Genomic DNA, 55,694 nt, shown 5'->3' with positions numbered 1-55,694 from the left:
TATTCTAGCACGCGATGGAAGGCGCAACCATTTAAACAGAAACCAGCCGGTGGCCGGTGCTTCATGCGCACCACCAGAGCCGGCGCCGATCTACGGCTCCCATCGGTTGCCATTTTACCCAAAATGGCTTATTTGGCTTATTAGAAAATTAAAATTAATTTATAAGTAAAACTTTTGTAGATTTGTTCGTAGCGACTTAAAAGCCAACATTAACAAAAATTACGTTAAAAGCATTCCAAAATCAACTTCAAAATCAAGTTCAAAAATTCAAATTTTGGCTTATTCCTTGGCTGTTTAGGCCAAACGATGGGGCTGTACATCTCCACCAGAGTATCAGATACAAAAACCAGAGTATCAGACTCGACGAACGACGCAGCAGGCCATTGGCCTCGCAGCTTCACGGCAAGGGTCGTTGGTTGCCCGGGCTAGCCGTCGGAATCAGAAATAGGAGTTCACCCATTGAACTTTTTATTACTGCTTTCACCATTTGGAATGAAAACTCTTTATCTCTGTATCTACGTTATCCATCAACTACACAGCACCAGTAATTACATACTGCACCAACTACCAAGTGATGATGGCTTCAAGCACACTAACAATAACAACCATTGCTAGTTTTTACATGCTATCCACTACTTGCTAGTTGTTACCAAGCTCTTGCAGCGCAGAACACTTGCTAGTTGCCACCAGGATCTTGCAGCTCAAACTCGATCAAAGGCATTTCCTCCTCTCTGTAATCTCATAGCTGAATGATCTGGTGCATTCACCGATTCAGTAATCAGGAATAGTTCCATGTCGTTGGCATCCTCGTGGACTGGATAGGGGGCGCGTTTCGCACGTTCACGTCGAGTGGCAGCATCCTGTATTCTATGTCGAGGTCCTTGAGAACTTTGATCATCTCTTGGAGCACCAGCTCCCTCCTTACGAACCTCATCCCCATGTCCTGCCAGTTGAGTGTGTGCCGGAGCCATATGGACACTTTCAGCTTGTTGGTGTCATCCACATCACGGAGGACAACCATTGCACCAGGATACCAATGGTCCTTCTTGTTGTCGATGTAACTGAAATTTAGAAGTGAAAATATTGATTAGCTCGGCGTGGTAAGATACTAACATAAGCAGCAAATGAGCTCATAGATGCCTGACTGATTTTATAATCTGATAGGAAGGCTGTAACTATGATGAAATGTTCTTATGCCCTAATTTAGTACTAATTCATAGGCCTTAGGTTGGGCAAGAGTGCAGGCACTTCTTTCGGACTCCAGTAGACAGTATTAACAGAATCAAATTCTCATAGTTGCATTTTTACATTCATAGTTAATCATTCATTGTTGATTAGATTTCATGAGGTCGGATTGTATTGCAACAAGATAAGAACACTAATACATACCGTAATAATCTTTCCTTCATAAGGGCTAATTTCTCCACTGGGGTGGCAACATGAACGGAGAAGTCAATTCCTTCTCCCATATCAGGACTCCTGTAGTAATTCATAATCGGTTTTGTGGCAAGTACACTGTTTGGATAATAGATCTTCAGGTTATCATATCGGAGAAACACTGTTGTCATTATATTCATTTCCTCAACAACCACCTGAAATTCAAGTAGTTCAATCTTTAGTAAATGAATGCAAGGCAATATTCATGAATGAAGATTAAAGAACTTTCCCACTACCTGACAATCTTCTATTTCGCAGCGATCACCAACATCATAAGGATGCATCACGAACAAGAACACAATTGCCTCAAAAATTGTCTTCAAAGTATTCCCAAATACAAAAACTGCCACAAGAACTTGTGAACTGAGGAAGACAAAGAAATGTGTTGTTGCTATACCCAGAATAAGTAGCCAGAGGGCAAACACAATTATCCCAACAACAACATTAACCATCTGGTTGAGCTTGTTCACTGCAGTCTTTGTATCATTAAGTGTTAGGGCAAGGGCTTTGCGCTCTCTAAATGCATTCACCTACAGAAGAATACATACAACAATATTAGCAAGGGCATTTTCAGAACTAGCTACGGGAATGTTTGGATTACTGCCATTGTTAGCCTTGCCCATTTTTTGGGGGCAATGGCAAGATTTGGTCATTGCCAAAAAATTTTGGTAAGGTGCATGTTTGGATTGTTGCCAAAATATGTAGGTACTGGTATTTCGTTTGGTGCCAAAGGGATAACAAAATTTTAGTTGCAAACCAAATGAGCACCTTTTTTTTGGCAACACAAATATTTTGGTATAGTTGATATTGGCAAAGAACCAAACACACCCTGTGACTCGTTATTATAAATCAATATCGTGAAAGATCATTACCACCCAGTTCTTTAGAGATCTCTTGCTAACCCTGCTGTGCTCCTGTGCTCCTTCGAAAAGATCCATTGTTTTGATGGCTTCTTCCTGCCTCATGAAACGCAGCAAATCTGACAAGTATATATACCTGCAGTATTCATATGTTTGTGATTAGGAATTTGATCAGAAATGTGCAAGTTCAGAATTTTTGCAATCCCTGTTTTCAATAAGCTTTAAACACCTGTAACTCAATACTAAAGATATATAGGATGAAATATTAGCATACTAGCATCTCCAATGAAATAACACTGACTGTCCGCACGACCACCGCACGAACTAACAGTTCCTACATTACAGATAAATTGCAGTTGCTTGTCTGATTATCTATATTGTAAGAACTAGCAATGATGGCACTTGCAGGAGATTAGGGAATCTAACCATACTATACTACTGACAATGAAGACACTTACTTGGAGCCAGGCTTCGCCACATTGTGAAAGATCTTCTTGGCAGCAATCTTGGCTTCATATTCACTACGAATCTGTGTCGCTGACTCATCCCCCTCACCCGTTGCCTGCTGTATCTGCTCATCCATTGTCGTGAGCGTCCCAAACCGAACAATCCTCATCAACCTTTTCATGTTCCAAGCTGAGATATTTTTCTGGTTGAGTTTATGAAGCTTGTCAATGGTGATCCCCTCCTCAATCTGGTGCTCTCCTTTCTCTTTTGACAGCTGCTTGCTCCCTTCTCCCTTAGGAATCACCCCGGACATCCGAATACTCCTTTGCCCTGAAAGATTCTTGGTTGGTACAGTGGAACGGAGCTCAGCTGGGATGGTTGCTCCTGCGCGTTGAAGCTCATGCATCTCAGCAAGGAATTGGTTTTCGTCAACTAGGGGCGGCCCGGAGAGCGTCTCGATGACAAACTGGTTGAACAATGCCTCCTGAATCCGGTCAAAGTATGTGTTGACATGGAAGGAGGATGCCAGCACCTTGAGCAGCAGCGTCTTGACGAGGCGGATGAGCGTGGCGACGAGGAAGCAGAACAGTATCTTCTGCACGTAGGGCAGCACAGGCGAGTTCGTCTCCCGCTGGACGTTCTTGTCGAACATGAAGTGCCAAGAGGAGAGCACCAGGCCGAGCCAGAGCGCGTTCTGCACGGCGCTGCGCACGCCGTACACGAAGTAGAGCACGCGCTTGCGCAGCAAGAAGTTGCGCTCGACGCAGAACACGGCGATCCGGATGACCCAGCCGGAGACAAGGCGGCCGCAGATGAGCACGAACACGAGGAGCTCCCACTTCCAGAGGTGCAGCCCCCAGACCTTCTTCCCGGACAGGGCCTTGATGGTGAGACTGCACGCCAATGCCGCGATGATGAGCACCAAGCTGAGCCACTGAAGGATAGTGAGGGCGTCCAGCTTCCCGCGCTTGAATTCGTCGGGGATGTCCTCGTCCATGAATGGGTCCTCCTCCTCCTCTTCCAACGGGCCCGACTTGGCGATTTGCCCGGACTTGCCGGTCATGAGGCCCGAGATGAACTGGCCGGACTTCGTAGGCGTCCGCAAGACAGAGGATCTCCTCTCCTCGTCGCCGACGGGAGGGACCGCGGACGCCGGCTGGGGCTGCGGCGGCGGGTCCATCAGCCGGGATCGCGTTTTGGCTCGCATCAAGTGTCCCGCTGCAGTGGAACTGGACGTGCAGCGAACAACCTCGCCGTCGTCGCCGCCGCGCCTACGGCTACCTCCGGTGTCGGAGTCGGAGTCAGAGGACGAGGCGACACGCCTTTTCGGTTGGAAGGAGACTCGCGCCTCGCGTTCCAGGGAGTTTGAGAAGGATGGCTGCGCATGCAGTTGCGACGGCCTCCCGAGCTCCTCCATGTCGAGGTCCAGCGACAGCTCGGCGCCGGACGCCTTCTGTTTCCGAAGGAAGTTCCCGATGAGACGCGTGGGCGGATCCTCGCCGCCGTCTACCGCACCCGCAGCGTGTGCCGGCTGCGGCGATAGCGAAGGGGACGACGCCTGCGACGACGAAGGCCGCGGCGGCGCCCGGTTCTTGAAGCTGAACGCCTCGCAGGCGCGCCGGCCACCGCCACCGCCACCGCCTCCGCCTCCACCCCCATCGCTGCCCCCGTCCCCGCCGCCATCATTCTTCCAAAACTCAACGCTCCCGTCCCGCCTCACCTTGGGCGGGGATCGCGGCGAGTTGGTCCCGCTGGACCACGTCCTGCTCGCCCCCCGCGGCGTGCTCGCCGTGGAGTCGGTGTTCGGGCTCACATTCCCCGCCCCACCGCCATCCTGGCCGGGGAACGCGAACGGCTCGCGGCAAGGCCCCTCCCCGTCGATCCTCACGACCACCTCCCCTTCCTCGCCGCCGTCACGATCGGCCGCCAGTCCGGACCGCTCATCGAACACCCCCGATCCCACCCGCGGCGAGGACTTGCCTGAGCCATGTGACCTCAGGCTACTCTTCCGCCGCACCTGCTCCATCGCCGCCGGCCAAGAAACGCCCACTCCAAAGATAGCTAGTACTAGTAGCCACTCTCCTCCTCCTCCTCCCCTCTCCCCCCACTCCTCTCGGCCGGCGTCTCTGCTATACTTAGCCAGAGTTTAACTAGGGGATTAATACTGCCTCTCGTTTCAGTTAACGATGCGATGGAACGTTCCGGAACAACGTGGAGGCGCGCAGCTAGCTGCCAACGCTTGTCCTCCTTTCCGCCACCCCCGCATCGGGGCGCGCACGGAAGCCGCGTCTTCCGTGTACCGGCACAGCCACTCGCGCCGGCGGCAACGAGCGGCGCGGGGTTTGGTGGCCACGCCACGTACGTGGCATGGCATGGCAGGTGTTCGGTACATGATCAGGAACAGGATCAATTAGAATATGTGATTAGTGGTAACCAAACGATTGTGGTCCGTGTAATTCTGTATGTGTTCGAATCTTCTGTGGGCGAGACTAGCGGCGGGGATTCGGGAGTGCGTGTCGCAATTAGCATTTTGTAAAGAAATAAAAATGATTGTAAGTGGAATTAGCATTCGGTAAATAAGATTTAGAAACTGTGATTAACGAGGAAGATTATATAATCAGGGCACTAAAAAGGCTGTGTGGTGAGAACGTGAACTGCTGTGGCTAGTGGCCATTTTTGTATTGGGTAACGGCGACGGGAAAAGTTTAGCATCTTGGTGATGGATCTCAGGGTTGTGGTGATTTGTGGGTGGCAGTGGCATTGTGGTGCTGACTGATCTCAAGGTCTTGGTAATTGTGGAACTCACGGTCGTGATTGTGGGATTGCTGTGATGGATCTCACGGTCTTGGTGAATGTGGATCACACGGTCGTGGCGGTTGTGTTTGTGCCGGCCATGTTTCAGAGAAAAGTTTCGCTCCATAGACGCAAAAAAACGATCCATATACACGAGCAACATGTGATCTCTGCTTTCAGTTCCGTCTCTTGCCTAAACACTCCATTGGCATGTCCGTTTCTTGGTTACTGTCATATAATCTCGTGATTTAGATAGATGGTCATCATTTCGTCATAAAGACATGCACTGGCATGGGAGCACGGCCAAGATTTGGAATGGACTGTGCAAACAGCTATCTTTGTTCTGTTTGGCAGGCATGTAGGAAACGAACAAAAAAACGTTTAGTCGGTCCAAATCAGGGTGCAGCGATTAGCACCATATCTGATCAGGCCACCAGCTAAGTAACATGTTAGGGTGGGCCTCAAAAGCAAACAGAAGCAAGACAGCAAGTACAGAACATATGGCATGCGAATGGGATTCTATATATCTGGAGGCGACGCGACGTGGAGCAACACAACAAATGAAACTCGTGTGTCCTATGTTAGCTTCGGTTCCGTTTGCATCCCGTTCGTGGGAAACCAGGTATGATGGATTCGTTGTACAATATTGGACAGATCACCAATTCACCATCGCTTTCGTCAACCGAGCATCATGTGTGTGTGCTCCCTTTCTACTCCCTAGTAGCTTGACTTGAGACCTAAAAAAAGCACAGTTCCTACCTCGCATATGTTCCTAGATATGCTCACCACATCAATACCGGTAAAGAAGAACGATACGTGTACGTGCGAAATCTCGCGACAGACAGATAAGTGCGGTCATACGCAAGAGAGACGACCTGCAGGCAACGAAAAGCTGCTGCAATTATTTTTTTTTCGTCTGTATATTTACTGTTCAGTAAACGCGCACGGCCTGAGCTGGCTCGTAGCAGGTCAATCCAACGACCGCGACGAGGCCCTGAGATTTCAGTTCACACCACGGTGCCAGCTACTTTACGCCTCGGCCGGCTATGCAGCCTCCCTCCTGCAACTGCAAGGCTGTACAGTACGTGCGCTGCTAGATTGCGCCTTCGTCTCGTTTCATACCGGCCGGTGACGCGGCAGCGCGAGCGGCCATGGCGCTCTGCATGCGCAAGGGGAGGACGGTACAGTTGTATGGGCCAGACCAGAGTACCAGACACGCGCCGGCTGTCGCGTGGCGTGTTTCCGCGGAAATCGTAGTAGTAGGTGTGCGTGTTCGGCTGTTCGGTTTTGGCGGCTTGCCGTCGACAGTGATGTGCCCATGCACTGCGCGACGCGCCTGGTGTTTTCAGATGTATTTTCTGTCCTCCGTTTTTTTGGCCTCTCGTGGCGTCGTCTATCAAGTAAACTAGGCTCGCGCGTTACGTCGTGAGTTGTTACTTGTTAGCTTCGCGTTTGTAGAGTTCAACGAGAGGACAAAACGAACTTGCAAGCAGTTAAGGCAGACCAAAAAGAAGGATAGGCATGCGGGCAGTCGGGCACGCACACCAGTCGGGAGTATTTATCAAGTATCATGGCAAATGAAAAGGAGGTATATGCTTCGTCAGAGCCAGGTGAGCCCGGTCAGGTAGAAAGGAGATTAGCACTTTAACTACTGTGATAGGATTGGACGAATGTAAAAGAATAATTGAAGGGATACCCTCTCCGTCGTAGGTTACAACACGCTTTGACTTTGATTAAAATCAAACTACTTTAAATTCGACTAAATTTATAACTAAATATAGTAATAATTATAATACCAAATTAGTTTGACTTTGACTAAAGTCAAAACATCTTGTAACCTGAAATGGAGTTAGTAATTATTTACATGATGAAAAATTTAAAAGTAATCCATAGTTACAGTTTAAAGTGTTGTTTCGGTCCTTTTTTACCACGTGGTACTAGTACCATGAGGTACTAAAATCCTGACCGTTGATGATAGCAGATTGAACGGTGGCGATTGCATGGTACCTCGAGGTTCCAGCTTGGTCATTGGTGTGGTTAGCGCGAGAGAGCCACGGTGGAAGGGTATAATCGTAATTTCGCGTATGGAGGGATTTTTGGATCGGTGCAAGGTTTGGCTGAGTTGGGGAAGCGCGGCAGAGTAGCAGAACCCTAGGTGGCGGCGGTGGTATCCCGTTCGCGGTGGCGGCGGCACATCCATAGCTGCCGACGGCAGCATCCCGTTCGCGGCTGCGGCGGCACATCCGTAGCTGCCGACGGCGGCAACCCGATCGCGGCGGCGGCGGCGCATCCGTAGCTGTCGACGGCGGCATCCCGTTCGCCGCCGCGGCGGCGGCGGCGGCGCATCCTTGGTTCTCTGGGAAGAGCTGCAGAAGGCAAACCATCGGTTTGCCATTCTCCCCTTCGCGGCGGCGCCTCATCCATTCCTCTCGACACCGCCTTTTTCCCCTTGTCCAAATCGTCGCGGGACTTCGATGTATGCGTGCGTGTTCGGCCATGGATGAGTGAAGCTTACAATTTCAGGAAAGTACAAGAAGATGTTTGAGATGGATATGAAGTACAAGCACACAATTTGTTCTAGACGTTTGATAAATTTGTCATGCTCTTGTCCGTTCCTGTAGTATTGGAGGCATTTTATAATGGAGTCATTGGACTGTAATCAATCTTGATGTGTTTTCCTGTAATATTACGTTTTCAAGCTGTGTTTTGGTATTGGTTACTTCTGGAATTGAAGAGATGAGTTTAATGACATGGTTGCAGCTAGTTTTATATTTCTGTATGTTTTATGGTACATGCAATGCTTGGTGATTTCTGGAATTGAAGATATGATGGATGTATTGCGATTTGGAGTTGTACTGACATGGCTGAAGCTAACTATTTTATCTGTATGTGAACATGGTATATGTGAATCTGAAAATGATGTACTTCACTCATGCATGAGACTGACAGCCACATTCATAATTTTGATGTCATTTCAGATGTGAGAAATCCGAAAAGCATTGTTAAAATTGATATGTTAAATTGCAGGTAGCAAAGTACAGCTCAGACATAATATAGTCAACAGTGGTACATATACTCTGAAATCTTGTACATAAGAATTACAATAACAACTAGGGAACCCATGAACCAACTTCTAGCGTGGTCTGCCTCTTTTTTGAGCTTTGAAATTTTTTTCTTATATGTTGCTTCGGTAGCCGAAATCCTGGCAGCCATCTCAAATTCAAGTTTCATTTTGTCTTCCTCAACTTTCGCTCTATCAATATAGTTAGACCATTCATATTGCCGCCTGGTTGGATTTGTCATGCTAGTACGATCCAATGCAAGCCAAAGCTTCTCGAATGCCTTCTGCACTCTTGGATGCCATCTTGGTCTACCCAGATTAAAGTATCGCATTGGTCAACCTCCTGTAACATTGGTTATTTCATAGTATTATTATGCAAATTTTCTTGCAGCGAAACAATGGTGAACATACTCAAATCCGGTCAAACAAAAAACGAACAGCAGAATAAAATCAAACAAAAGCTTACTGGCCACTGCGGCGGACGGCGCAGAGGATGGCGCCGGCCTTGCAGCTGCTGCGCCGGCCACGGCGGCGGCGAACCTTGAAGCGTATGGCACCGGCCCTTGCAGCTGCACCGCCGGCCACTGCGGTGGCGGACCTTGCAGCGGCGGCGGCGACGACTCCTGCGGCCGCGGCGCTGCCAGGATGTCACCACCCGTACGGCGACGATTACAGAAGCGCTCGCCCTCCTCCTCAGATGAACACCCGTGCGGCGGCGCTAGCGTGAGATGCGATGGGCGACGGTATCGTGAGATGCGATGGGGATGACCTAAACGAAGCCGCACGCAGCTAGAAACGTTGGGACCCCACACCGGAGCGAACCTCGCGCATACTCCCATCCCCATCGTACCCCTCAGCAATCAACGGCCGGATGAAGACTGGTACCTCATGGTACTGGTACCGTGCGGTACAAAACGATGGACGGGAGAAAATCTATACAGTTTAAGGACATGTTCACTTTGATGTTATTTTCAACCATACCATTATTTGGCAAAGTTGCAAAAAAAATATATACGTTTAGTTTGTTGCTAAATTTGACCAATACATAAGAAATCCTGCCAAAATTTTGGCAATATTGCCGTCTTGCTATAATTTTGGTATTGCCAAAACTTGTAAGTTTCATTTTGACTACAATCTGAACATGCCCTAAATCAGAAAGCTAAAATTGTCAGATATTAAGAAAGATATTGCCGCTAGCCTGCTACACTCCTTCCTATCCATACATTATCGTACTTATACCAATTTGTTCCTTTAGAGAATAGAGAATTGAAGTAGGAACAACTTGAGATTGGATGCCAAAAAAAGCTTACGCTGGAGGATCTATTTGACTAGAGGCGGAAAACCCTAATGCACTGGCGCATGCATCCAACCACATTGGATTTTTTACAATTTGGTCCTTTTCAAAAACTAATTTCACAAATAAACTCCTAGAAAAACTTATCCCATAAATGATCCTTTTTGGGACGTCAGAGTTACTGGTGCCATGGTTCAATAGGACAGCACGACGCCAAAAGGGTCCTCGCCAAGGCGGTGCAAGATGGGCAGCGTGAACGCAGTGTCTTCCCTCTCCCCGTCTCTGCGATCCCCAACACGTCCCTCCCCTCAAGCACCCGCGGGATGCACTGCCGCTGCACGACCATGGGGCTATGCATCCCCTAGTAAATCGCACACATCCACTAGCCATTGCGATAGCCCAAGTTCAACGAAGGTGGATAGCACCATAGCGGATTCCGCGGCGGCGGTGGTGGCCACGACAGTAGGGCCTAGTTGGAGTCACAATGTTCGGGCTCCATGACGCGGAGCTAGGGTTTAGGGGTTCTAGCTGGGGCTCGGCTTCTTGCTTGGGTTTCTTCTTGCTGGACTTGGGCTTGGAGAAGAGGAGGAAGGGGCGGGCTACGCCGTCGACCTCCATGGATTGCAGGCTTCGTGGCGATGAGGCGGAAGAGGGTTTCTGGAAGGGAGGAAGCGAAGCACGCAGGGTAAGACGGGGACGCACGCACGTGAATTTGGGAAAAGCACTAAGAAATGGTAGCCTCCCTGCCCACCTATAAGAGGCAGCTAGCGGCGGTGAAGGCGGAGTTGCCGCCGGATGCGCTGGGTGCGCTCCACGTCGAAGTCCTCGACAACATCGTCGACCGCCTTCACATCTACGAGGTGGTTCGCACCTCGGTGCTCTCATGTGCATGGTGGGGCTGCTGGGAGTCGCTGCCCTTCGTCGACCTAACCTGGAGCCCCGACGTCGCGGCATCCGACGTCGACGTGATCCTCCTCCGACGCTCTGCCACCGATGGCCGTTACGCGCCGTTCCTTTCCCACCAGCCGCAGCGTTCATCGGCGGGTTCGACTCACTCGGGCAAGCCGAGGGCCTCACGCACCGGTCGAATGTCGTAGACTCGCCATCACCGATGAAGAGAGGGGAGAGGAGGAAAGAGGGAGCCCATGTGGGCCCCACCATTTTTATTTTTTTTTGGGTGTAACTAACTATCAGGGTTACAAATAAAGTATTCCTCAAATCCTACGACTTATCAAATATGCGGATACGGCATACCTTTGTATGTATGATGTATTTCCGTATACAATAAGGAAATTCACAAGCTGTTATGGAAATTATCCTCACAAGAAGAGGAATGTTAGAGTTCTACTCATAGAGGATTGGGTTGATACTATATAGTGTAGGGTCTGTTGTCTTCGAGTTCTACTTTGAGACTAAGATGACTCAGGGTATAAAAGGCACACCACTTAGAGGGGTTCAGATCATTGAATCATAGTGCCAAACACAACCGCTATAGCCTACAATCCGGAGGACGTGAAGCCTACTTGCCAGGAGATCTCATCGAAACCATCTCGACAAGGGATCTCGCCGGTAATATCAGGATCATCGGTTCTTTATTGTAATATGTGGTATTTCCATATCTATCTCATATAAACTAGATTAAGGCTTCTACCTTACGAAGGCCCGAATTAGTATAATCCTTGTTTTCTTGTTTGCTTGATGTCATATCGTATAGATCCTTGTACCAACGTACCCCAATACTCTATTCATCTGGTCTACGAGTATCCCCATCGACACTAACATGTAGGGTCACGATTATATTATTTGCCAAACCAAACTACCACGTAAGCGCCATGTCAATGCCACGTCAGATGAAGACCGAATCAAATTAGCCACATAGACATCATGTCAGCTGAAACCGCCGTCCAAACCATCATTGGGACTTATTTTGCATTAGTTTTGATAGTTGAGGGACCCGTCATGTATTGTTTTCTGATTGAAGGATCAAAATCGGATTCTTGATAAGTTAAGGGCCCTCAGATGAACTTATTCGCACGGAATAATCTTAACAGGCTATACCGTGTGATGAGATGGGCCGTGGAAGGTCTATTGTGGCTTAAGCTCAAAATAGTGTAATTGGTTCGACCATTCCTGACATCTCCATTGCGGCCGAGGTGCTGAGCAGGCCTTCAATGCAGTGGGTCTCTCCGCTCATACGGGACCAGCTCAAAGCTTCAGTCTCGCGGTCTCGCCAGTAGTAGCTAGCCAGCCACGAGCCAGAGTGAGCCAGCCGCCCCCACATTACTCCGCGGTCGCCCAACGGCCGCCACCCTCGCGGCGCACACAGCTCCAAACTTTGGAAACGAAAACCCCTCGCGTTCCACTTAAAAACCTCGCCACAATCCGTTGCGCTTACTATCAACGAAGAGGCTCCCAGACCTGTTGCGCTTTTCGCCTCGCCACAATCCACCACTGTGCCCTCTATCGCTCACGCGGTCACGCCCATCGCGCCGCGCGGCTCCCGAGATGGCACGGCACGCGAAGACGGACTCCGACGTGACGAGCCTGGCGCCGTCCTCGCCGCCGCGGTCGCCGCGCCGGCCGGCCTACTACGTGCTCAGCCCCGCCGCCTCCCACCCGGACGTCGTGGTGGCCTCGGGCGGCGCAGGCGGCGGCGGCGGAGGCGTGGCCGCGGCCGAGAAGATGTCGTTCGCGGGTTCTACCCCGGCCGAGTCGCCGCTGCACTACCACTACCACCACTCCGGCGCCGCCATGCACCACTCCCGGGAGTCTTCCACCGGCCGCCTCCTCTTCTCCGACCAGCTCCGCTCCGGCGCCGCTGCCGGCGTCCCCTGGCGACGCCTCGCGCAGGGCAGCGGCGCCGGCAGCGTCGGGGACGACGACGACGACGAAGGAGGACTCGCCGGGGCCGCCTCGCAGTGGAGGTGCTACGCCCTCGGGGCGTTCGCGTTCGTGGCCGTGTTCGCCTTCTTCCTGCTCGTGCTCTGGGGCGCCAGCAAGTCATACAAGCCCCACGTCGTCGTCAAGGTGCGTCTCTCACCTCTTGGCTTCCTCGTTCACTCTCGTTTTCCCAAGAAATCAACACTGGCCATTTTAGCCGTCCTGCGAGTAGAGATGGTAGTGTACAGTGTACATTTCCGTTTATTTCCTTCACCTTCTCAAACGAACAACTAAGTAGAAAATTTAGAAATGTACTATAACCCCTGTCAATCTGCCCAAATGTTTTCGATTGAATGCAACTATATGCAAGTTTTGAGATATCGGTACTGGCACCGATTGCCCCCGTCTTCCTTCCAAGAGAAGAGAAACACAAGCTGTGTACATCCAATCTGAATGCATGCTTTTACTAGAGGCAGCGTCCGTTCCGACGATCGTACACGCATTTTGCCAATGAACAGCTGTAGGAGTACTCCTACCTAGTAAAAGCATCCGCGAAACATGCACACAGGAATACTAGGAGAACGAGTACTACTTAAAACAATATAGGAGCAGGAGTTTTTGCTTCCTGGACATCATGCGGAATTGCGGATATTGCGATCAATTTGCTAGCCGTTTCTGTGCTGGTGCCATTCTAGTGAATCAATTGAAATTTGAAAGGAGTATAAAATGTAGTAGTGCTACTCCATTATTGACTTGCTGTACGATTTGCTGTTCGTCTCCATGTGTGTGTAGAGTGTGGTGTTCGAGACGTACCACATCCAGGGCGGCACGGACCGGACGGGCGTCCCGACCAAGATGATGTCCGTCAACGCGACGGTCAGGCTGCGCTTCCGCAACCGGGGCACCTTCTTCAGCCTGCACGTCACCTCCACGCCGTTCCACCTCTTCTACGACGACCTCACCGTCGCCACCGGCCACGTACGTGCCCTTTCCACCACCCCAACCCTCGCCTTTCTGCTCGTACTTCTACCTGAATTTGCCTATGCCATCCTCGTTACGTTTGGTGAATCTGAATGGATTGGGTAGGTGATGCGGACGTTTCCGTGCCTGATTAGGCTGGCGTAAATCGATGGTAGTTATTGCTAGTTACTGCGTAACAACTCACAAACAAACGGGTGAATCAAGAGTTGGATCTGGGCTCTGTACAATGGATCAGTAGGGTTGTCCCGATTATTCGTACTGTGCTCTTCATTACTAACATGAGTTCTATCACGACTATAGTGGAGTACTAATCTCCTATGCCATTCCGACCGTGATGCCAGCAGTCCGTGGAATTTTTGCCGGTTTAGATCAGCTTTTGAGCATCCCCATGAACATCATAGTGTGGTGGAGTATACTAACCTACTGCCTAGGTGCGGGAGAAAGCTAAACCTAACAGCACGGTTCCCTTCTTATTTGTCTCTGTCCTTGATTAGTTTTTTCGGCAGCTCTTCACTCGGAAGACAGAACAAAGTTGCGTTTTAAAAAACCGGCTCCTCCACTGTCATCCTCGAACCGGGGATAGCTTGCAGCCTTGCATTGCCATTTGCTTCCTCGACGGAGTGGATCATCTCAGATGAGACTTCGCAGCCATGCATTGGGGCTATTCTGAGGCGCTGTTGGACTTAAGCATGATAGTGCATTGTTTTGAGAATTTGAGTGTGCAGCAGCTTGCATTCGGCCATTCAGGCAGGACTTGGATTTAGCGTTTTACACACAGAACCTCTTAGCGTTTACACACACACAGAAGGTGAGCTCGTGAGTCGTTCCGCAGTAACAAAAATATCATCTGTCAAGTTACCCGCTCGGCTAACTGCAGCGATTTTCTTTCACTAGAATACTGGTGAGTCTGGTAGTACTGTGCAAAGTGGGGGCGAAGTGCATGTGATCAAGTAACAAATACTCCTACTACTACTAGTACTACACAGAACCAGCAAAAAGGGGACCTGGAATGGGAACGCAATAACACCCAGAGGCAAGCAGTGGCGTCATTGGCTATCGGTGGGCATGGTGTTCACGTGACTCGAGTCAGGATGCCATCGCTTGCCATTTGCCGATATGAGCAGATTTTTTGTTCTTGTCACGGCACAAAGACCAGCCGGTAACTGATGTAAGGACTGACCGGTTGAGAACGACTACTCTTCAGCCTCCCTCTGCTATAGTTTTTTTAGAGGAAAAAGACAACACTTCCCTGATGACTGTCTTGCCGCTGCTGCATGCGCTACCACTGGATACTCCGTTGCATAGTACAGGCAAAGAGCCAATGTGATATCTCAGGCCTTTGTTCCATCTTCAACGTCAACACTCAAAAGGATTGCCTTTAGGGCAAATACTATAAGCCCCTTCATGTTGTCCCTAAATTTACCACATAGGATTAGGTGATGAGTTGGAGGAGAGGAGTTAGGAGAGAGAGAATGAGCCACCCCTCATACAAGGGGCAACCTCCACACAATCTCCAAGAAAAATATAAGATGATGTGTGAGAGTAAACTAATATTGGGGTTTGTGTACTAGAGGTGACATGTTGTACTTGATATCTCTTAATTAATGAGAAGATGACATGGTTTAAATTAGACGTGGCACTCACCTCCACCATAAAACTTGCCCTTAGGGCATGCCCAACCCTCCACCGTGGAGGGTATCTGTAACATCCCGGCCTAGGGCTTAATAGGATTAATAGAATACTCATATCAACAAGTTGCAACTTCTTTTCCGGAAGCCGATCTCCAAAGAACTCCAGGGTTAAGCGTGCTTGGCCTAGAGCAATTTGGGATGGGTGACCGATCGGGAAATTCTTCCCGGGTGTGCACGAGTGAGGACAAAGTGTGCAGAAAAGACATGTGTTGGTCTGTGAGGGCAGTCTATGACCTATGAAAGCTATCAGATGTAAGTGGGCCCGGCCTGGGAGAGGCGGGTCGTTACAAAATGGTATCAGAGCCGACTCTCGCGGTTTCACGGGCGCGTGTGTCGCAGTTGCGCAGGCATGGTGCGCATGGCTGGTGTAGACCGGGAGTGGTTACACAGCATGGCACATGCGCTGGCACTGGACACATGGACGTAGCCAAGAGAGGACGTTCCTGGCCTGGGGTTGATCGACGGGGGCGTCGATCTCTCTTAAGGGGGTGAGGGTGTAACATCCCGGCCTAGGGCTTAATAGGATTAATAGAATACTCATATCAACAAGTTGCAACTTCTTTTCCGGAAGCCGATCTCCAAAGAACTCCAGGGTTAAGCGTGCTTGGCCTAGAGCAATTTGGGATGGGTGACCGATCGGGAAATTCTTCCCGGGTGTGCACGAGTGAGGACAAAGTGTGCAGAAAAGACATGTGTTGGTCTGTGAGGGCAGTCTATGACCTATGAAAGCTATCAGATGTAAGTGGGCCCGGCCTGGGAGAGGCGGGTCGTTACAGTATCCCTAGCTCGCCATATAGGAACCGACCCACTTTTTCGCCCGGGACCATCGCCCTGCAAAGAATCGCGGACCTCTGCAGAGCGCCGCGCACCTCTGCTCGCCCCGGCTCGAGAACAGCGAAGCACGCTTGGAGCGGCACGTTGGCGAGGTCGTCTCCCCGTGACGGATCCACGATGGAAGATGCCGCCGCCGGGAAGCTCCGCCGGCCACCGACACATCGATCTGCTCCACTACTGTGGAAGAAGATGGCGAAGGGTGGACTCAAGAGAAAGGCGTACCCGGGAAGCTCCGTCGCCGCCGCGTCACTCCCTGCCGCTGACGTGTCGATCCGCGGTCGTCGCGTCGATCCACGTCGCCGCTGTTTCGATCCGCCGCCGCCGCCTCGATCCCTACCTCCTGCGCCTCTATCCGCCGCCACCGCGTCGATCTGTGGCCGCCGCTGCTTCGATTCGCGCCCGCTGCCACGATCCCCACCTCCAGCGGCTGCTCGATCTGCCGCCGCCGGGAAGCTCCGCCGCCACCGCTGCTCAAGGCGCCGAGGAGAGAGGGGGGAGGGCGCCGCCGGAGAAGGGGAAATCGCGCCACCAGGAGGACGGGAATCGAGCCGGGGAGGGGTTGCCCTTATATATGTTAGTGATTTTTAGGGGGTATACTGCTAATATTGGATGTATATGTAAAAAAAATAATCCAAGGGTTTAAATGCAAAATATGACCGACTGACAGGTGCTGGTGTAAAAATGAGATGTGGGTATAGCTTGCGCTGTGTGAGACATATTCTTAGCTGGATGCTTGATCACTTTTGCTATGAGGGTGCACCCTGCATTGGGCATGCCCTTACTGCTTTTCTATGTTTCAGACATCACACCTTTAGCTTACGTTACTTTACCGTAGTTACAGTACTTTTGCTGTACGCTTTGTTTACTCCGTGCTGCGGCGAGGGAATCCTTTTGCTGTACAAGATGATGGCCCCCAGTGCGCAGCAACCCAGCCCTATCATGGTTCATAGACTCATTGACTTGCTGTGCATGTTCCGGTCTGTATTTTTGTTCCTTGTTTTCTACCGGACGGTAAATAGTGCAAGTGCAATTTTTCTCATTCCGACAGAAAAGTTTCCCGTGCAATAATATACTGGAAGTACAATTTATTCGGAGGATGCACAACCAAACCGCACTACAGTACACTGCACTGAACGATCGTGTTGCGTGTGTGCTCACTCATGCGTGCAGATGGCGGAGTTCTATCAGCCGCGGCGGAGCGGGCGCGTGGTGACGGTGTCCGTGGTGGGGAAGCAGGTGCCGCTCTACGGCGCCGGCGCGGAGCTGCACAGCAAGCCCAACAACGGCCGCCTCGGCCCCGCGGTGGTGCCCGTCAGGATGGCCTTCGTGCTGCGGGCGCGCGCCCACATCCTCGGCCTCCTCGTCCGCTCCAAGTTCTACCGCCGCGTCCTCTGCCGCCTCGACGTCCGCGAGGCAAGCCTCGGCAAGCCCGTCCACGGCGTCGCCGCCGACTGCGAGTACCACGACGGGAGGTGACCACGGGCCCTTGCATTCAGACGCTGCGTCGATACCGTGGGCGTGGATTGTTAATTGGAAGCTCTGAAACTAGACTTCTGGGGGTGGTAGTAGTATTGGTAACACGAGGTAAAATCCAATCCGTTGTAATGGAACAAGTGTTGATGCTAACAGTAATCCTGCTAATTCTAGAAAATTTAACTTGCTGTTGAAATCTGTACTACCATTGGCATTAACTCATGTCTGAAGCTCCGGCCGAAATATGTAGGCCATCATTCCAGCAATATACACTACTAGGTGATATTACAACAAGCTGGGCTGGCTTCTATGACATAGCAGTTGTCAATTTACTATCTGAAGAAGAATCCTTCCCTTCCCTGATGGAGATTTGCAGAGGAATAGGGGAATGGTCATTCGCCCCATCAGGATAGTAGACAATGGGATGGTTTCACGTTGGCCAAATTTACAATGTACAGTATGTAAATTTACAATGGTTTCAGGTTGGCCAAATTTACAATCTACTAGCATACTCATCATGCTTGCTCATGCTGCACAATGGCCAACTTCTCACTTGCACCAGATTGCCCTGCTCGCATCCTCATGCTGATAATGAAGGCAATGAGCTGCAGAGTAGATATACTCTATTCTTAGTATGGCATAAAAAGTGTGCACTGAACATATTCAGTTGAAATCTTACCGTACAAAAGCCAGCACACATGATACTGAAACCTTTGAATTTGAATGGCGCTGTTTCTGAAAGGACCCATGCTGCCGCAAGAAAGCAAAAGCTATGGAGTAAATTAAAGGAAACAAGGGTTATAAACTAGGATTTATTTACAAATGAAAAAATACCTGTTAGAGGGGTAAAAATTAGTGGAGCTAATATGCTGGCAAACGAGCTTATGCCCGATATACAGCCTTGAGCAATTCCCTAAGAGGCAACACCAAAGTAATAGGAATAATGAGCGAAACTTAGCAGTCATGTCAACTTAGCAGTCAGGTCATCATTTGAAATACTCAAAGACAATGATCAGCAACAATAGGAAAAACCAACCTGCTCATTTGATCCAACACTCTTCGATACATTGGTTCTTATCTAGAAAAACAGAGAAGAAGATGATTAATATTGTTCTGAATTGCTTGGAAGGAAAAAAGTTTTTAATAAACTGTTGGGAAAAATATGGCTTACAGAAGGGTGAACAAAAGCACTCAGAATTATAAACACCGCAGATAAATATGGTACCTGTAGATGATTAAGACAACGTTAGCGAAGATATGTGTAATGGATGACTGATATTGGTTTAGTGAATGCTGGAAACGCACTATTGCACTGCTGAACCAGCAAGCAACTAAACCTGATTGCAAATTAGTGCAAAACAAGAGCGTAGTTCTGTCTATACATTTGGATATAGCCAAAATTGCATTCTTTTGGGTAAGAGTCTAATAAGACTACAAGAGAATTATTGCCAAGTCCAAAGGAAGTACCCAATATGACCATGCAATGCCATACAGGAAAACCTGAAATATAATACAAAATTGTTCAGGGATTACAATCACACTCGCTGACATTATTGCATAACGGTTCAAAAATGCAACGGAAAGAAGCTGTTACATGAGTACATCCTCCTAGGAGTCCTATAATAAGCAGTATATCCTCGCCAACAAATCGAGCCAAGACCGGCATTACAGTCAGCTAAACAGCATGTTATCATTAGTCAGAAATCAGAAAATGTAAAAAAAGCAATTCCTACTCCGGGCTGGAAAGCCTACCATATAACAGTTCTGCTGAAAAAAAAAATACAATCGTACCTGTGACAGCATTCCTGCAGCACCAGCAATTAACAGAAGATTAGCGAACTCATCTTTGCTGTAACCAAACTGTGCCTTCAGGTAGTACTGCAGACACATCAACCGTAAAAGAAAATTCGTGTTAAATTTAACTGACATTAAAACTGAATACTTGTCAGATTAGGTGGGGGATAGACACCAGTAATGCAGTCTGAAGCCCATGTTCCCCAAGACTGTAAAAGAAGGTAACAATTGCTGCCCCTGACAGGGTCAAACTACAGGCAGCAGCAATGACTCATCAGCACATTACAGTTTATAGTCAAAATTCCATCAAACATAGGTGTCAATAAACTCTAACAAAAGAATATGAGTATCGGCACGAATTGCAGTTAGGCAAGAAAGAACTTAACCTGCCAGTGAGAAGCGAAACCATGTCTGACAACGACGGCACCCCGCCCTTGTGCGGCGGAAGTCTCGGTGAGATCTCCTCATCGGAGGAGGACGAAGACGAAGTCGCGGCGGAGCAGGATGAGCCTTGTAGGAAGGGATCACAGGCTTCGTCAACGAAGGAGTTGGCTCCGCCGGAATCTGGGACAACGGCCCTGAGATAGATGGCCGTCGCCGCGGCGACGGCCGCCGCCACCTGGAAGGTGGTTGATGTCTGGAGGAACCGCGCGGTGAGCGTTCCGGAGACGAACCCCGCTGCCGACACGCCGGAGAGGAGCCCGAACGCCGCCGCTCGCCGCCTGGCGCCGACTTGGTCGGCCTGCGTCCACAAACTTCACCTGGTCAAGGACTCCCTGATTGGGCGGTGGGCCGCCCACTTCTGTTACGCTGACGAGTGGGCCTAATCGCCGTATTTTCCGTTTGTTCAGTTGTACTGTATTGGTAGTTTGTCCTTTACTCCTTTTTGTGTGGTAGTATACATTCTTTCTGTTGTCGTAATTGTACAGGTCACATGTTCTCGTTAAATATACGTATTCGTTATTCAGGATGCGTATCTCAATAACTTTGAAATATGTATTTGGATGATCGACCTATCATAGTGAGGTTTTCATTACCACGTAGGCGAGCAAGAGGCAATGCATGCTGCCCTCGCAGAAGATGCCGGCGAGGACCTTAACGACGTAGTACACGTAGAAGTACACCTTGGAGCGGTTGCAGGCCAGTATAACTGCCAGAAAAAAAAGTGGAAAACATATGAAAATGTGCACAGATGCATTATGCAGTTTCATCAAGCTAGGGTGACCCAAGTCATGCTGCAAAGAGCATACACAACGGCAGAATGGCCACGGTCACCGGCAGTGTCATCAGCGCCTTCCTGCCGTATTTGTCCGACAAATTCCCCACGATGGGAGTCACCACAAGAGCCCCCATCCCTGTGATCTGCGCAAATTAGCCAAAAGCCGTTCCATTTTCACAAATCCCATCCGCAAAATGTGACTTAAATAATCCGAAACGGGCGATACTCACGGCGCTCTGGAAGCCGCTGAGGTAGATGGCGACGGAGCACTCGTCGCGGCCGGGGCAGACGGCGTCCATCGTCACGTCGGTGATCGCCGGGATGACCATGTAGGAGGCGAAGTGGAACATGAACGCCGCCACGAACAAGTGCCCCAGCACAGCCAAGTCCTTCATCCTGGCGTCTCTACCAAATCGACAGCTTAAGAGAAACACGGTTAATTTGCATGCCAAAACTCCGGGCCTACGTTTTATACTCGCATGCACGGCACGCAAGGAGAAGAAAAATATACATATCGCCAATGCAACGCTTCCAAGTAAGAGAAGCAGAAAAATCGAAGCATCGATCAGTCGCTCTTGCTTAGGGTGATCACCCACTTGATCTCGTCACTATAAGTGACCCTGCATTTTTGCCAGGTTTGCACAGTTATATTGCGCCTTGTGAACATACTTTTACGTGCCCAATTCCCCAAACAAGCCAAGCAAAACTGTAACCGTCCCGATGTTTGTTGCAGCTGGGAGGCTGAGAGAGTGATCTGAGGACGAGAACCTGTGATTACTGGAGCTAGCTAAGTTGTCGCTGCCGATGGTGATTGGTTAGTGTGGTGCCGGTGGCTTGTACGCATGGCGCTGCAACAGAGCACTAGAGCTAACATGCGAGTGATGGATGATGTACTGATGTGTTTTTTAGAGTGCACTCCACTCTACTTTCGGAGCTACTGCTCGCTGATTGGGTCTTTTGTAGCTTGCAGCCCTGGAACTCTGTTTACTCGTGGAATACGGACACCGTTGGTCTTGCTTCTGGGAAAAGCTGGGATAATCTTGCTTGGCTCTTTCTGCATTTGGTGCTGGAAGTTTGCTTCTTCAGTGGGGGAAATAGCTTAGCGCACTCTTGATTACTAGGGAGATTAGATCTATGTTTGGTAGTAGCTGAGCCTCAACGACAGTTGAAGTCTCAACCCTGAACCGAACAGAACTACTGAAGTGCAGGGGAGTATCAGAGAAGGATCGGCATTTTTCTGATGTACTAGTACTAGAAATATCGGAAGAACTGTATCCTTCAAGACTGTTGCTCCTATATATTTTACTATGGTCCATATACTAATTTACATTTCTAAGTTCTATCCTCATTTTTCACGTATATGTTTTTCAAATTGTAAAATTTTTCTATAGAAAAGTTACTTTTAAAATAATATTAATCGGTTTTCAAGTTTTTAAACTAATACGCAAGTAATTATGCGTTAATTCATCATCACCCTGTTTTCTGTGCCCAAGGGAAAGTTTCCAACCCCTACTCCCGAACACACCCTAGATTGGTGATAAATTGGTTGTCGTCAATGCCAATAATTTTATCTACAAAGTGAAATATCGTATTTACTATTCAGAGGGGCACTTTTTTTTTTCATCAATCCAAAATAGCCCTACATTCCAAACTCAATAAAACGCAACTGGAACGGATGATGGGCTTGGTGACCCACTGAAAATTGCAGAGTCCGTCCAATTGACGATAGGGGATGTCGTGGGCTGTGGCCTGCCTGTGATTCTTCCAAACTTAACTCGGAAACCAATATGCGGGCGTAAATTTCACTCCGTATTCCGCCTCGACCCACCTACGAACGTCAGCCTAAGTTTATTTGTGGCCCCTCATTTATGTCGCTGAGACTGAAATTCGTCCTCAAATCGCAATACAACGTGCCTCTCAACTCCCCAAACCAGTGGCCCCGAGATGGTACGGATGGTTGTTTCTACTGCCGTGGCGTTGATATGGCACTTAAAGTATATAAAAAAACCCGTGAGACTGATACCAATGAATGTTCGGTTAAAAAAAAAATGGCACGTCCTATTGTAGTTTAAGGATGAATTTTAGACTGACAATAAATTGTGGGGCAATAGATGAGCCCCATGGGCAGGCTTGTCGAGGTCAGCTTCAAACTGTGTTGGAATATCGACCATAAGCTGGAATAACGTCAGTTCACGTACCGTACATCTGTATGAGCAGACGTTTGTCTACTCCGGAACATACATGCGAGCAGCAGACGCCGTCCTTTTCATTCCTGATCAGTTTGTTTGTTTGTTTTTTTTTAAAAAAAGGAACTTGTTCATTGTTGATCAATTTGTTCGATCAGCTGTTCGAAGACAGGCCGCCTCGTCTACAAGAGGAATATCAAACCCCTGCAAACAATTAATTCCTTCTCCCCACGCATAAATAGCAGTGAGAGGCGAACGAGAATATTCGTCAAATAAGAAAATGGACGCGTTATCCAGGTCATACATCCAGCCGCCCGGCCTATGCCGTGCCTTCTCCCTCTCCCTGATGCCCTTGATCGATCGATGGGCGGCCACTGCCGAAGCCATCGGGCTGGCGTCCACGGAAACAGCAGTGATCGCGCCCACGAGCCCCATGTGAGCCTGTGCGACGCGCGCGCATGTACGCCCGGTTCTTTCATAGCCTTTCGGCTCTCTCTCACGGTTATTTCAACAAGCTTTCGGCCTTCACTCACATCCTGCAGCTGCTACTGATTTACTGAAGTGATCGGTGACGATGGAATGCTCATGCATGCTACATTGCTAACGACGCTTCGATCGAGTTAATTCTTTATGTTTGCACGTACGTATACGCTTGGACGAAGTTTGTTATGTTCACCGCCTCACCGGTTCACGTGGTTGATCGGTTCGTGATTACGTACAGACCGAAAGGAGGGAGAGGAGTCACGATAATTTTTTTAGGGTAAAGAGAGAGCTTTATTAATGCTTAAATAAAGGGTTACACTCCTGATTTAATAAATCTAAAATTTTTGCGAGAGCACACAACCTCCACTCCGCGCAGGACCTAGAACACATTGCCATTTGTGCTAAAACATGTGCTACCCTATTTGCTTCTCTCTTTATCGATTTAATAAATCTAGAATTCTTGCGGGAGCACACAACCTCCACTCCGAGCAGGACCTAGAACACATTACCATTTGTGCTAAAACATGTGCTACCCTATTTGCTTCTCTCTTTATCGATTTAATAAATCTAGAATTCTTGCGGGAGCACACAACCTCCACTCCGCGCAGGACCTAGAACACATTACCATTTGTGCTAAAACATGTGCTACCCTATTTGCTTCTCTCTTTATCTTGTGCACTTGCACTTGCTGAAGGCACCTCCACTCCGCGCAGGACCTAGAACACATTATCATTTGTGCTAAAACATGTGCTACCCTATTTGCTTCTCTCTTTATCTTGTGCACTTGCACTTGCTGAAGGCATTGCATCACTCCTTTAATCTCTTCAATCGTCGTCGCCCAGGCCGATTTCAACTGATCGTGCCTCATTAAATCTCTAACAATTTCTGCATTTTCCATCTCCAGCACGTTAATTATATTGGCATTGATTTGTACGTGCACGTACTACGTACTATCTACCTGCTCGTGTGACAGCAACATGCATAATGCATTGGTAGCTAACTAGGCTCCAAAATGCAGCAGATAATTTATGAATGTACTAGGCTAACCGAATACGTGCACGTATGCCAAAACTGACAGCCTGAATATTCGGGTGTGTGTCTCCAGCAGTAGTTCTTCTCGATCGACGAATCTATACACAACTACGTGCGTATAGAGACACTCGTCCTACTTAGTACTCCTGCCGTACGTATTTATTGTACGTACTCCCTTCAGTTGGATTAATTTCATGAGAAAAGCGAGAGTCCGATCCGAATATATTCATGTGGGTTGATATATAGGTTTTTCATTTAGCAACTGAAGACATGCTTGGAAGTTTGAAAGCGCGCAGGGAGTTTCGCAGCAAAGTTCACTGCAAATGATTAGATCCTAATTCCCAGACAGGAACTAATTTCAATTTGTCTGCTACAACGGATATGTCATGAGTATACACGGTTGAAAAAATATTTCAAGATTATTATTCGTGTAGTACATGCAGCTAGCATATACTTATACTTTTGTGCATGCATGGCAGGCAAAACTTTTTCTTGCCCGCAGGCTAATACAGCGAACAGTCCACTTGTAAAGCTGTTGAAAAATCCGGACCAAACCTGCAGGGGAGCACTAGTGCTAGTCTCCGATCAGAAATTCGCCAATAGCATGTGATGTATGGGCCCAAGCTAGCTAGCGTCCATGCAAATAGGGTTTGACACAGATAACTATACTACTTATTCACATCTGAGTATGCATCAATATTAAAACGACCGAACTAACTAATCCCATTGAAAAAAAAATGATTTCACCTATTGCGTGGCGTCCCTTTCTAATCTTTACACAGACAGGTGCCTATGAGCTGTCTAATTCGTAAACCTCTCTAAATAAAACCCTAGCTTCAGACACGCAGAAATGTTATTTATATATATCTATATATTCTCGTTCTCCACTGCTCATTAGGACAGCCAGTTTGCGAGAACTCTGAGAAAAGAACAGGAAAAGCCACTGCAAGAGAAGCGCGCGAGCGCTGAGAGTATCTCAGATCCATGGAGATGGAGGCTGCCACGCCGGTGCCGAGGAGTGACGGCAGGAAGCTGGCGAGGTGCCCGAGGCTGCAGATGGACGCCAAGACGGTCACTGCCATCGAGCAGTCCACGGGCGCGGCCATCGCCGACGCTGCTGCGGCTGGCGCCGAGGGCGCCGGCGGCGGGATGCGCGTCAAGATCGTGCTGAGCAAGCAGCAGCTGAAGCAGGTGACCGCGGCCGTCGCCGGAGGGGGCGCCTTCGCGCTGCCGCCGGCGCTGGAGCAGCTCGTGAGCGTGCTCAAGCGGCAGCACGCGAAGAAGCAGGTGGCAGCGGCTGCTGATGTGGTCGTCGGAAGGCGTCGCTGCCGGTGGTCGCCGGCGTTGCAGAGCATCCCGGAGGAGTGCTTTAGCTAGGTACCCACGTCTTCGAATGTGTAGTCGATTCGCAACATGTATAGCTTCGGTGATCAATCCCTCCTTTTTTTGGCGATATTCCCTTCCTTCCTACTAGGCTGCAACCGATCGATCTAGTTGGGCCAAAGTTAGTGCCCAATGGTTGCATCCCAACTTTGAAATGTCATGTATTTTAATCTGGCATTTGGACCCAAATTTTCCTCCGTTTTCCTGGTTCGATGCATGTACATATCTCTGCACACGAATATTATTCAATAAGATGATGATCTGGGAAAAGGAACAACAAAGTGTGTGAAGTGTCCCTTTCTTTGGCTTCAAGTTGTGTCCTGCGACAGGTAATAAACTGTGTGTGGCAGCGAGGTAGCAGATGGAGTGTTGCTGGGAAATGGGAGCCAGCAAATCCCTAAAGATTCCTCTTCCAGTACGACAAGATCTACTCCTACAGTCCTACTCCCTCCGTCCTAAAAAAAGAGATTCCTGTACCCAAAAAAAAGACAAACTGTGGATTCCCGTGCCAACGTTTGACTGTTCGTCTTATATAAAAATTTTTTATAATTATTATTTTCATTATTGTTAGATAATAAAACATGATTGATACTTTATGCGTGACTTATCTTTTTAATTTTTTTTATTTTTTCAAATAAAACGGACGGTCAAATGTTAGACACGGAAACCAGAGTTTATCTTTTTTGTGGACGGAGGTAGTACTACACAAAAGTTTTTGGACGGAGGTAGTACTACACAAAAGGATTGCAGTTACGTGTTGGCCCAAGGGTGTAGCAGTGGCATGGCCTACTGTGAATCTGTGATTGTGTATGTCACATGAGTCCAGTGGTCGAGGTAATCTTGCTTAGCTTCATTTCAGAGTCGATTTGAAACTTCGAAATAGAGCACTTATCCTCTTTCCGTGAACAAGGAATGGAGGATATCGACGCCGTTATATATGGCAGATCGTTCAGTGCCTGTGAGAGGGGAAGTTAACTTGCCATGAACACACCATCAAAATTCAGTCATTGGATCAGGAATAGACTGTAAATTGCCTTTGCTGCTCTAGTGCTATGACGAGAGGGAGGGGAAGTGAGTCAGTCATAGAGAGTAAGAATTAAGAATGATCTAAATTTAGCGTGCGAGTGACAAAAGCGTAAGGCACACGATCAGGATTCAGGAACGATGGATGGTTCAGATAGCTATGTTACACCGATGTCAAATTAATCTCGAGTTGCTTAGTTAGTTACTAACCATATTGTGTGTACACTACCAAAGTATGTTGACAGTTCACGTACGGTCGTCGTTATTAACCACCACTAGTCAGTGTAGGGATAACTACATTATATCACTTATCAAAGCATAGGTAGTCCGGGCCGTGGGTACGTTCAGAGGGTTTTACACAGGGAAGTGGTACGTGTTAATTCCTTGAATCCTCACAGCTAGTAGTATCGATCGAAATGGATCATGGATGATCATGAATGCTAGCTTTCACGTACCATCTCATCACCGTGCCGCTCCAAGGAAACTATGGAGCTCACGTCCTAAGGTACATATACAGTACTCTTCTACATAACGTACAGGTCCATTCCTCGTTTCAGACCTGTACTTGTAAAAACACCGACTAATTAAAAATTCCAATCGTAATACTATGGTTGTATTTAGATCCAAAGTTTAGATCCAAACTTCAGTCTTTTCCCATCACATCAACCTGTGATACATACAACTTTTCAGTCACATCATCTCCAATTTCAACTAAAATTTAAACTTTGCTCTGAACTAAACAGAACCTATTTCTGTATTTCCCCTAAAATATCATCCTGAAGATGATCGAGCAAGCAACCCCAATCACCATTTGCTTCTGAGTTCTGACCACCGCTCGCCGAGTCACTGGTCCACCTACTCTCCGTATCAAACACCGGACCACCGCCGCGGCGTGGTGTTCGGTTACCGGTTTGCACCGGCCTCCCCACGCGAGAAGCCACACGACCCACGAGTCCACGAGTCGCACCCCCGGCAACACGAGAAATGCCTGGATGAACCAGCGAAAATCCAGCCCGGCCACACACGGGAGAGCTCTAGTAGCGCGCTGAGCAGCCAGCGCCGCCGCCAGAGCGCACATGCCGATGCTTTCCCGGGGCCATGCCTCGATGCCGCGACGGATGTGACGCTGCCATCCCTCGTTGCGTAGACGTGCGCGAGCCGGTGGGTTCGTTCGCGGTGGAAAGGCCACAACCCGACGAGACGGCTGCCGTGTCGATGACGCGCGCGCGCGTACAAAACGCCCCAGCGGTTTGCAGACGCCCGTGCCGATCTCACCCCATCCATCGGCTGGGCCGCGCGGCGCAGCCCGCGGGCGGGCGGAGACAGGAGGGACAGCTAGTCGCGGGCGCGCATGTGACGGCCTACCTGAAAGCGACCGTGCCTGGCTCCGAGCGCTTTCGTGGGGGGAGGCAAAGGGGGCGCAGCGCGACACGCATCGACCGGCTCGGGACAGCTCAGTCACACGTCTCGGCGTACGAACTGGTTGGGCGCTAGAGCCCGCATGGAAAGGAAGATGAGATGATCTGGACCGTGAGGCCACGATCCGACGGGTGGATACTGGCGGGGAGGGAAAACAGAACGGTCCAGCGGTCCGTGCACGTTGGACGGGGGTCCACGATGTGATTGAGTCCCTACCGTGTCTGTTAAACCCAAGTTGGCTGTACTGGATACTACGCGTCCTGCTTATCCGAAATAATTTCGACGATTGGGACTCGTCCCTTCAACAGCGGTGGCACCGGCACGTCACGCCAGCATCATCATCGCGTCACGACCTCCCCCCCTCTCTCATTTTGGGTTTCTTTTTTCCGGATCTTTAAATTATGTGGCGTTGGGCCCAACCGATCTAGTACATGTTACCTGCAAAAAATAATTCGTGGTACAGGTACCCATGATTCAACTCTGCATTTGTTTACCCGCGTCGTACGTCCATTTTGTGCTATCCAATGTTGATCACATTATTCGCTTCACAAGGTAGGAGTAGGAGTACTGTAAGTAACTTGAGTGCGAGTTAAAATGGTCAACCTGTACACTCACTCGCCGAGTTCAGCTACTACTCCAGTAATTCTCAAGTAAAACCATTGCCCTTCATCCCGAAGCAACCAGCACGCCTTTTCCGAACCCGATCGACCATCCGATCAGCATCCAACGGTTGAGCCGCGCCTGAGCCGTCACCGTGGAGTACCAGAGCAGTTTCCTCCACGCAAATCTGGAATCGCCGAGCAGAGCTGCGCAAACGCAAACACAACATAAAACCCTTCCACAAAATGTTGACCTGAAAAGCAGCGCCTCCTTCACATGCACGTTGTCCGTAGCGCGTACATCTCACGTACTTGGCTGCATGTATTCCGGCCGCAAGCGAACAAGAACAGCCGCAGAGGAGCAAAGCTCTGCATTTCAACAGCGTAGTATAGTAGTACTGTAGTAGTAGTATTTGCTTGTGGTCAGGAGCCTTCCTTGAAGCAACCTCCAAGGTGGCAGCATTGCAACGGACGAATTAAGATCCAACTAATCTGCCCATGGCTCGTACTTTAGGTTACTAATCAAGCATCATTTTATAAACTAATTAGCCTTTCCTAAATAACTGTGGCTGGCATGTGGGCCCGGGGTGGCCAACCCTGGCCAGCAACCGCACGCGAAATACAGCGCAAGATCTAGCTTTGTCCATGTGAAGAAAGCTATGTACGATGGTACATTTGATATCAATTGGTTCAAGGCATTGTTTAGTATGGTTTGTGTTATTAATTATTGCTTATTTGTTTATGCAGTGGTTTGCACCCAAAGAAATGGCTGCTACGAGAGCTAGCTAGCGGCCAATCCATCGCTCTCTCCCCATGTTACTTCCCCCTCCAAACATGGCGATTGGATATGCATCGCACACTGCCCCTGATATAAGAAAGAGCAGTAGATAATAGCTATCTAGATACCCCCTGAGAAGGCAAAGACTGCGGGGCTTTGACAAGTTAGTTAGTTAATCATGAGCAGAAGAAACTTGCAATCCACTGTTAGTAGAAAGAATTCGTTTCACATACACCGGTTTAGCTATACGTACGTACCTACCTACCTTGTGAATAATGCAGGCAATGTCACTAGAGATAGCTAGTGTTGATCGATCGATCATTCACGCCCCATATCTTAGTGGTTGCTGCGATCTTGGTATCGTACAGGTACAGCCACTTGACGTACGAATATTGCGTCTAGCACGTTATTGCCTGCGTTCATTTGGCTCGATTGAATTGGAACAACGTCCCGTGTTTGCGCGATCGATCGCGTTTTTCTTGCGGCCTGCATTATTAATTTCCAGGGGGAATTCGAACGATTCCACGCTGCTCCTGCGATTTCAATCATGGAGGTTGGTTCACCCTCCGTCCGCGTACGTTGATATGCTACTTGCGCCCGATCATGGCGCGTCCTCGATCTGTTTATAAAAACGAATAAATTCGCCATCAGATGATCGTCGGGTGAACGGAAGTGTAGTTGAACGCTTGATGTGCATTGCCGTCCTAATTCTGGTGGGGGCAGGGGGAGGGGGAGTTCGATCTGATTATGTCTGTTAACTGACGGTTAGGACTTAGGACTATGATCTAGTCAGTTAGTTTGAGATGTTTTTGATGTATACAGTTTAAATTAAAAATTCGTATCAACGACGTTCGCTCGACTGTTCTATCACTACAACTATGTGTCATGGGGAGACTTGTTTCATCATCTAAACACGCAAGGATTCGGCTCGAGAGCCCTGAAAAGGACACTAATATTATCTGCGATATATGCTGAAAATTTCTGACAAAACCTCCTCTCAATATTATAACGGATTCATCCGATTCCATTCCTCTGTTTACCTCTGCTCTGTATACATACTCCGGATAGTTCAACTTTATGTACGCTAACATATGCTAACCAATCACGTGGATAATTAATACTACTACGTGTCTGCATATGCGTAATACCTGACGGTCGAATTAATGGCCGTGCTACAGTGTTCCACCGGCAATGTGGCGAAAACAGTAAGGAGAACATGCCAGGGGCGCTGCTGTAGCTAACAATGTCTGTGTCAATTGTGCCATCCTAACCAAATGTTCGTAGACTCCACGAGTAATCGAGTCGTGAGGAGTGACAACACGTTACTTGCAAAGGGCCTCCCTTCCGATCGATCCAATGATCCCGGCCCCCGTCTCCGCGAGAGGGACGGCCATGTGAGGCGCCCATTTCTCTATTCAACTTCCCCATCTTGATTAGTCCCTGTCTCATGATTGTTTTTTTGAGTGTTAATTAAAAAAACTTCGCCCTTTTTATTGTCATGTAAATTAAGAAGAACTTAACCACAGAAGTGGACGTACTTTTATTTTTTGTTAGCGTGGGGGCAGGTTGGGGTAGGAGTCGATGGATGGCCCACCTGTCAGGGAGAGTGGGGGTGGTACACGGTTGGAGTTGGAGACAGTTGTGGCTGCGCTCACCAAAAGGCAAGGCAAATGCATCAGCTCAAGGTCCCCGGAGTAGTATATAAGTAGGTTGGTGCGTCACATTACTCGGCAGCGGACACATTCACTTTGCCTTCGCTTTAGCCTTTGTGCTGTAACTTGCAAGAAACGTCGGAGTACTCGCTTGCGCGCGCCCGCGGCGGCGGCGGCGGCGACGAGCGATCGCAGCGGGTGACGCGGAGATGGCGTCCAGGTGCTTCTTCCCCAGGGAGGCCGAGGCCGGCGGCCGGCACCACCACCACCAGTCCAAGGCGGCTGCGGAGGCGCTCGAGCAGCTGCACCACGGCGGGCGCGTCCTGTCGCGGGAGGACGTCGGCGGCGCAGTGCGCGTCAAGATCGTGGTCAGCAAGCGCGAGCTCAAGCACATGGTCGCGGCGCTCGGCTCGGGCACCGGCGGCGGCGGGGCGGTGGCGGCGGCGGCGGCGGTGACGGCCGCGGGGGAGCGGCACCGTCAGCGCGCGGCGGGCGGCGCCGGCGGCCCAGGCGCCGAGCAGAGGCTGCAGTCGCTGCGGCGGCGCAGCATGCGGAGGGCGGCGGAGGCGGCGCGGCGGATGCAGGCGAACGGGGAGTGGGAGCCCGGCCTGCAGAGCATTCCCGAAGAGGTTTACTGAATATTATACCAGTAGATGGCGTCGTTAGTGATGGTTAATCACTTGACTAATTAAGGTTGGGTTTTGATCACTGCCTGCTAAGTCTAAGTGGTAGATGTACTTGTACAGCGCTCTTGATTTGTTCCCGGTTACTGTTGAGGGTTAAACCGTTAATCCTCCTCCCCCAATGAGTTTGTGCATTTTTTTTTTCACTGTAAAATTTTGGATGGAAGAGAGGGGAGGTGGTGTTTGGACTGCAATGCAACTGCTCCTGATGGTGTTTGAGTGACTGTGAGAGTGATTCAGCGAGTGGCTGAATTTCTTCTCCTTTTTGTTTGTGGCACTGTAAAAGTTTTTACTGCCACTGCAGCTGATGTAAAATGGTTAATTTTGAAGAATTGACAGTTTACTGTCCGTGCTTAGTGCTTACTACTCCAGCTAGTAGCATTAACTAATCTGTTCCTGCTTTTTTTGTTCTTTTGCCTTTGTGGTGAGCATGGAAAATTATGGAAAGTATTAGTTAGGAGGTGAGCATACGAGAACCACAGTGCTGAGATTCCATTGCACATGGCCAGATGGTCGTCACATTAAACAAACAGATCTTCTCTTGTTTGTTCTGTTATCCACTAGTTGGCTTTGCCATTCTGTGTTGTGTGGTAGCTGATTAGCTGTTCCCTTTACCGCTGTACGTACGGGTCGTTTTCTCCAGAATTATTTTTCGTCAAGCTATAAAGTTTTTTTGGGCTATAAAAAGATGAGCTTAGCTGTTTGCAGTGACGTCGTGTTTGTTGTAATCTCATGTAAATTTGCATCCGGCCCAAACTTTTAACGTAAGATCATGATTCTTGCAGTCTCATTTAGACAAAACTTGCAATGCTTTTCATATTTACTGGTTCAATTTATTTTATAATAGAACAAAATCCGGCCTTTACTCAACAAGCTACGACCAATTATTTATTTTCACCAGTTTTTCAAGTATACTGATCTTAGTTTCTCGAACACATGAACTAACTTATAAGATTAAATTGGCATGCAATTTTGTATATTTCCACGCTTTATTTACTCTCTCTTCTAATGTATGCCGGAAATGAGAAAGATTGCGAGATATTTGCTGATGATAACGTGGGCACTCAGAAAATGTATAACAGGAACAGAACAGAGACGACAAAGTATGACTAAAATGATTTACATATGTATAGTTGGAGGGATTAGCACATCTTAGTCCTTATCTCCTTGAAAGGCAGTGGGTGCCACTCTGAAATACACCAAAGCCATTCTTGATTATAGCTATTAATGCATAATATTTGGCCAGTCCTGTGAATCATATTTGCTCATCATGTTCGAAATTTGGACGCTGTCCCGTCATGACCCCACGATGCATAAAAGATTGATAGTGAAATCTGAATCTATTTTTCAACAACGGTCCATGTTTAAACCACCAACCCTCTTGTTTTGACAGAACTTTCAGGCTTGGTCACTCCACGAACCACCGGTCTGTCTGCTCGGCAAGGGAAGAACAATAATTCAGCATTTAATCTGCTTTTGCCTTTTGTACTTTTCTATTGACATAGAAGCCATGCATAATTCATCGCTCATCCTCTTGCTGCAACAACTAACCATTGCTTCCGCTTCACGCTCCCGATAATGCCTGGACTGAACTAATAAGCTGACAGACGACGGCAATTGCAGCACAGCGATCTCGCTCTGGTAAAGAAAATCAAAACAACAAAACAAAACGTAGAATTCAGAAACTTCATCTGATGGTTAGATCTCCCTCGTGCTTGCGATATCCCAGGAGGGGTGAAGTTGAAAACGCATAGATTTATGCAACCAGGCGTGTGTGGGAGATCGAAAGATCTGTACTGCTTTTCTCGAGAGAGGTAGCTGATGGCCCGGGACTGCTGCGAACAAGAACATTTGGGACTTGTAAAATGGGCAGCGTAAGGGTTACTCGCGTTGACATTTGACGAACCTGCCACTGCTGCATCTTCCAAAGCTCCCCCTACAGGTTAATTAACCTGACGACCCTTGCAAGTAGCTTCAACGACCCTATGCTGTAGACTTGCAGTTTACATGCAGTAGGTCAATAGGATTAGTAGAGAATTAGAGAATCATCACTACACCTAAGTCCTAATCTATATACTGTAGTCATTTGAGACAGAATACTGCAACTGAAGTATGTTCATAACCAATGGTAAAAGAGAAAATACTGCAACTGAAGTACGTTAAGAGAATTAGAAAACTGGAAAATTTTATGTACGTAAAGAGAAAATTTTATCCTCGCAGCCTGAACCTCCGAGGCGCCGACAACGTTCTCCACAATGGAGTAAAACTACCTGAGGTAAAACCACTGCAGATCTTCGTGCTACACCTTTGACCTAGGGCTTTCTGAAACTTTATGCAAAAGCGACTAGTAACACACTGGGCTGGGGTAATGTCGTGTAAAAGATTACGCATAATTTTAATAACGGTAGAATTTGGTGTCATAAAAATTTCTGCACAATTTACGAACAACCGTTTTGTTTCCGCAAATTCACCTCGCTGCAACTATTGAATAGTCTTATATTGGTTGTGAAAGGGCAAATGACCTAGTATATAAGTGGGGGAGTCCCTCACCTCATTGGTTAATTTTTGAGGTGGGAAAGACTATTTACGATTCTACAATTGCTATCTGAGTCTGGTTAGTTCAACATCTCTAACCTGAGTGACAAAGTGTGCGAAGGCATGATGGACCGTGGGTGCTTGTGGAGCCTGTATACCTGAGGGACCGTAGAGAAACAGTGAATGGACGGTGAAAGGCCGAGGGACACCAACGTATACCTGAGGGACCATAAGGAAACGGTGAAGGGGTGGTGAACGGCTGAGGGACACCAATATATGAAGGGGGGAGATTATTGAATAGTCCACATTGGTTATGGAAGGACAAGAAACTTAATATATAAGTGGGGGAGCCCATCCCTCATTGGCTAGCTTTTGAGGTGGGAAAGACCATTTACGATCCTACAGCAGCAGCGTGACCTTGCCTCACGAGCTGGGCTGCAAACCCGAAAAAGGGAAGCTTAGTGTGATCTCTCCCTTGTGTTATGAAAACTCTGGGCTATACAGACAATATCCATCACAATACAGAGTTTGGGCTTGGCTAGGCTGCCATTCAAGTCATCCAAGGCTAGGTTGAACGGTTGATGCTAGCCTGGCGTGACAAGACCAGTCGTTTGGAATCATAAAAGAAGTTACTATAGAACTTTCGAAAGAAAATTTCTCTAAAATCTTTCAAATATAATTACAGTGTAACTAGAATGTATGTAATGTAACTTGTCTAAATCTTTCAAAATCTTATGGCAACTCAAGTGGCTAGCATGGTTTGCGGAACGAGGTCCTGAGTTTGATCCTGTGCAAGTGCACAAGTAAATTTTCACACGAATTTTTCCCTCCACACGCTAGCACAAATCTTGATGCAAATCCGACGACCGAAAAATCAAGAGTCTTTCTCCCTATTTTCTATCGACAAAAATCTAGCAAATCCATAAAAAGAAAATCATCGCTTCCGGTGGCAACCTATCCCGGAGGGGCAAGAAAAAGATAGCTTGCTCGGGAGAGTCTATTCCGCTCTTCTTCGAGAGCAAACGTCTCTAATGCAATCATCCAAATCGTTCAGTAAGGCAAGCCCAACAAAATAGCAAGTTGAGTTTGCCTTACCGAACAACGGAACATACCGAAAATCCATACTGGCAGCCAACTTTCTGTCCTTCTCATGCTTGCCCGACGACGAGTATCAACCATTTTACTTGCAGCCTTGGATAATGGAGTAAGAGGGGTGAGATTGGGATAGGGATATGAGTGGGGGGTTGAGATGAGATACGAAGAATGGATGGTTAAGATTAAAAATTACCATTTTAGAAGGTGGGAAAAGATTTTACCATTCCATTATCCAAAGTTCAGAAATTGCTTCCCATGTGTCGTCCGGGCAAAAGAGAAAAATCGAACCCGCTTCATGCAAGCATGTGGTTCCAAGTGTGCATGGGGTGTGGGACCCATGGAAAGGTCATTCAGAATGAGAGAGACGTATCGGGGTTTGTCTTTAAAATTCAAATGATTTTTTCTCCTAAACTACTTATCCGATCTAAAATCCGATTACACCATTGTATTTGTTGGAATTAAATCGTTATAACAAGATATCACATGATTATATTCCGATTAAAGAAAAATATAAGTTTCAAACTATTAATACTTCATGTTTCATACGTTATATCCATATGTTTTAGTGCAAGTTTTCATTGTGTTTCATAAAATTATCAAAAATAATTGCTACTACCCTCCATCAATGCTTGCATGCATGCATTTTAGTGGTCTTTAAAATGATTTTTCTTCTAAACTACTTATCCAATCTATGATTCGATCACACCGTTGTATTCGTTGTAATTAAATATTTACAATAAAATATCACACGATTAAATTTTGATGCAAGAAAAATATATATTTCAATCTATTAACTCTTATTATTTCATAAGTGATAGCATTCAACGTGTATCTTCACTGTGTTTCATAAATTTTTTAAATGTTTTAGTTGCTGTTTTACCATATATAAATTAATGTATCACTTGTTGGTCAGCTGCAACATTTTGACCGACCGATGTTTTTTTTTTAATATATCTGACGTTCGATTGGTAGTATTCTCCCCCAAACACACCCTAGTTGTTTTTTTGTTTCAACCGGGCTGGGATTGGGAGGAGATGGAACAGATGGAGACCAAGCCACCAAAAAGCCCAAACCTGTAACAACACCCCACTGACCCAGCAGCGTAATAGGCCTCTTGCCTCCTTGCGTTGCGACCCAGCCCCCTGTCCCCTGGCCTCCCCTCCTCCAGCACCCGTTCCGTCTCCTTCGCCCGCCGCCTACGCCGTCGCGCCGATCTCCATCACCGCGAGTAGCGGCGCCGGCGTCGTGCTGCTTCCGGCTTCCGCCGCATATTCTCGCCTCTGACTCCTTGCGCGCAAGCCAGTCTCCACGTCACATCAGCCTCGACTCCCGTCTCCTCGCGAGTTCGTCGGCCGCCTGCGTCGACCTCTTATACATCGCGCGAGCAGCGGTGCCGTCGCCCTGCTGCTTCCGCCTCCGGTGAGTACCCGTGCCGAAGCACATCCTCTTTCTTTCTCATCCATTACTACCTTCACATTTTCTCTTTGCCCTTACCTTATCTTTCTCTTCTAGATCTAGAAGCTTAGGTTTTTCTTTGTCTTAACCTTAGTACTAACTTTTTTTTTTAGAAGATAGAACATATTTGATCCGACTTTTGTAAGAAAGCCAAAGAAACTTACTGTAGTTCATCATCCAACGAAAAGAAAAAAAAACAGATTCCTACCAACGACACTAGACACCACAAACAGACTACTGGGTTGCAAGTTTCAGAAGTAACATCAGGGCCATAGGCAACGACATCAGACCCTGTTTAGATGAGACTAAAACTATTAAGTCCCTATCACATCGGATGTTTGGAAACTAATTATAAATATTAAACGTAGACTATTAATAAAACCCATCCATAATCTTGGACTAATTCGCGAGACAAATCTATTGAGCCTAATTAATCCATGATTAGCTTATGTGATGCTACAGTAAACATTCTCTAATTATGGATTAATTAGGCTTAAAAATTTATCTCGGAAATTAGCTTTCATTTATGTAATTAGTTTTGTAAGTAGTCTATATTTAATACTCTAAATTAGTGTCTAAATATAGAGACTAAAGTTAAGTCCCTCGATCCAAACACCACCTCAAACACCTCCAAAAACACTCAAAACAGAAAGTGACAGGATTACAGTTCTCATAGCTAAACTTCAGACATTCAGCTATCCATCAATCTCCATTGGCAGCACGTCAGGAGACTTCAGCACTTGAATATTATGCTCCATAATTCGATCACACCACACCTGCAGCATACTGTGCTCCTATTCATTTTACAGGACCATCCATCTCTGAATCTGCGCAATCATTTTATACAAGATTGTCTAGGGCGATTTTAACACAATGATTTGGAAAACAAAGCCATTCCTAGTAAGCCACAAAACACAAGCCCCAACAACCTTATTACTGACTAAGAGTACCCCACACGATGTTGTGGGTTTGTTTGTGATTATGCATATTTATGTTCATGGTAAAATGAGGATGCGGGTACAGTAACTAAATTTTACTATCGACGTACAATATCGCAATAGATCTTTTACCTATCAATGGAAGCATATGACCATTGATGGATGAGATATCATCAGCAAAATGGAATTTTTGAAGCATGGCATCTTTGCAACTGAATTTTATTACTCTCACCATTGATCAGCATGGATCCAGGCCTAGGGCAGCTAGAGCTCAAGCCCTAGTTCTGGGATCCAAACCCATGCAAATTCCATATTAATTTTAGAAAGAATGCTTGAATTTATAGAGAGCTAGGACAAGGTAATAGAACTAAGCCCTGGTGTGGCTTCAAGCTGTCTCCGCCCCTGAAATTGATCTCAACGTTAACTCATGGTTCTGATGTTTTTTTCTTGAACGTTTTTGGTAGTATGACTAACTTAGACTATGTGCAAACTGAGCCTTGGAAGGTTTTTATGTGTACCTTGGAAGTGCTTTTGCTGTACAGAAAGAAAAGGAGATTATGAGGAGGGTTTTAGAGGAAATTCACGTGTTCTTTATATGCACTGCAAACGGCTTGTCAAACTGTTGTGGTTAATTACTGACTATTGGCAAGAGTCGCAACATATTTTGCTTCAATTTTTTTCCGGACAACATTGTTGTTTTGGCTTCTTTACCTTTTTACGGACAACAGTGTTGGTTTGGCTGCTTTGCCTTGACAGTTAATCACGTAGCAAACTTCCTCAACAAAGGCAGTTGCAATTCATATATCTAATGGTCATTATCCCTTTTCCTTTGATCCAAGAACTTCTACTTTTTTTAATGGTGTGTCTTAACAGGGAGGCTCTGTGTGTGGTCAAAAATTAAAGGAGAGGGAGGGAGAGGTAGCATATTTCTCCCCCAAAACGTTTGGGGGTTCAGCTGAACCCCCATGCCCCACCGGTAGGTCTCACAGAATTGTACATCATGCAACCTTTTCTCCTGAATTTCCAGGGTTACGGGACAGTTTGCATGGCATGATCATATTTTGCTAAGGTTCTATTAGAGTGTCATTCGATGGCCCATTTCATGGACTTAAGGGCTTTCATCCTGCGTGCACGTGTTTTAAAGCTTTATAGGCAGGCCTTGCGCATGACTCGCCGAGCTCCTGTGCATGCACGCGGTCAGACATTTTTAAACCTCGCTTTCCTATCTTTTCTGTCTAATGTTTACTCTTGAAGTTACAACTAAATATTCTTGAATGTTCTTTGTCCAGATGAGTTGAGGCAAACTGTAAGAGCTGAGATTGAAAAAAATCGCCGCTGCGACGATAAACAGAAGATTAAGTTCTTGATCAGTGAAGGTCTGCAACGATTAAAAGGTCTTGATGAGATGCTTGACATGACAGGAAATAGTTAACTTGAGTTTCATGTGGGAATCTACTGTTGTATTCAATTCTCTCATGGATCCATGTAGTTATATAACACACTTTACCCTTTACAAAGGGCAAGACATTTGTTGTTCTCTAGTTTCATCTGCGGAACCTGTACAATATTTGGGGCTGGATTGGGGTTAGGTTGGCTCAGAACTACAGATCATGGACCTTTTCTAGAAGTCAGCTGGTTTCCACACCAAGATATTTTGGTTAATTGTTTTCTGTAACTTTCTTATCAAGGGATGTAAAGTCGAGGATAGTTCTGTATTTTTTTCTCACACTTAACATAGAACAGGACTGAAGGTTTTTCCAGTTTTGAGCTAATTGGTTTTCAATTGTACTATCCTTTCATGTGAAATTACGAACAGAATTGATGCCATTGAAATTACTTCTTTTGATCACTGAAATTTCTAGTATCGACGAAGAACTAACAATCAAGAAAGTCTGCCTGCTTATTACGCCCATGTAACCATTCTTCCATCAAACTTTTTGTCAACATAGAACGAGCTATTAAATGGTGCTACTTTAAGAAAGAGGAAATAACTAATACTACAATACGTAAAGGGCAGAAACAGATCTGCTGCTGTGTCTAAAATTTTAAGCTTCAATCCCTAAAGCTCTTCCGGTACTGACAAAATCATGAACATTTGACAAAAAAGGAAGAAAGATGAAACTTTGGATCGTTTCAGCAGAGATTCATAGCAACAAGTTAACCTCAAGGAACTGACCCAGAAACACATAAGTAGTACATCAGAACTTGACTTCAAGCAGCATCAGGTAACATAACCCAGAAATTCACAAGTACAGCACAACAACAGAACTGAACCCAGATTTACTAGCATCAGGACTTCAGGATTCAACAGTTCAAAAGCCAAATCTGGATTTCCCCCACACAAGGATGTAAAATTTTACAGCTGCAGGCCTTGGATATTCGTCAAAGATATCTCAAAGCAACATAAAGATTGTCATCTCAATTGGAAAAATGTCTTCTGAAAAACATGAATGTGTTATCAACAACAAGTTTGGTCTATTCACAGTATTAGCTATTCCATTCATTCATCACCTAGAATAAATCCGGGCAAAATTGTTGACCTGTCAGAGTAGGAAAGGGCTGAAACCTGCATAAGCCTACTGATTTCTACCAACAATTAGAGCACCAAGGCAATTTACACGCAGCCCCGAATCCTCCAAAAAAAAAACACAAGATAGCCAACAAGAAATCGCCAAGAACCGCTCTCCAGAGCCTAGAAACTGACGATGACGATCGACGAGAACTCATCAAGAACTCGTCAAGAACCAAGAACTGACCCATGATCGGGAGGGCGGCGACGCTGCCATCTCAAGAATTCAGAGCAGGCTTGGTGGGCGGCGGCGGCGGCGGCGAGGTCCCCGGCGACTGCGTGGTGACCCAGGCGTTGCAGACGGGGCAGCGCGGCGAGATGGTGAGCCACCGGTCGACGCAGTCCTGGTGAAAGGCGCGGCTGCATCCGGGGAGGACGCGCACGGCGCGCCCGGCCTCCATGCCGTCGAGGCAGATCGGGCAGAGCTGCTCCTCCTCTTCCTCGCCATCCCCGGCCACCGCCACGCAGATCCCGCCCAGCATCCTCAGCTCCTCCTCCGAGAGCCCGTTCTTGTCGTCCTCCTCCGTCTCCGGCGTGCAGGGCGGCGTCGGCGGCGGCGGCGGGTCCGGAGGCGGCCCCCGCGCCACGGCCTGGAACAGGTAGCAGAGCCAGACGCCCAGCACCCCGAGCATCCCGATGGCCAGCGACGCCACGCCCACGTACAGCGCCCAGAGCTCCTGGCTCTCCATCCCCTCTCTCTCTCTCTCTCTCTCTCTCTCTCTCTCTCTCTCTCTCTCTCTCTCTCTCTCTCTCTCTCTCTGCACAGAGCAATTCGTTGGTTTGATCGGAGGCGAGGCAGTTGCTAGCCGTAGCGATGGCGATGGCGGTGGCGCGCTGGACGTTTTATAGGTGAGGCCGTCGCGGTGCCGATCTAATGGGCCTCAGAGGCCGGGAAAGTCTAGGCCCATAAGCTCTCAGTCAAGGCCCATTTAGAGGTCCAGTTCTAGAACCATTGGGGAGGAAGAATCAGTATCGGAGAGTGAATTTGGAGCGAGGCAATAAGATCTCAGCGGAGGAGGAGACGAGGGGGAGGGAGACCCAGCGAGGGAGGAGAGGAGGATTCCGAGCGCTGCAGCCAGCCATGGCGAAGCAAGGGGTGAAGAAGACGAGGGACGCGAACAAGAAGCGGATGGACCTCATCCTGCGCCTAATCCTCGCGGCCAACGTGAGCGGTCCCCGTCGATTCCCTCCCCCCCTTCTGTTTTCAGATCCGTGAATTGCTTAGGACGCTGCTAGATGGTTGGTTTTTGGTTAGATTTTATTTTTGGCAGTGGTCGTGTGATACATGAGTTTGGGGGTGGTAATTTTGGTGAAGAATTGAATTGGACTAGCTGATCTTGCCTGGTCCCTGGAGTAGTTGTCTGGGCTATGGTAGTTATCGTGTTCAGTCTTCTTCTTTTATTTATTTATTATTTTTTTGGGAAGGTTTGAGTCTTGCATGTCAAGGTACTCAGTGAGAGGGAGGAAAGCTCTAGCGTAGTTTTGTCTTGTAGAATCACCTTCCCTTCTGACCTCAACATGTTCTGTGATGGATTCTAAGTTTGTTTGTGGAACATGTCATGTTTTGGTCATATCATGGGAAAATTTATGATCACAAAAGTTCATGATAGAAAGGTTATAATCCTGCCTTGGCGGCGATTAGGTGCTTGGTGCCATCTTGCCTCCATGCATTGCATTGATGCATTTTATTTTGTTCAACAAGGTTATGTATACATGGTTCTCTTTGGTACTTCTTTTCATAAAAATTGAAGTAAATTTAGGGTAATTAGAAGGTTATAAAGATCACTAAACCCCAAGTCCTCACTCTGATAAGATCAAACTTATGCTCTTTATTCTTGACTACCGGAGTAATAATCACTTGAATTTTATGCCCTTTGTGTCGTACTTAAACCAGAAAGAAATTAGGAGTATCACTTACCAGGAGTATCTCAGGGCATCTTTCACTGGCTTCTAGCCTACTGCATCTGCGAAAGTTGCTAATGCAATCGAATAAATTAGAGAAAGAAAAGAAGATGAAATCATCTCATATCCAATATTCCTGTGGGGGGTTTTGGTTTGTAAGGTTGGAATTTGGATATTGGTGGGTCTATTCTGGATCTCAAATTTAGTTTTATAACCTATTATCTTAAACACTATATAGCTTTGGCAATTATTAATATTTCTCCTAAAAATGCCAGTATATAAAAAGCATGCTATGGTAGCATTTCTTCTTTGCTTTCATTCTTTTCTTGGAAGTATGCCATATGGGATTCCTTTTTAATTTTTACCTGTTGGCTGTTCTTGAGGAGGTACCACAGTTTGTTAATGTAAATTTTGGTATCTCTTGATGAGGTACCACAAATTAATACTAAAAACTGTGGTACCTCTTGCTACCTTCTCAAGGACCGTAAAATCAGTTATATCACAACCTAATTATATACTTTAGCTATTTTGAGTTCGGAGTCTAGTACCTGATTTCTTGTATAACTTAATTTGTTGCGCAGGTTATTTACATAGTAGTGAGAATGGCTGTAATGCATTCGTCTTTCACCTGGAAGCATTGGATTGGTCTTGCTGTGACATCTGCTGCATATTTTCTGCCGTACAAGCAACTTGCCAATATGTCAGAGCCAGAATACTCTGAGAATGGAGAGTTAATTAATGCTGGTTATGACTTGAACGCTGGTGGAATGTCCGAGTAAGGAAAACACAATTGTTTTTAATTATTCTACTTGAAAATGAATTATTGGATATTTTCCATGGAAAATTATTAACTTTCAGTTGTGGACCTTGTAAAATTCGCCACAAAGACCCTGATCCAGCTTCTTTAAAATCAGTTACCAAATTTTAAAGCTGAAATTACATGAATACTCCTAACTAAAATTAGAGAGCTTTGACCATCACAGTGGGTTGAAACTTTTAGAATTTTGACATCATCCATTGATGGAATACATCAACTTGTACATGCAAAACTTCGTATGCCTTCTGCTGTATAATTGAATAATAAATCGTCATTTGCTTCTTTTCATGCAGATATTTACAAGATGTGATATATATCACACTCTTTGTGCAGCTGATGTCTATTTTTTCTGATAAATTTTGGTGGACATATTTGGTGGTAAGATTCACACACACCATTCTTGACTTCAATTATATTTCTGTTTACTATGGCGATTACTTTTTGTTGATGTCACTATTGGTGTCACCCCTGTTTGGGATGCCCCCAATATAGAATAAAGTCAATATTTATAAACTACATAAACCTGCTTGTTCTGTAGCATGTTACAACATGAAAACTTGGTTGAAAACTATTTACATTCTTGTCCTCGTCCTCTTTCTTTATCCTATGTTTGTATGTTTCCATTATTTGATTGATGTTCCAGCATGTCTGGTGAAGATTCTGTGCTGAACTTTATATTATCATTCAACCTAATTATGCCAATGGCCTAGGAATGTTATCCATGATACCATGACCGTCTGATCTATGCTTGTAACTTATTTTGTGACCACTGGTTCATAAGGTGGTTTTACAGCGGTATATTTGAATAACAGCCACACTGCAGTACCAATTTAGATTACCGTCACTGATTGCTACTACTGTAAGCTGTTGTGCTCTTACTTTCAATCAGTTTTTCCTCGCAATCGCAGGCATGTTAGGAATGTAGGCACATGGCATCATGGCCAATGAGTTAAAATCTCTAGAAAATTATTGTTTCGATTTATTTTTGTTATACAGGCATCTAACTATGGCCCCCTCTTTTTGTTGTTAAATAAAATTCTCAATGCGCATTGCAGATGGTAGCTACATATGATGAGTTGTGCACAATACCAAGAGGCATTGCCAATCATTGTTAACTTGTTATTAACCACATACCCATTGATTTTCAGATTCCAGCTTATGGTGGATACAAGATTTCCGGTCTGTTGAGAGGAGCATTTTTCGGTGGTAGTTCAGAGGTAAAAATAGAGTGATTGTCAGTGGCAGTACATTATTATCACAACAGACATTTGGATATGACTTATCAGTATTGTACCTCCTGTCTGCAGGGCGAAGAAGAGGATGAGAAGACCCGAAAGAAAAGGGAGAAGATGGAGAAGAAGGCATCTAGGGGGAAGATTATCAAAACCAGGACTCGTTGATGGCACATGTAGTGTATCGGGGCTCGTTGATGGCTCATGTGTATTATTGTTTGAAGGGTAGGTTTGCTTTACATGGCTGTCCAACTGAAATGTAAGCTGTCGGGCAGAATTGTTTCATGAATTATTCGATCATTTGCCCCAGCAGCTTAGTAGTAGCACAAATTTGAACTAATCCTCTTAACTTATCGATACCAGCATTATCAATGAGCAGCTCTCTTTTGGGTTAGCATTTCCCAACAATGAGATATGGCATATGAGAATTTTCTAGAGTCATATGGCTGTGTTCGCTAGGGGAGAATGGTAACTCTAAACAGTGCACATGAAAAACGGGGTAGTCCATTAACGCGTAATTAATTAAGTATTAGCTTTTTTTTTCAAAAATGGATCAATATGATTTTTTTAAACAATTTTCGTATAGAAACTTTTTACAAAAAACGTATCGTTCAGCCGTTTGAGAAAATGAGATGGGAGTGTTGGAAACTTTCCCCTCTTGCAAACACAGTTGTTTTCCAAGCATTTGCTGATGTTGCTTTCAACTATCATTTGCAACATTTTTACTCCTTTGTGTTTGCAAATTACAATCAATCGTGCTGGTGTTTCAGTTCATTCCTATTCCGGCGACAGAGCAGGCAGTAGACGGCGCCGGCGACGAAAAAACTGACGAACCAAGCGTTGTTGTAGGCTGTCTCAAATGCCTTGGAGACGCTCGGTAGAACTCCAACATTGTGCAGGAATCCCGGTACGATCGGCGCAACTCCGGCCGCCATCGCCGCCATGGCGGCGACGTTGAAACCGCCCTGGAAATAGTAAGGCCCGTGGCTGTCCTCCGAGTAGAGCGCGTCGACGTCCAGCGCGGTTCGCCTGACGATGTAGTGGTCGGCGAGGATGATCCCTCCGATCGGGCCCATGAGAGCCGAGTAGCCGAGCAGCCATGTGTAGACGAAGCTCTCGCTGGAGCTGAGCAGCCGCCATGGCTGGAAAGCGATGCCGAGCAACGCGGTGACCAGCGCCCCCTTGGCGAACGTGAACTTGCGCGGGCTCATGCTGACGAGCGCGTTCGCCGGCGCCACCACGTTGGCGGCAATGTTGGTCGTGATGGTCGCGAGGCTGATGCCGACGATGGCGAGCACCGTCGTCACCGGCCCGCCGATGCGGCCGAGGAGCTCGATGGGGTCGGAGATGACGTGGCCGAAGATGGCCTCGGTGGCGGACGTCACGGCGAGGCCGGCGAAGGTGAACATGCCCATGAACACCGGCAGCCCGGCCTGGCCGAGCACCTGGTCCGCCTGGCTCCGCGCGTACCGCGCGAAGTCCGGTATGTTGATGGCCACCGTCGCCCAGAAGCTGATGTTCGCGGTGAGCGACGGGAAGAACACCTTCCAGAACTCGGCGCGCGTCAGCCTCGGCGGCAGCGAGAGGATGCGCCCGAAGCCGCCGGCGGACACGTAGGCCCAGGCCAGCAGCGCGGAGGTGAGCACGATGAGCACCGGCGCCGAGTACTTCTCGAGCTTGCGGATGCCCTCCATCCCGTGCATGATGACGCCGAGCTGCGCGGCCCAGAACGCGAGGAAGCACGCGAACTCCAGCGGCGCTGCACCGAGGCCTGGCACCGGCGCGAGCAGCGGCTGGTACGACTTGAGCCTGGACGGCAGGAGGAGGAACACGGCGCGGCCACCGATCCAGGACTCGATGCCGAACCACCCGCAGCCGACGAGCGCGCGGATGACCGCCGGCAAGTGCGCGCCGCGCACCCCGAACGCCGCGCGCGCGAGCACCGGGAACGGCAGCCCGTGCGTGACCGACGGCGCGGCCGTGAGCACGAGCGAGATGAGCACCACCAGGTTGGCGAACGCGACGGTCGCGACGCCCTGCAGCGCCGACATGCCGAGGTCGACGAGGCTGCCGGCGAGGTAGTAGGACGGCACGCCGACCACAAGGCCGACCCAGAGGCTGGCTAGGTCCCAGGCCGTCATGGTGCGCTCCGACGGCGGCGTCGGCGACAGGTCCGACTCACTCGACGACATCCTGGGCCTCGCCGGTAGCATCTGCGGGCGCGACGCGAGCGTGAGCCCGGGACTCCGAGGAAGAAGAGGAAGCCGCGGCGGGGACGCATGGTGGCTCTTCACCTCAATTCGGTGGCCCAAATGGCTTCGATGCCGCGCGGCGAGAGCTCTCGACATCGCCATGGACATGGCCATGGCCGGTGGGGGAAGCAGGGGAAGGAGAAGTTCTTGGTTGCTTTGCTCGATGAGGAGGAGAGCTCGAGAGGATATGGGATCTCGTCGCTTGGTTGGTTGCACTGCGTGCCACTGTTCACCGGGGCCCACTGCCTTCGACAGCGAGGCAAGATTCCGTTAGTGCTCGGCCGCCGTTGGATCCTCGCTCTCTGAGACTGTGACTCGCAATCTGAACCGTTGGATGGGAGGAGTATTATTTTAAGGACATGTGAGACGTGTTTGGGGAAGGTGATTCTGACTTTGGTGAGAGCGAGACGAGGATTTGGAGTGTTGGACACTTTTGCCGTGAGGTTGATTGGCTGATCTAACAAGGGGTACTTGTTATGACCATGTGATGCGATGATAGGCCAGCTTTGGTTTTTTTTTTTTTTTACATGATAATCTCATCCAAGCTGCCATCTACATGTAGCTGCCAATAGGAAAAATTTGCCAACTTGTGATTTGTTTATAGTTGAGTTTTTGTCATGACTGGCGAACCCCTTAACCACGTTCCCTTTGAGATATCTGCATAAGTGAAAAGAGAATTCCAAAATGCCATCAGGATGAGCCACATCATCAAACAAATATTAACCCTTCGATGGAACAATTCGGATAGAGTTAGACATAGTTACTAAGATAGTAGGTAGAAGTGAATGGTGGAGGATTATGATTGGAAGAATAGTGGAGGTAGGTGGGAAAAGTGAATGGTGGAGGGCTGTGATTAGTTGGGAAGAGAATGTTGATAGAGAAGTTATTATATTTTGGAACGGAGGGAGTAGCAAACAATATTATTGTTGTTCTAGAACCTTCATGCAATACCCATGAGATACTCCCTCCATACTTATAAAGGACAATGTTTAAGTCAAACCTTGGAAATATAAATCATGAATAACTCTCAAGTTGTTGAGTTTGAAAATGTAAAAATTATATGTATAGATTTGTCTTGAAAAATACTTTTATAAAAGTATACATATATCACTTTTCAATAAATATTTTTATAGAAACAAGAAGTTAAAGTTGTATTTTGTAGACCGTGTCACTGTCCTAAACAACTTTCTTTATGAGTATGGAGGGAGTATGTGGTAAGAAAGATATGAGAATGAAAAAAAAGTACATTGACAAAAAAAATCACCAATGAATATTCATAGAAGTTCTATTGTATAAAAAATAACGAGTATTAATGTATAGATGAATAGCTAATTAACCTGGTGCTATCGATTATTTCATTATGCCTTCAAATTACAAATCATGTTGCATGGAAGACATTCCATTGGAGCTGTTCATACTTTAGATTGATGCCATTTTCAATTTTTTTTGTAAAGTTTCCAAAAAAATGTTCGTGTTTAGTTTGTTGCCAAATTTGGTAAATAAATAAAAAAATCCTGCCAAAATTTTGACAATATTGCCATATTGCCCGAATTTTGGCATTGAAAAAGTTTGGTAAGGTTTATTTTGGCTACAATCTGAACAGTCCTATAAGATTTACGGTAAAAATTGTATATATACTTCTCAACTGGTCATGACAGAATTGCAATGTGTAGAAGATGTGGGTATTTACATTATTAAATTTAGAAATTGAAGGAGGTAATGGTCACGGTAATATATGATAAATTATTTTTTAAAATAATATTCTTAATCACAAATCAAAGATATAGATATCTGTTAGTGTTATAGCTATACTTCAAAATGTGTTAAAAATGTATTTGTTTTTAATTATTATTAAAACATTTAGGCTCATTAACACAAACAACATATAAGCACATCTAATAGACAGAGAGGTTATATTCGCACAAACGTGCGACTCAACAGGCTAGTTGCTAATGAATGATCCACAATGAGGGCGTTGAAAAAACATTTCATAGTGTGGAACAAATGCGATGTACTATAAATATGGCGCCCCGAACTACTATGCGTGGTTTATAAATATAGGGCCCCAAACTATTATGCGTGGTTCCTGCCGCCTGATATACTTTTATGCACGCGCTAATTCCCTCCCTCTCTCTCGCGGCTACTCCTTCTCTTTTCACTTATCTTTTAAACGATTTTTCTATTAAAATAATTTTCTGATTTATGATTTAATTATATCATTTAATCTTTACCACAAGACTTTACCAAAAAAAATGAACGTTGTTTCACTCCATTAAGAACATTGTTTCACTCCACTGCATAAATACAACATTTAAAACTGCTAACTGGAGCATCAACAACCAATTATATGAGACAATAAGTTCTAACGAGTGAAACAAAAAAAAACATACGAAAAATATGTTATATTTGCAAATACTTAATGTTGTTGAAGTGTTTTTATATATGTATGAAACAATAAGTTGTACTAGTTAAAACCTTATAAAATACTTACTGAAACATTAAGAATACCATGTGCAACATTAAAAATTCAATTAAATATTAAATATTTTTCAGTGGAGGATAACCATGTGTGGTCTTATTGTAAAATTTTAATTTTAACAAATTTAATGTACAATTAGTCATAGATGGTATAAATAGTTTAAAAGAAAAAATTGATGAGTTTGTTACCTACAAACATATGAAGAGTACTACTTAGCATAAAACAAAAACAAGAGGAAGCAGCGAGAGGGCGCCGAGGATGACAACTATGTGGCGACGCTCCGGTGAGGCACGGCATGATCGAGGATCGGTAGCGTTCTCTGGGGTTCAGAATCTTAAACACCGACTCTCTGGATCTTTTATAGCCGTCCGATTAGGCATGTACGAACCGGATGAGCGGAAAAAATAATCCACAATCAAAGACCGCGTAGTCCGTTAGCCGCACGAACAACACCTTAACCACGCCGATGCGCCTGCGCTACTCTGCACACAGGACACAGCGCACCTCTGATTCCGTCATGGAGACCAGAACTACTCTCGACCTCAAGCCAGGGTGCTTCTTCCTGTACGCGGTACGCCAACGTGGCGGTGTCACTGTGGATGTTAAGTGCGTATGCCGGAGCCTAGAGACGAGGGCGTCGAGGGGCCGAAGCAGGGGTCAGCCACGATGTATGGGCGCTCCGGCCCTGTGGCGAAGCATGCAGCGGGGGTTCGGTGAATAAAAATCCGACTCCCATTGGGATATCTGCCGGCCGTTCGATCCGGCATGTGCGGCACAGATGAGCCGAAAATTATCACGGTCTCGCACACCCCGTTTGGGCTGCCGTCTCCCGTGCCGTTTTCTATCACTCATCAGCGCTTGACATTTCATGAACCTTTCCTCCCACAAATTAGATGCTGGAGAAATACGCATGTACACACCGAAGAAAAAATATTAAAAAAATGAATAATACAAGTGAAGAAATGTCACAAACCAGTATTTAACAACCGAATCAATCCAAACACAAACAAATCCTCAAAGCAGAGAGAAAACACGCAAGATGTGTACAATTTGCCATGCATTCAGTCGTGAACGCGCCGCCGGCGCGCACTCAGATATGGACGTGGCAGTTCACCCGATCGAACGAGCTCGGCGATGAGAAGTCGACGACCACCGGCGAGCAGCTCGCGCGCAACTTGTAGCGCCGTGTCCTCACCAAGCCGTACCGGAACCGCACCTTGCCCTTGATGTGCACGTCCACCGGCAGCTTCCCGTCGGACCTGTCCTTCTTCACGGTCGCCTCCACGCCCCGCGGCAGCGCCGCCCTCACGGCGGGCGCGGCCACGTCGATCCTCTTCACGTTCAGCGGCGGCAGGTCGAACCCGGGCGCCACGGCGCCGGCGAGGTACGTGCCGCCGTACCACACCCCGACCTCGACCGACTTGTACCACACGGCGGCGCGCTTGTTCTGGTTGTATGCGCGCAGGGTGATGTCGAAGGTGCCGTTGAGGCCGCCGCCGGACGTGAAGTTGAACCCGGTCACCGCGGCGTGGTCGACGTAGACGAGCAGCGGCTTCGCCGGGCGGACCGTCAGCCACAGGATGACGATGATCACCAGCAAGACGACAATCGCCAGCAGCGCCGCCGCGATGCACTTCGACGTCGTTGGCCGCGGCCGCCGCGTCGTGCTCCCCTGACGCGCCATTCTTCCACACACACACAGAGTAAACTATCGCTAGCTTGGTCACTACAGGGAACCAGATCGATCGAGCTTAACCCAGGAGTTTGTGATTAAGTTTACATCGTAGCGTCTCTATATATATAGCAACAACTGGACGATACTTTGAGTAGCGAGAGGAGGTTCCACGGGCTGTCACACAGGCTGTGGTTGGAGTAGGCGGCGGTTTTGGTACGTGTTGTTGCCGACGAGAGCTAGCTCGATCGGTGAGACAGTGAGACGATCGCTTTGCCTCTTTCCTTTGCACGGCTAAGCGTTCGTCGTGTCCCATCTCGTGTGGTCTTTTGGTTTGTGGGAACCTCTCGAGCGAGCGGCAGAGCGCTTTGGATGGAGCTTTGGTTTTGGAATCCTTCTGGCACACTCCTGTTGCTTAGGAATCATTGTCAAGGGGAGGGAAAGCACATCGCAAAGACAGCCTGCAAAACGGGTGCATATGTATCTAGGATGAACTTGAGCGCGTGATGCGCGGTCACATATTCACATATGCGAATTTTACTTTGGGATGAAAAGCGGGATGTAGAAGAGCCAGGAATGTGGAAAGGCGCCGACCGGTGAAAAGGTCGTGTGGCGTCCTAGTGAATTGTACATTTGATGACAGCCCACCATGTGAAACAAGGCCGCCACTTCAGCACTGTGGGCCTGGCTCATGCTCGGCCCAGCAAAGGCCATTTCACTAGGTTTTTTTTTTGGAATAAGTTCACTTGGTGGCCCTCAAAAGTGATCGAAATCTAATCAGTGACCTAAACCACAGTACCGGATATCTCGACCCCCAAACTCTTAAAACCGGTGTAATTTGACTCCCTCGGCGGTTTTGAAGGGCGGTTTCGCTGACATGGCGCCTACGTGTCAGTGTTAACCTTGTCATCGTCCAACGTGGTGTTTGACGTGGCATTTATATGACATTAAAATTTTAAAAAATATAATTTAACTCATTTGTCAATCATACAAACAAAAAGGTGGGACCCACTTACACATGGGGCTCACAACCATCCGCTCCTTCCCTTCTCTCTTTCTCTCTCTCCCCTTCCTCTCCCCCTTTGCTGCGCTGGAGCGGCGGGCAGGGCCGGAGCAGCGGCGACGACAGCGGACGAGGGCCGAGACGCGAGCGGCGGCAGCGGCGGGCAAGGGCTGGAAGAGAGGGAGGAGAGGCGGCGCTGCCGAGATCTTGCCTGCTTACCGCCGTCGAGCTACTCCTCTACTCCGTCGCTGCCTGCCGAAGCATCGTTGCCGTCTGAGGCTATCGCCGAGATCTCGCCCGCCCGCCACCCCTCATTGGCTACCTCTGCCATCCCCGTCTGAGGCCATTGTGACATTCCGGCCTAGGGCTTAATAGGATTAATAGAATACTCATACCAACAAGTTGCAACTTCTTTTCCGGAAGCCGATAACTCTAAGGTTAAGCGTGCTTGGTATGGAGAAATTTAGGGATGGGTGACCGATCAGGAAGAATTGTGTTGGTCTGATGACCTATAAAAGCTGCCAGATCTAAGTGGGCCCAGCCTAAGAGAGGTGGGATCTTTTCCGAAAGCCGATCTCTAAAAACTTGTGTTGGTCTGTGAGCGCAGTCTATGACCTATAAAAGTTGCCAGATCTAAGTGGCCCCGGCCTGGGAGAGGTGGGATCTTTTCCGGAAGCCGATCTCTAAAGAATGGGAGAGGTGGGATCTTTTCCGGAAACCGATCTCTAAATAACTTTGAGGTTAAGTGTGCTTGGCCTGGAAATCTATGGCCAATAAAAGCTGCCAGATGTAAGTGGCCCCGGCCTGAGAGAGGTAGGATCTTTTCCGGAAGCCGATCTCTAAAGAACTCTGAGGTTAAGTGTGCTTGGCCTGGAAATTCTCTGAGGTTAAGTGTGCTTGGCCTGGAAATTCTTCCAAAAAAGACTTGTGTTGGTCTGTGAGCGTAGTCTTTGACCTCGACATGGGAGAGGTGGGATCTTTTTCGGAAGCCGATCTCTAAAGAACTCTGAGGTTAAGTGTACTTGGCCTGGAAATTCTTCTAGAAAAGACTTGTGTTGGTCTGTGAGCGCAGTCTATGACCTATAAAAATTCTTCCAGAAAAGACTTGTGTTGTTTTGTGAGCGCAATCTATGACCTATAAAAGCTGCCAGATGTAAGTGAGCCTGGCCTGGGAGAGGTGGGATCTTTTCCAGAAGCCGATATCTAAAGAACTCTGAGGTTAAGTATGCTTGGCCTGGAAATTCTTCCCGAATGTGCACGAGTGAGGACAAAGTGTGCAGAAAAGACTTGTGTTGGTCTGTGAGAGCAGCATATGACCTATAAAAGCTGCTAGATGTAAGTGGGCCCAGCCTGAGAAGGCGGGACGTTACAGCATCCACGGCGTCAGCGCGAGCGCGAGCGCGAGGTGAGGCACCGGCGGTGGCGGCGACAACACGAGCTCGGCGGCTCCGCCTCTCCCCTCTCCCTTTCGGCCCTCGCACGCCGCCGTCGCCGCTTCGGCCCCGCCCGCTGCTCCAGCACAGCAAAGGGGGAGAGGAAGGGAAGGAGAGGAAGGTTGTGGGCCCCACGTGTCAGTGGGTCCCACTATTTTTTTTGTGTGATTGACAGATGGGTCCATATATATTTTTTAAAATTTTAATGCCACGTAAACGCCACTTGAACGATGACCAGGTCAATATTGACATGTAAGCGCCACGTCAGTGAAACCGGCATTCAAAACCGCCGAGGCAGACAAATTGCACCGGTTTTAAGAGTTTGGGGGTCGAGACATCCGGTTTTGTGATCTAGGGTCATAGATTAGATTTCGATCACTTTTGAGGGTCACCAAGTGAACTTATTCCTTTTTTTTCAACGTGGGAGTATCAGACTGTGTTGGGCGAGCTACAGTGACTAAAAGCGAGCTCCACATCCGGCACCTCTAGTAATTTCTTATTAAATTTGGAAGGCAAAGCTCCTTTAGGAAAATTATTTTCAACTATTTTTCTATAAATTACAAGTCTGCTTTCATTTTCTGGGAATCAAATATTATGCTTCTGTTTGTCTTATCATTTCTCAAACATTTTAGTCCGTTAGAAATTATCGGTAATAAATATGAGATATCCTGCACACTTACAGATAATCAGTGAGAATTCTCTATCGGATTTGCTAGATTTCTGTTAATAGAAAACAGGGAGAAAAAATTTCGATTTTTTGGCCGTCGGATTTGCCTTGAGATTTGTGCTGGTATGTGGAGGGGAAAAATCTGCGTGAGAAAGCCTGTGCACTTGCAAGGGTTCGAACTTAGGGCATCCACAATGTACACTAGAAAGTAACCTTAGACATTAAATACTGCTACAGTACAACGCATTTAACATTGTGGAGTCAGACCACAAGTCCGATGCAACCAAAGTACACCTTAAGCTTAAGGTGTAGCAACAAAGCTATAAAATACAATACTTTTACTGTTTTTCTGTGCACACTAATAAAATATACATGTCAGTTCCTAAACACAGTAACGAGTACTACTAGCCGTTGCTGCTCTTCCATTTGAGTTGCTAATTTGGTCTCCTAGCCGTTGCCTTCCTCTAGCATTCTTCTGCTACCTACAAAAGGAGGAACAAGTGAGATGAACAATAATTTTTGATCTATTCAGTTTCCCCACATACTAAATGGAGCCTTTCAAAGGAAACTTCTCAAACCTCCTCAACCAAGGTTCCTCAAGCCAAGCAACAAATAGTGATGCCCAAAACTCCCCTTCTACCCAATTTCCCACAAGTTATCCCCAAAACTTCAGACCTAGTTTTCTCCAAAATTTCCATCCTTTTGGTCCTCCAAGAGACTACCAGCCATATCGACACCCTCCAATCTTTCAAGGTGCTCAGCAACAAGATTATTATGAGCAACCTACTCCAGGAAGCTTGGAAGGTTTTCAACTTCAAGAAAATCTGGTGCACTCATCTAACCAAGCATTTGGATTTGCAGCCAATAGATTACAGTTTGGTATGCAATATAGTACTTCTTCTCATGGATCAGCTTCTCCATGTCATACAAGACATAATGAGAAAGAAGTAGTTGAGGTTGAAGAGGCAAGTGATAGCAGTGAAGAAGGAAGAAGAGGGACACGCATCAATTGGACTGAAGATGACAATATACGACTAATGAGTTCTTGGTTGAACAATTCAGTTGATCCCATCAAAGGCAATGACAAGAAATCAGAACAATATTGGAAGGCTGTAGCTAGAGAGTTCAACAGCAATATGCCTAGCAATGGGAACAAAAGGAACCCCAAGCAATGCAGAACACATTGGGACAATGTCAAGAGAGATGTCACTAAGTTCTGTGGATTTTATTCTAAAGCTAGAACTACTTTCACAAGTGGGTATTCTGATGATATGATAATGGAGAAAGCCCGTGAATGGTACAAAAAGCACAACAACCAAAAACCTTTCACCTTGGAGTATATGTGGAAAGATCTTAAAGATCAACCTAAATGGCGTAGAGTCCTTGAAGAGAGTAGCCATAATAAGAGGAACAAGATTTCTGAATCAGGAGCATATACTTCATCGTCGAACCAAGACACAGAGGAGGAAACAGAGCGCAAAGAGAAGCGCCCTGAGGGGCAGAAGGCAGCAAAACAGAGGCAAAAAGGAAAAGGTGCACCATCACCTTTAGGGGATAAGCCAAGTCAAAATATGGTTCTCTTTCATGAAGCTATTACAACTAAAGCAGCAGCATTGCTAAAGGCAACAGAAGCAATATTGATT

At 47.3% G+C, this 55,694-nt stretch overlaps 10 protein-coding genes and 1 long non-coding RNA gene across 11 annotated transcripts in view; 5 read left to right on the top strand and 6 right to left on the bottom strand.

The window, feature by feature from the left end:
• The window catches only part of LOC127762891 (heterodimeric geranylgeranyl pyrophosphate synthase small subunit, chloroplastic), a 3,654-nt gene extending 1,815 nt beyond the window's left edge, over nucleotides 1–1,839 (top strand). The window contains exon 2 of the transcript XR_008015611.1: nucleotides 1,696–1,839. The gene's annotated coding sequence lies outside the window, so the exon portion shown is untranslated. The remainder of the gene's footprint in view (nucleotides 1–1,695) is intronic.
• The window catches only part of LOC127762890 (mechanosensitive ion channel protein 5-like), a 5,152-nt gene extending 307 nt beyond the window's left edge, over nucleotides 1–4,845 (bottom strand). The window contains exons 1-5 of the mRNA XM_052287421.1: nucleotides 2,756–4,845; nucleotides 2,310–2,433; nucleotides 1,674–1,967; nucleotides 1,390–1,592; nucleotides 1–1,061 (exon numbers count right to left, since the gene is read on the bottom strand). The exon at nucleotides 1–1,061 is cut by the window's left edge and continues 307 nt beyond it. Of these exons, the coding sequence (XP_052143381.1) occupies nucleotides 779–1,061; nucleotides 1,390–1,592; nucleotides 1,674–1,967; nucleotides 2,310–2,433; nucleotides 2,756–4,770 (2,919 nt within the window). The 5' untranslated portion in view covers nucleotides 4,771–4,845 and the 3' untranslated portion in view covers nucleotides 1–778. The remainder of the gene's footprint in view (nucleotides 1,062–1,389; nucleotides 1,593–1,673; nucleotides 1,968–2,309; nucleotides 2,434–2,755) is intronic.
• A 3,706-nt stretch (nucleotides 4,846–8,551) lies between these two features.
• LOC127764264 (uncharacterized) lies at nucleotides 8,552–9,425 on the bottom strand. The gene is made up of 2 exons (XR_008015838.1): nucleotides 9,065–9,425; nucleotides 8,552–8,941 (listed from the first exon to the last, which is right to left on the bottom strand). It is a non-coding gene; the product is annotated as an uncharacterized LOC127764264 (long non-coding RNA).
• A 2,749-nt stretch (nucleotides 9,426–12,174) lies between these two features.
• LOC127763213 (uncharacterized) lies at nucleotides 12,175–17,850 on the top strand. The gene is made up of 3 exons (XM_052287853.1): nucleotides 12,175–12,919; nucleotides 13,565–13,750; nucleotides 17,449–17,850. Exons 1-3 carry the CDS (start codon nucleotides 12,398–12,400, stop codon nucleotides 17,752–17,754), a joined length of 1,014 nt encoding a protein of 337 aa, XP_052143813.1. The 5' UTR covers nucleotides 12,175–12,397; the 3' UTR covers nucleotides 17,755–17,850.
• A 44-nt stretch (nucleotides 17,851–17,894) lies between these two features.
• Nucleotides 17,895–21,402, bottom strand: LOC127763212 (uncharacterized). Its single transcript, XM_052287852.1, has 13 exons — nucleotides 20,995–21,402; nucleotides 20,796–20,907; nucleotides 20,583–20,695; nucleotides 19,932–20,287; nucleotides 19,721–19,796; nucleotides 19,543–19,629; nucleotides 19,346–19,426; nucleotides 19,219–19,251; nucleotides 18,923–18,976; nucleotides 18,788–18,829; nucleotides 18,586–18,664; nucleotides 18,431–18,501; nucleotides 17,895–18,356 (listed from the first exon to the last, which is right to left on the bottom strand). Exons 1-13 carry the CDS (start codon nucleotides 21,157–21,159, stop codon nucleotides 18,267–18,269), a joined length of 1,359 nt encoding a protein of 452 aa, XP_052143812.1. The 5' UTR covers nucleotides 21,160–21,402; the 3' UTR covers nucleotides 17,895–18,266.
• Nucleotides 21,403–25,232: 3,830 nt separating this feature from the next.
• On the top strand, nucleotides 25,233–26,129 carry LOC127763638 (uncharacterized). The gene has a single exon (XM_052288401.1). It carries the CDS (start codon nucleotides 25,450–25,452, stop codon nucleotides 25,840–25,842), a length of 393 nt encoding a protein of 130 aa, XP_052144361.1. The 5' UTR covers nucleotides 25,233–25,449; the 3' UTR covers nucleotides 25,843–26,129.
• Nucleotides 26,130–31,380: 5,251 nt separating this feature from the next.
• On the top strand, nucleotides 31,381–32,386 carry LOC127761653 (uncharacterized). Its single transcript, XM_052285980.1, has one exon. It carries the CDS (start codon nucleotides 31,529–31,531, stop codon nucleotides 31,955–31,957), a length of 429 nt encoding a protein of 142 aa, XP_052141940.1. The 5' UTR covers nucleotides 31,381–31,528; the 3' UTR covers nucleotides 31,958–32,386.
• An 8,121-nt stretch (nucleotides 32,387–40,507) lies between these two features.
• On the bottom strand, nucleotides 40,508–41,283 carry LOC127761273 (E3 ubiquitin-protein ligase Os04g0590900-like). The gene has a single exon (XM_052285544.1). It carries the CDS (start codon nucleotides 41,281–41,283, stop codon nucleotides 40,813–40,815), a length of 471 nt encoding a protein of 156 aa, XP_052141504.1. The 3' UTR covers nucleotides 40,508–40,812.
• Nucleotides 41,284–41,573: 290 nt separating this feature from the next.
• Nucleotides 41,574–44,945, top strand: LOC127764389 (uncharacterized). The gene is made up of 5 exons (XM_052289269.1): nucleotides 41,574–41,759; nucleotides 43,078–43,271; nucleotides 43,607–43,691; nucleotides 44,462–44,530; nucleotides 44,621–44,945. The coding sequence occupies exons 1-5, from the start codon at nucleotides 41,676–41,678 to the stop codon at nucleotides 44,711–44,713; spliced, it is 525 nt and encodes a 174-aa protein (XP_052145229.1). The 5' UTR covers nucleotides 41,574–41,675; the 3' UTR covers nucleotides 44,714–44,945.
• A 107-nt stretch (nucleotides 44,946–45,052) lies between these two features.
• Nucleotides 45,053–46,952, bottom strand: LOC127764388 (purine-uracil permease NCS1). The gene has a single exon (XM_052289268.1). The coding sequence runs from the start codon at nucleotides 46,909–46,911 to the stop codon at nucleotides 45,295–45,297; it is 1,617 nt and encodes a 538-aa protein (XP_052145228.1). The 5' UTR covers nucleotides 46,912–46,952; the 3' UTR covers nucleotides 45,053–45,294.
• A 3,248-nt stretch (nucleotides 46,953–50,200) lies between these two features.
• On the bottom strand, nucleotides 50,201–51,030 carry LOC127764044 (uncharacterized). Its single transcript, XM_052288856.1, has one exon. The coding sequence runs from the start codon at nucleotides 50,958–50,960 to the stop codon at nucleotides 50,367–50,369; it is 594 nt and encodes a 197-aa protein (XP_052144816.1). The 5' UTR covers nucleotides 50,961–51,030; the 3' UTR covers nucleotides 50,201–50,366.
• Nucleotides 51,031–55,694: the final 4,664 nt, after the last annotated feature.

This window comes from Oryza glaberrima, chromosome 2 (assembly GCF_000147395.1).
Source record: "Oryza glaberrima chromosome 2, OglaRS2, whole genome shotgun sequence".
Taxonomy (NCBI): domain Eukaryota; kingdom Viridiplantae; phylum Streptophyta; class Magnoliopsida; order Poales; family Poaceae; genus Oryza; species Oryza glaberrima.
The sequence above is the reverse complement of the archived record's forward strand: the minus strand, read 5'-3'. Positions and strand labels throughout refer to the sequence as shown.

Coding starts and splice junctions, on each gene's coding strand:
- LOC127763213 (XM_052287853.1), top strand. CDS start 12,398: ATGGCACGGCACGCGAAGACGGACTCCGACGTGACGAGCCTGGCGCCG. Junction 12,920..13,564: donor AGCCCCACGTCGTCGTCAAG/GTGCGTCTCTCA, acceptor ATGTGTGTGTAG/AGTGTGGTGTTCGAGACGTA. Junction 13,751..17,448: donor TCACCGTCGCCACCGGCCAC/GTACGTGCCCTT, acceptor TCATGCGTGCAG/ATGGCGGAGTTCTATCAGCC.
- LOC127763212 (XM_052287852.1), bottom strand. CDS start 21,159: ATGAAGGACTTGGCTGTGCTGGGGCACTTGTTCGTGGCGGCGTTCATG. Junction 19,427..19,542: donor CTGCAGGAATGCTGTCACAG/GTACGATTGTAT, acceptor CATGCTGTTTAG/CTGACTGTAATGCCGGTCTT. Junction 19,252..19,345: donor TCCTAGGAGGATGTACTCAT/GTAACAGCTTCT, acceptor ATTATATTTCAG/GTTTTCCTGTATGGCATTGC.
- LOC127763638 (XM_052288401.1), top strand. CDS start 25,450: ATGGAGATGGAGGCTGCCACGCCGGTGCCGAGGAGTGACGGCAGGAAG.
- LOC127761653 (XM_052285980.1), top strand. CDS start 31,529: ATGGCGTCCAGGTGCTTCTTCCCCAGGGAGGCCGAGGCCGGCGGCCGG.
- LOC127761273 (XM_052285544.1), bottom strand. CDS start 41,283: ATGGAGAGCCAGGAGCTCTGGGCGCTGTACGTGGGCGTGGCGTCGCTG.
- LOC127764389 (XM_052289269.1), top strand. CDS start 41,676: ATGGCGAAGCAAGGGGTGAAGAAGACGAGGGACGCGAACAAGAAGCGG. Junction 43,692..44,461: donor TTTGGTGGACATATTTGGTG/GTAAGATTCACA, acceptor ATTGATTTTCAG/ATTCCAGCTTATGGTGGATA. Junction 44,531..44,620: donor TTTTCGGTGGTAGTTCAGAG/GTAAAAATAGAG, acceptor TCCTGTCTGCAG/GGCGAAGAAGAGGATGAGAA.
- LOC127764388 (XM_052289268.1), bottom strand. CDS start 46,911: ATGGCCATGTCCATGGCGATGTCGAGAGCTCTCGCCGCGCGGCATCGA.
- LOC127764044 (XM_052288856.1), bottom strand. CDS start 50,960: ATGGCGCGTCAGGGGAGCACGACGCGGCGGCCGCGGCCAACGACGTCG.